We start from the raw sequence: 71,505 nt of genomic DNA on the forward strand, positions 1-71,505 counted from the left end.
TTATTTTATTGAAACGTAATCCTCTTCTTTATTAAAATGCACCTGCAGAAAATAACCAAATAAAATACAATAAAATAAAAAGCATAAGATGTGAGATTAAGACAAATAATATTGTAATAATGGTTTTGTAATTATCTCTGGTTTAAGTTGTAATTGTTATTTTCCTCTTCCTTTTTAAAGTTCTGTTCCTTGTTTGCCTAATCTGTATCTCACTGTTTGTCTTTGTGATTTTATTATTTTCTTTTTTTTTCATCCGGTTAATTTGTGTTTTATTTTGAAGGTAAGTTTTGTGTGTAGCTTGCTGGGTAAAAACCACACCCTTTGCGTTTAAAACTTCTGAACCTCAGTCCTCTGCTGAATCAATATTTAGTACAAGAAATCCAAAGTAATCTCAGCATAATCACTTGCAGTGATATCAAGTAAATATCAAACATTAGAAACTCAACATTCAGGTTTTTAAGCTTTTATACTGTATTACTGAGTTATGCACTTACGGCATCTTTATCCATCTGTGTTTTGTTCCCTAAAATGAGAGAAGAAAGTCAATTTCAGTTTCAAGTGAAAATTCTAAATCTTTAACTTTAAATGATTAAATTAAAATTACCTTTAGTTCTTGTCCATATGTTGACTGTCACAGCAGCTATTGAAAGTGCTGCTAAGCCCACAGAGACAATAATGAACCTCGAAGATACAGAAAAATCTGTATAAAGAATGAAAACTTACATTTATTAGAATTATTTGGGTACAGCTTTCAGTTATTTTTAAATTCCTTTACTTTAAAGTAAGGTACCAAGTCTATGGACCCATATTTGTCTCAGTCTGAAGGTGAGGAGTAACTGTTGAATATCGCACGCAATTAGCTAGCTATTAGGTAGTATCTGCTTATGGATTACTTTGGCAGTCTCTTGAAGCTGTCCAGGCGAAATTTGAGCTGAGGAAGGACCAGACAATGCGTAACACCATCCTCAGACATGATATGCAGCTAGCTCTCCCAGGCCCGCCGTTTCTTTGCCTATTGCCAAGACAATACACCCACTGCTGCAATGGAGGCACCACCAGTGAGGCCACAGCCTACGGATAAAGTTCCACACGAGGCGGCTTGGAGCAGAGGTCCACCTTCAGGCCTCCAGAGGGACCTGCCCCCAAGAGAAAGAAGCCTCAATCCTCCTAGCAGTGAGGTTGAGAGTAGATGGCCTTGAGTGACTGTGTGAATCTATGTTCCAGTATTACAGTTAACAAAGAATGCATATTGTTCTCAAACAACTGCAGATCCTAAGCCTACAGGTCAAATGTTTCATGTATCTTTACAAGTCAGGCAGCGGATGCCTTTTACCACAGATACACTGGGATAACAATGCCTCACCTAAAGTGCTGCAGGCCAATCAGCTAGCTGTTCACCTTTCCCTGCAAGTATTGCCAAGCATGATTCTTTATGCCTTTCTCTAAGTGGAAATGATTGGAAATGATTACACCAATTGCAGATAGAGCACACTAGATAACAACATTGACCACACTTAGCGAGTGGTAGAGCCCTGTTTAAATAGAGGCTCTTTCATTAGATTATGAAGGTTATCTCACTGGCCTACAGCACCAAAGATTTTGCTTTCCCACAGGGTATACAAGCAAATTCCACCAGGAGAATGTCAGCCTCAAGGGCCTTTTTAAAGGGGTTCAGAGATGCTTGTACAGCAGCTATTTAGCCTTCGTTGTACACCTTTGTTCAGTTCTATCGTTTGGACATGACACCCTCTTTACATTGTACAGACTCCACTGACTCTTTTATAAAGCACTCTACAGACAAGCTTTTAAGTAATTTGTTGTTTTATGTTTTCAATTTATTGTTTTATATTGTTATTTTTTTCTGGTTTTATTGTGAAGCACTTTGTGATTTTTATCTGTGAAAAGAGCTATATAAATAAATCTTACTTACTTACTTACTTGCTAAAAGCAAAACAAAATCAAAAAGATATATTGTACTTGGTTTTTGTTACTTTTGTGCCACCTTGAAAAAAAATTTAAGACAAAAACCAAAAAAGATCTAAATAAGCAATGTGTTTGGTGATTTTAGTCGTAAACAGTTTATCATGATGTTACCTGCTTCCTCAACTGCCAAGAGCTGATGCTTGAAGGTGAACTGCTGCAGTTTTCCTGTGTCAGTATCCGTTACTTCACACACTATGCTATATCTTGATAAGTAAATATTGTGAGACTCCAGAAAAGACAGAGTGGTGGAGCAGTCAGTTTGTGCAGTCACTGTTTGTTTGTTATCTTTGTCCACATATTGACCCTTAATCCGCCACTTCACTGTGTGATGACACTCATCAGATGTCGACACAGAGCAGGTTAAAATGACCTGATCAGTGTCCTCATGTTCAGTTACTGTCAAACATAATTTGTGACAAAAACAGCACAAATTAGTCATGTTATTTTAATAACATGAACTCTACATGTCTAAAGGCTAATTTACACTATGGAGACTTACTTTCATAAACTGACACAGATTTAGCAGTGTCTGTGAAGCTGGATTTGAGAAAAGCATGTTTAAAGTTTAAGTGTTTAGAACATTTTAGTTTAGTTTAGCACCATTTTGTGCCAGCGCAATAAATGTAATAAACCTAGTTACGTTTGGAGTGTGATGCTGCATATAATATTGTACCTGTTTGGGTGTGCTTGGGAAAAGAAACACAATTTTATTGCATAAAATAGTCCTGATTCCGTCTTGTGACACCAACTGATTGTGGTGGCCAGTCAAAGTTTCTGATTCCAGCTTGTCAGTCAGGTGAACCAGCTGTCACCTGACTCAAACTGGCTCTCCTACACACTGAACCCGAACATTACAGCTAACAGGTGGATTTTCCCATTTCACTGCAGCTAGCCAAGCAACAAAAAAGCACTTACTGCTAAAGAGACTAATTGAGTGGATGTGTTGCAGCCAGGGCAGCACAACAGTGATCACCTTAGACTGCTTTTCAATTTTAGTGTCCTTGTTTTACACCGAGTTACTGGTCCTGTTACTAGTTAGCTAACAAAAACAAATTCGGAGCAACCAACCAGGTGACATCAGCTTCTGTACTGGCACAAGATGACGCTAAACATGTTCTAAAAGCATTAGCTAACTAAAACACGTATTTCTTAAATCCAGTTTCACAAACAGTGTTAAATCAGTCAGTTTTTGAGAGCAGGGCTCCATTGTGTATATTAGGCATTATACATGTAGTGTTTCATTTCCACGTTAAGTGTGATTATTGTAAGTTTTTAATATTTTAAAAATAGTTTAAGTTGAAAAAAATATTTTGATGTAAGTAATTACCAGTAATGACAGAGAGAACAACCAGTGACTCACGTTCCCGAGCATCCTGAGCATGTGCTTCTTCTGATTTGTATTGTATACAGTAATAAAGACCAACATCCTCAACTGTGATGTTCTTTATAAGCAGAGAACAGTTCGCTGTAACATTCAGTCTGTCTGATTTAGTTTTAGCTTTTTCACCAATCTGTCCAAGTGTGATCAGCTCTACTGTTGTTTTGTTTCTTGAACCAAAGAGCCAGGTGGTACCATCACAGTTATTCTGCTGATCTATCACATTTAGACAAGGCAGAGTGACGTCATCTCCAACTTTCATAAAAATGGAGGTGTAATTTTCTGATACTATTGTCAAAATTGAAGAGAGAAATCAAAAATAGATTAGAATACAACACTTTTCACAATCAGAGTGAAAATCATTTTAGACAAACCTTTATGATAAGATTTTGTGATTGCAGTAATATAGATAATATTTAGTTTGACTGCTACTAAAATATTTCCTGTATTCTTACCTGCAATCTGAATCATCAGCATCAGACATAAAAACATTTGAATCCATCTGAATTCATCCATCGTGCTTCTCTGTCTCACTTCTTTCTTATTCTCGATCTCGACTGTCACACGCTCTGAACTGATGACTCTTTAAGACTGTTTGTACTTCCTGTCATTACTGACACTTCCTGACCGCAGCCCTTAGCAATATTTAGTTTTTTCTTTTCTTTTGATGTTAATGTTTTATAGGTGGACTATATCAGCTTTTTACATCTCTGAAATTCATGAAGGTGTTTTTTATTAAGTGAAATTATTATAAAGTTAAATTATATTAACATTTAGCAGACCCTCATTGTGTACATTGCCAGAGTGTATTTGTGACAATGACATAATTGACACCCTGCAAAGAAGACTGAACAAGATGAATGTGTGAAGATTGTAAGTTAAGATTAATATTTGTGATAATGCAGTGCCTCTTTCTGTTTATTTCAGAAAGCACAAAGAACACAGAGCTGAAGATGTCGTGGGCCTGGGTCTGGGGGCCCAGTGCTCATGTGTTATTTTTGTGTGTATTGAATATTATGACTTCTATTTGTCTTTCTGGATCATTTATGGTTGTTTGTTCGCGTAATATGCTCCTGGTCCCTTGTTTCCCTTTATACACATTTGTGTGTGTGTGTGTGTGTGTGTGTGTGCGTGTGTGCGCGTGTGTGTGCGAGAGAGAGAGAGAGAGAGAGAGAGAGAGAGAGAGAGAGAGAGAGAGAGAGAGAGAGAGATGTGGTATGCTAGTTTTGCTGCCACACCAGGCCTGGAGAGGCTCCCGACTTTGGGCCAGCCACACCTGGGATTAATCACCTGTCGCAAATCTGTCTAATCAAGGAGCCCTCCTTAAGACAGCAGTGGTGCACGTGTTACACTAAGAACACAGTTAGTTCTCCAGCTCATATGATCGTGTTTTTCAGTGACTCTCCTGTTTGAATGGTGAAGGTGTTTTTGTCGGCCGGTGGATGGGAATGTACTCACTGTTGCATCTCTTGTTTACAGGAGAATTGCAGAAACATGTGGAGGGATCAGAACACTAATGTACATATTACCGTGGAGGAGAAACACCATGGACCTTAGGACAATCACCGCACAGGAATTGGGCAGGGGTGCGCGAAGAAAACACACACTGGGGATTGTTGCCACTGCTTTCTGGTCTTTTTTTCATTGTAAATAAATGCACTGTCTTTATTCAGAAGTCCTGCATTTGGGTCCTCTTTCAACCAAGGTAAAACCAAGATAAAATATTTTAGTGGTCTGAGACTCGTGTATTCTTTATTGTTAATCTGAGGTACTTCATTTCAGAGAAGGGAAGAGGAAATGATTTAGTGTGAATGTGGTTACAACAGCAGCAAAGCTCTAGAGGTGCGAGACAGTAAAAAAAACAAACAAAAAAAACACTGTTAGCAATGATCATATCAGTAAATTATCTCTAACAATCTTCAAACAGAATCAAACTGTGCCCTGCGGGGTAGGTTGGGAAAGGCAAACCTACACTCCACGTTGGCCCCGGGTCAGTGGACTAAAACAGGCCCCCAGTAGTTTTCCCCTTGGTGCTCCAAAACCTGCCTTACCCACAAAATTCCCTCCCTGGCACACTGCGGGTTAGGCCATGCAGGCCCCACATCGCTTTTAACCATTGTGGCCCTGTGACAGTTTTCTGTGGTAAACCTGGAGTGGGTTTGCTCATAATGTACCCATATAAGGGAAATTCATGAAGATATTTCGAATAAAGGCAAATTACTGTAAAGAGAAATAAGGTACAGCTGCTGTATTTCCCTGAATGAGAGAGCACTTCACTTAGAGATGGAGAAAGATGTAAGAAAGACTGGAAAGGAGAGGAAGAACAATGGTTATATTTAAATGTAAGGACTACTGGTAAACGTATTGCTAAACATTCAGCAAAACAAAGTGAGTTAAACTAACTGTTATTTAAAGGTTGCATGAAAATAATCAGCAGTTTAGTGCAGGATAAATAATACTGGAGTTATGAGTCATTCTTTTGCCTCCCACTGAGCCTCTAAAACTAGTACTAGTTTTTCCCAACCTGCCAAATCCCACTTCAACCAAATGGCTGTCCTCGTTTTTCCCTTTAACTGTATTCCCGTTTCTATTATTATTTTATTATAGTTGGTAGAAATTTAAGCAAACTACTTTTTAGCTACTTTTTACACATACATTTAAAATGCTGCACCTTTTTCAGTTTAACTTGATTAAAAGAAGTTGAATCAGTACTTCAACATTTGCCAGAATGTTCTATAACACATGTATCTGCACTTCGATTTAAGTAAGGAATGTCTGTACTTTAGCCACCTCCAGCTGCTAGTCTGTCAGCCTCTCTCACCACACAACTTCCTGTTCTCTCACCTCAAGTCTCAGCTTGTTTTATTTCAGTAATTTATAGAACCATGAAGTATAGTGTCACAAATATATTAGGAGAGCATAAAAAAGATCCGCGTGCACAGAAACAGTCTTTATGTGGTTTATTAACGAATGTGAAAGAGAAACTGTGGTCAAATGGGGAGATAAGTTTAGAGTGGAACTAGAGAATAGGTATACATAGAAGAGAGTTGATTGGGAAACTGGCTTATTGGCTACCTATTCTGTCACAGCTCGTGGAATGAACCGTGTGGAATTTAATGAGGGCGTGGAGGAAACTAAGCAAATCCTAAACTGGAAAAAACTAACAAAACAAAGCTGAAACATTAACTGGAGACCCAGGGAGAAAAAACATAGGAACACACAGGGAGATGCACAGGTTGACGGAGGGAAATAACGCAGATGAACCGGCAACAGGCAGGAGAACACACAGGGCTTAAATACACACAGCAGTAATCAAGGGATGAGAGACAGGAGGGGAACACACCTGGGAGAAATCAGAGCTGACGAGACAGAGGAAATGTAAATTGAACACACTCACATGAGACAGAGACCTTCAGAATAAAACAGGAAACTCACAGACACAGAGAACCAGACAAGACACTGAACTTAACAGACAGATTCACGAGCAGACAGTGTGACACCATGGACAGACAGAGGGAACACAGAGAAGTGGCAGCATAGAATTAACACTGGGAAACCAAATAACAAAACCTAAAAACAAGAACTCAGGAAGTACTGCTAAAACTAGGGAGCTAGAAATACAAGGACAGAAACCAAAGCAAACAGTCATACTTCATAATAAAATCAAAAGTAAAAGTACAAAAGCCAAAAACACTGGGTCACCGACCCAGGACCGTGACAATTTCTTGGTTTGTACATTCTCGACTCCTCTTCTTCTGTCTTAGTCTGTTCAACCAAAGATGTGAGTAAAGGTCTGGACACGAGGAATGACGTAATAAAACTCATACAAGTTCAAGACCTAAATATAAATCCATAGTCAGAATATTGAAACACAAAACAACTATGTATATGGTCTTGATATGTGCTCAATCACATCATAGGGGTTTCAGGGGAACATGTTTCGTCAAATATCCAAGTGATTGAAGAAGAGTAAAGAAGTCACTTGGATGAATGACCAAACATTTCTCCCACTGAAAACAAAACACGCAGATGAGCAGAATTAACTTAATGGGAACGACTTACATCGAATGAGGTTATCTGTTTTATACTACGCAATCTATAACTGGATGAGATGATACTGGTAATATAAAAGCCATTTCCTCTGATGAGTTGAAACTGATCAGTTGAATCTGACTGAAGCAGCAGAAACCTCGATGTTTTCATAGTGAATTGTAACATCGTCTTCATCTTGATCATAATGTATCTGTGGGAAACAAACAAGCAAAATAAAACATGTCGTATGTGAGTTAAGACAAGTACATTTTAATAGCTTCTGTAATTGTCTATTTTTTTATTTGTCTGTCTGCATGTCTTATTTTCACTTGGTTTTTCATCAGGTTACTTCTTGTTTTATTTTGAAGGTTAGTTTGTCATGTCTCATTTGTGTCTGTGTTTTTGAGTTTTTGCTGCTGCTGTGCAGCCGTGTTTGTTTAGCTGTAATTTCTACTTTAACTTCTTTTGCTCTGCCACCTGCCGGTCTGCTTTAAGTGTGTCAGCTGTTGGGTCCAGATTAACTACTAGGTAGTTGTGAGATAAAAAATAGCTAGAAAATAGCTAAAATAAACATTTATAGGGAGAAGATAGCATCAATCACTTTCCCAAAATGAACTCTCTCGTGCAGGTTCACGGGAGTTCTAACCAACAACCCTCTAGTTTTAAATATAAGGAAACACAACTTATAAATCCTCTGCTGAACCACATTTAGCTCAAGAAATTCAAAATAATCTCATGAACATCATGAACTACAGCTGTTAGTAAAAAAACAATGTCAGAAAACAACCTTTAGGACTTTTAACTTTTATGTTGAATTACTACGTTTTTTACTTACTGTTGATTTATCCATCTTGATTGTGTTCCCTAAAATGAGAGAAAGAAGTCAATTTCAGTCTAAAATAAAAATTCTAAATCATTCAAACTGCTCATTATTAAATTTGCCTTTAGTTCTTGTCCATATGTTGACTGTCACAGCAGTTATTAAAGTTGCTGCTAACCCCACAGAGACAATAATGGACCTCAAAGATACAGAAAAATCTGGAAAAAAAAATAAAAATGTCAATTTATTAAATAATTTGGTTAAAGTTTTCTGTTCTTTTTAAATTTTGTCTTTTATAGATCCAAATGTTTACCTAACCCCTTGAAAGTATTTTAAAATATTCAGATGCTAGTGTTTTTGTTGATAAATGTAAAGCAGTTAAACATCTAAAGTTTGGGGTTGCATAATGTTTAATACGTTTTTGTACCTCAAAACATTTTTTCACTTTTTCTCCTCATGTAATGCTTATTTAGGTTCTTCATTTATCAAGTCCGGCACATTTTAATCTAAATTATTAAGTACAAAAAAAAAAAAAAAAGAATAAAAAAAGGATTACTAATGATGATAAAAGAATATATTTGTGGGTGACTACCTTGTGAATAATCCTTTATTATTGTTGTGGTTGTTTCTGATTTTGTTTTGCTTTCAGTTTTTCTTGATGGTGTCTTTGTTGATTTTGTGTCACCTGATTAGTTTTTTTTAAAAAACACACAAACACAACCAAAAGGTTTTTTTGATATAAGAAAAAAAACATTGTTGTAAAAAGAAACTTAAAATCAGTCAAATATATATTTTAGGTGATTTTATTCACCTTAAGCAGTTGATCATGAACTCACCTGTTTCTTCACCTGAGAGCTGAGAAGTGAAGTTAAACAGCTGCACTTTTCCTGTTTTAGTGTCAGTCACTTCACATCCCAGTATGTTATATCTTGATGAGTAAAGAAAGTGAGACTGTGGAATGGAGACTGTGGTGGAGCAAACAGTCTGTGAAGTCACTGTTTGGTTGTTCTCTTTGTCCTCATCTTTACCTTTAATTTGCCACATCACTGTGTGATGACACTCTCCATATGTCAGCACAGAGCAGTTTAGTATCCCCTTATCAATGTTCTTATGTTCAGTCACTGGTGAATGTAATGAAATATAATGAGAGAAAAACAGAGTAAATCAGAAAAAATATCCTAATTAATGCTATTATAATAGCTGTTATGTTTTTTTTAAGACATTTTGAGCTGAAACATGACATTTTGATGTAAATACTCACAGGTAATAACAGAGAGATGAACGAAAGACTGACTAACCAGAGTGTGTTTAGATGGTGGTTTTTTTACTTTGTATTGTTGACAGGAATAAAAACCAACATCCTCGACTGTGAGCTTCTTTATAACCAGAGAACAGTTCACTGTAACACTCAGTCTGTCTGATTGAGTTTTAGCTTCTTCACCAATCTGTCCAAGTTTGATCAGCTCTACTGTTGTTGGTTTGTTTCTTGAAGTAAAGACCCACGTAGTACCATCACAGTTATTCTGCTCATCTATCACATTTACACAAGGCAGAGTGACGTCATCTCCAACTTTCATAAAAATGGTGGTTTCACTTACAGATACTGTTGAGGAGACTAAAGAGAAATATAAAAAAATAAATGAGAATACAGCAATTTTTACAGTCAGAGTGAAGATCATTTTAGACACAAGTTTATAAATGTCCCATGCTCCCCTAAAACAACAAAGCATGCTCCCAGTAAAACCTCAGTTTTACTGCTGTTAAAATGTTTCCTGTATTCTTACCTGCAATCTGAATCATCACCATCAGACATGAAAACATTTGAATCCATCTAAATCCATCCATCGTGCTTCTCTGTCTCACTTCTTTCTCGTTCTCGATCTCGACTGTCACAGTCTCTGAACTGATGAGTCTTTAAACTTGTTTCCTTGGAATGGTAAAGTGTCACTAATTCATCATAACTTGTGCAATTTTTTTTCTTTATTTAGACTGAACAACAAAAAGAAAAAAGGAAATGACTTATATGTTCAGTATAAGAGGGAAAATATGACAGTATAAAACCAGTTTAATAGTTTAGACAGTCTGTTGTGTTCTTTTACAGCAGTGTGAGGAGAGCAGCAGGGATGGCCCAGAAATACTCAGACTATCTTTAGGTATGTTACTGATAAATGTGAAACTGATCAAAGAAGCACTTACAAACAACAACCTGGTAAAAAGTAGAACTGGACAACGGGTATATATACAGAGCAAATGAGGCTAGTGGGAGGAGCTGAGGTTGGTGTAGCTCATGGCGCAAAACTTCGGGATCCACCTACACAGAGAAGGCAAGAGCATGGTGACTCATCAGTAACATGTGACACTGTCATGTAGCAATAACATCTCTTCATACAGTGAACACTTTAAGTTATTTAACTGGTATCAAAGTCTCCTAAACAATGCTTGACCTCTGAACTGAGGTTTTACAACTCATGGTCTGTCCCACTGTTATCCAGATGCATCATGTAACATCTGTATGTTTTGTATGTTTTGTGAGTCTCATGCGTTCATATTTAGAAAACATATAAAAGAAGAAGTGGTTTGATTTCTGGCTGCAGTGTGTGATTTCACCATGTCCTGATCTGTAGGGTTCAAACTCAGTCCCTGAATAACAGAAAGAGTCCAGTTACATCTGGAAGAAAACAGTCTCTATTGAGGAAGTTAAGTTCTTGTTAACACCTGCCTAGAGATGATTTGTTCAGATAGTTTAAACCCCATTACTTAATATTAGCTATACGATGCTTTGAATGATGTTTTTTTTTTTTTCATTAATGCCTCTTTTGGAGCTATGTGCCCTTTAGTAATTATATTTCTTTGTTTTTTATGTCACTAAATGACTGTGGCAAGAGCCAGTATCATATGTAGTTGGTGTGGTGATTCAGCGAGTGTCACAATCTTTAGGTTGTAAAGAAATGTGTGGAAAATGATGACCTGTGATGTAAGGTTTCGACACTCAATATCTGTTCCACTATTTTATAATGTATATGCTCTATCATTTGTACTCTCTCACAATGAGTCACATACATTTATATTTAGAAAACGCATAAAAGAAGAAGTGGTTTTAACTCTGGTCAGGTTGTAGTCATGTGGGATCTCACCAAGTCCTGACTGATTTGAGGCTTCCACTTTGGTGGCCTCAGAATCTCATCTCTGCTTTTTGCAGATGATGAAGCGTGAAGTGGCCGGAATGTGATTTAGCAACTTTAAGTCCGAGACCGTGGTTCTCCACTGGACAAGGGTGGAGTGCCCACTCCAGGTCAGGGACAAGTTGCTGCCAAGTGGAGGAATTTAAGTACCTTGAGGTCTTGAGCACAGCGGGCAGAAGACTGACAGACAGATCTACAGTTGTTAGTAAACAACAGATATCAGAAACACAATCTTTTGATACTTGATGTTATTTTATAAAACTGTTTTGTTCCCTTAAATAAAAAAATAATAATGTCAGTTTCAAATGAAAACTTAACATAGATATATGAAGCATTTTTAACATAATAATATCTTTAAAATATAGCTGCATCAGTGTCTTTAGATGCATAACTAAAACAAAAATTGGATGTTTTTCTGCAATCACAAAAGAGATATTGATACAGACTGCATTAAGCTGTTGTGAGATCAGAACAATGATTTTCAGTAGATTTGGTTATTTACTTGATATGAGTTGGTTTGTTTAAATGCATTTGAAAATTGTCACTCCAATTTCCCAGCCTGACTGAGCATTTGTGCTGCTAAAGCTCTGACAGCTCAAATGCTCATTCTGGTCCCACAAACGCCAAGAAAAACCTTAGATGTTCATTTTCATGCTGCTGTATTTCAGAGCTATTTTGGAGGCACAAAGGAAACCTACACTATATTAGAAATGTGGTTTAAATGTTTTGGCTAATTAATGTAATGAAGTAAGACCTTAGTAGCATAAAATACTTCTATAAAGAAAGCAAATGGATTACAGAACAGAGACAGATCTTTATTTTATTGCTATTTTAGTTACAGAGAACTGAATGCTTTTTTGGATACATGTAGATATTGATACTTGCTTTAAGTTATGGAAAAATACTGGTTCAGCTTTATACAATGAAATGTTTACAATGTCTTGAGAGACAAAGAGAGAAAGCGACATTTATTTACAGTTTTGTGCTAACCTAAAAAAGGAAACATAAACATGAATATCTGGTGTAATAATTGTGTTCTCTGTTCGCCCAGCCGTCTTTTAGAGATTCTGAGCAGTTCATAGTCATGTAAAAGTAGCAACTAAACCAACTGTATTTTCATAAACATATTGTAAAAAAAAATGATAATTTTTTTTAATTTAAGTGTTGGGGGTGGGGGCACGGGTTGCCTGTGGGGGTTTCAGCTCGGCACTCTTCCAATAACCAGCATTTTATTAAATCTCTTGGAAACATTAAGCTCAATATCCATGAAAACAACATTAAGACAACCTTGTGAGGCAATCTAGCTAACAACAGCAATAATTTAATTAGGATGTTGCTATCACACTGCCTCAAGTCAAAACAAAAATGTCCTTTCCATTAAATACGAGTCCTTTTTTCAACTGCTTGAGCTATGTGATTGCAACATTGACAGTAGAATAGAGGTTGCTGGGATCAGCAGTGGATGCAGAGGATGGAGCCTTCACCATGCTGTAGGTCACAGCATCGCCTTCACCATCACGATGAACCTGAAAAACAAAAGGAATTTGTATGATACATAAACTAACATGAATAAATTAATAATGTTGAAGTCCTCAGTGCCTTATTTTGTAATTTTGATGAAAGTGATCTGAAGCCTATCAAAAATGTAATAGCTTCTTCCTCTGCACATACTCAACATTAACCATATTAGGCAGTCTTTGCCAGCTTACCTGGGTTTTACTGTTGCTATTCTTGGTGTAGCTGATGGTGGCATAGGAAACTTCAGGCTCCACCTACACAGTGAAAAAAACAGCAGAACATGCTGTCACCTCACTAATATGTGTGATGCTGTGTCACGTAATAATAACAACTCTTCATCTGCTGAACACTTAAAAATTCTTTAACTAGCTTCAAAGTCATATGAGGTGGCATATTGTGGTGACCTGCTCTACCTCTTGAGCTACAGGAGGTAGAGCAGGTCACCTGTTGATTGTAAGGTTGGTGGTTCGATCCCTGGCTCCTCCAGTCTGCATGCCAAGTATCTCTGGGCAAGATACTAACCCCAAGTTGCTCTCTGATGCATCCATCGGAGGGCGCATGTGTAAGAATGTAGTTAGGAAGCACTCAGTTTAGAGAATGCATGGGTGCGAATGTTGTATGTTGTATAGAGCACTTTGAGTACTCTGGGAGAGTAAAAAAGCGCGATATAAGAATCAGTCAATTTACCATGTCTTGTAAACTGTCTCAAAATGTTATTATTGCGTTAAAACTGCTGTTCAGTGTTGAAACTGCTGTTCAGTTGCATCATCTTACTTCCTTATCCTTTCTATAGCTCCAATGTTTCTTATGCATTTATATTTAGAGAACACATTAAAGAGAAAGTGATTTTAGCTCTGCTCTGGGTGTAGTGTGTGATCTCACCAAGTCCTGAATGGTTTGAGGAGCAGATTGAGTCTCTGTGGGCTTCATGCTCAGTCCCTGAAAAAGAAGACATAGTCCAGTTACATCTGGAGGAAAACAGTCTCTGTGAAGCTAGTTTAGCTCGCGGTTAAGGCACCTCAATGATAAGCTGATATATTGCTTATTTAATGTCAGTTGAACAAACACTTAATTATGTATATTGAAACTCACAGCATTTTCATACATCTGTGTTTTGTTTCCTGAAAAGACAAAAATATTCACTGTAAAACTCCACATTTGTCAAACCCTCTTGATCTATAAAAGTTTTATCTGTAAATGTTCTCACCTTTATTTTTCTTCCATCTGATGACAAACACAGCTGTTATTAACAATATAACCAAACCAACAGCTCCAGTGATGTACAATGAAAGAGCTGAAATAAAAAGTATATAATGAAACATAAAAACATATTTGGATGAAGGTTTTTACAAATGTTTGAAAAACTTTTCATGCAGCTTAATTGCATACAAAATCCGGTTAAAGTGACATGCTATATATGCACAATAACTTGATGAGAGTTGATGAGAAAAACAATCCCATGAACTGCATGAAGGTTTAAATTCAGACGTGACTTTATAGGCAGAAACTGTCTGACTATATAAATATATCTCCACTACATCACATCTCCAATGACGACAAAGATATTCAGAGGTGAATCAATCGCTGAACTGCAAAAATCAATCATTTTCTGCTTCCTCTAAGATAAGAGGCTTATTGTGGATGTCTCTAATGTAAGTAAATGTAATGGAACAAAATGAAAAAGAAATATTTAAAAACAAAAGTTTAAAAGTCTTCTTAAAGCTCCAAACAAACAGATATTTTTGATGAATTCAGTCAGTTTAATCATCATAATCTAACCTGTTATGGAGGGACTACTTTTTGTTACTGTGGTTGTTCCTGATGTTGTGTCGCTTTCAGATTTTCTGTTCATTTTTTTTGTTGTTTTTGGGTCAACTGAATACATGAAAAATAGGGGAAAAACAGGTTCAAAATTTGTTTCATAATGTGCTTTATGTGTTTTATGTAGAAGAACTTTTTTTTCTACTTAAAATTTTACATTTTTCTACCAAATAAATATTTAAGGTGATTTTAGTCATTTTAAACATTTGATCATGATCTTACCTGTTTCCTCACCTGAGGGCTGTGTGCTAAACACCTGTACTCTTCCTGATTTAGTATCAGTCACCTCACATTTGAGTATTTTATCCCTTGATGAGTATAAATAATTATACTTCAGAACAGACACAGTGGTGGAGCAGTCAGTCTGTGAAGTCACTATTTCTTTGTTCTCTTTGTCCACATCTTGACCTCTAAGCAGCCACTTCAATGTGTGATGACACTCTCCATTTCTCACCACAGAGCAGCTTAACGTCACCTTATCAGTGTCCTTATGTTCAGTCACTGGCAACGATGGAGACAAAGACAGCTCAAATTAGTCAAGTTATCTTAATAACTATGATTGTTGTCATGTTTGAGAACAGTATGAAAATATTTTGATGTAAATACTCACAGGTGATAACAGCCAGATCAACCAAAGACTGATGAACCAGAGTGTCCTCAGCTCGTGTTTTTCCTAGTTTGTATTGTCGACAGGAATAACCACCAACATCCTCAACTGTGAGATTCTTTATAAGCAGAGAACAGTTCGCTGTAACACTCAGTCTGTCTGATTTAGTTTTGGCTTCTTCACCAATCTGTCCAAGTGTGATCAGCTCTACTGTTGTTGGTTTGTTTCTTGAAGCAAAGGTCCACGTAGTACCATCATGGTTATTCTGCTCATCTATCACATTTAGACAAGGCAGAGTGACGTCATCTCCAACTTTCATAAACATGGATGTTTCATTTACAGATACTGTTGAGAAGATTGAAGAGAAATATGAAAAATAAATTAGAATAAAGAATTTTTACAGTCAGAGTTAAGATCATTTTAGATATAAATTTCTAAATAGAGCATGCTCAGCTGTCTTGTTTACTGTAAAGGTTAGTGTTGGCAATAATATTGATAACATTTATTTTAACTGCTATAAAAATGTTTCCTATATTCTTACCTGCAATCTGAATCATCAGCATCCGACATAAAAACATTTGAATCCATCTGAATTCACCCATTGTGCTTCTCTGTCTCACTTCTTTCTTGTTCTCAATCTCGACTGTCACACTCTCTGAGCTGTTGAGTACTTAAAACTTTTGTACTTCCTGTCAGTAGTGAGGTTTCACTTCCTCAGCAAAATGTCTTTAGTTCTCTTTTTTCCTGAAGTCTACGTTTCATAAATGAGTATCTCACTCTTTGTATGAAATTCATGATGTAATTTTTTATACAAAGTGACATTATATTAATATTTAGCAGATGCTCATTGTGTCCATTCCCACAGTGTATTTATAATAATGATGTGTATGGCACATCATTATTATAAAGATTTTTTGGTGAAGGTGAGAAATGTATTTCTTCAACAGTTAAAAGGTCAAACTCCTTAAACCCAATAAAATTTGACTTTTGATGTCTGAGAGATTATTTTAGTTTATAAAATAGAGCAGATAAGATGATTTAGTGAACTGAAATCCTCCTGTTCCTCGTTCTTAATCTTAAGTAATTGCTTCCTGATGAAGTCAAGAGGAAGTGTTTTCTTCAAAAAGTGGTAGCAACAGCATTATCAGAGCTCTTCAGGTTTGACTCTGTAATAACAACTAGATAAACAAAAGAAACATAAATTGTTCAAATACAGAAGAGATGTAACTAAATGATTATTATTATTATTATTAAATTATTATTTCTAACAGAATAAAGGTTGAGCCGTATTGCCAGTATATGTGCTCATTTTATTGTGTTTTTTTTATTGTGTTTGAGTGTTTGTTTGTTTTTTAGCTTCTGAGCTTTACTGAGCTCTGATGAGTTTAATTTACATCATTGTTTGTTTTTGTGAGGTTTGTGAGAGGTTTACTGAGATATTTTTGTTCTGTCTGAAAATAAATCAAGTTAATTTGCAAAGTAAAGTATCATAGTCAATAATAAAGAGAATAATGATGCAGACTTGACGGGAGAAGGGAGTGAAAGACTGACAGATGGATTCATGCAGCAGCTGCAGTGATACGGATACTGTACTGGTCCGTCATGGTGAAGAGAGTGCTGAGCGTAAAAGCGAAGCTCTCAATTTACGGGTCGATCTACGTCCTAACCCTCACCTATGGACCACGAGCTCTGGGTATTGTCCAAAAGAACAAGATCGCGGATACAAGAGGCAGAAATGATCTTCCTCTGAAGGGTGGCTGGCATCTCTCTTAGAGATAGGGTGAGGAGTTCGTCCGGGAGGGACTCAGAGTAGAGCCGCTGCTCCTCCACATTGAAAGGAGACAGTAGAGGTGGTTTGGGCACTTGAAAAGGATGACTCCTGGCTGAGGTGTTCTGGGCATGTCCCACCGAGAGGAGGCCGAAGGGGCAGACCCAAGACATGCTGGAGAGATTAGATCTCTCGGTTGGCCTGGGAACGCCTTGGTGTTCCCCTGGACAAGCTGGAGGAGGTGGCCCATGAGAGAGAGGTCTGAGCGTCTCTGCTTAGGCTGTTACACAACCCTGCCCTGAATAAGCGGAAGTAGATGTATGTATGTATGGACATCATTCAAAAGTGGTTAGAAAACATTTTATGAAATTCACTTTCAGCGTTTTAATATGAGATAAGATTAGATAACACCTAAATACACACATTAAAAGTAAAGCTTGAGACAGAAAAACAACCAACCAATATTAAAATGATCTCATTTTATATCTAAAAGATTTTTTGTATAAAACCAGAAAGGATGAAATACTGTTGATGTGCTGCTGTTGTTGATCAGTGGAGTCTGAGAGAATCAGGAAATTTTGCAACGTTTATAGTTTATTGTTTTTAGTTTATTGCAGCATCATTTTTATCTATATCATAATGTAATATCATTCATCAGATTTAAGAAATAACTTGTTATGCTTCTTATAATTATTGATGGTTTCTTTTATTAATTTTCTTTTTTTCCTTTATGTTTTTCTTTTTGACACTGCATGTATTTGTCTGAAGGTTGGTTTCTTATGTGTCTTTATGTTTTATTTGTTTGTTTCCTTTGCTCTGTTGTCCATATTGTAGTGAGCTCTGCTGCTGTTGTAACCACAGTTTGATGAAAATACCTTCTCTGGATGATGACTTTCTAACATATCAAAGGGAAAATCAGCATTCCTGTAAGAAAAAAAGCTAAAGACTATGTTCTTTTATCTAATTTTGGACACATAAATGCTTTGCTTCTGGAAACTAATCTAAAATGTGAAGCTTTTTAGAATCACATTTTGGCGCTTTACTAGTAAGTATCTGATTGTCGCCCCCTGGTGCTTCGGCGGCTGAGTGCACCCATTTCTTGTGCTAAGGGATTAATGGGATGTGGAGCGTCTCTCCTACATCGGCTCTGGCAAAACTGAGCAACTTCTTCCTTCATTTCCTGGAAGGAGGAGCCATACACGAAGCAGCAGCAACCCGCCGGCTACAGAGGGCTGCTAGCGGGCTAACGGCACCGTTATTCCGATCGTTAATTGGGAGATAAGAGCCTAACTCGGATGCCTCTATGATCCAGCTAACCGTACAGCGAGATATACAGAGTTCAGTTTGCACAAGGTAAGGCGTTCGGGGGCACTAAATTAGCTAGCGTGAGGTTAGCTAACCGTGGGTAGGTGTCACGGTCACGTACACCAAACCCCATTCAAAAATCTGTCAATTTAAGGTTCGCCCTAGTCTGTTAAACTCACCATGAAGCTCATTTATAACGAGTTAGTTTATTCGGCAGCGAGATATTTTTCGATGCCGACTGATTGAAAATTTGAGAATTTGTTCTGCAGTCGAAATAAATCCTGTTTGTTTTTTTTTCCAAAAAAAAATGTGCAATCAAAATGAAATGGATTTATTTTGGCTCGTTCTGATGTCTTAACAGTGTAGTGGAAATTCTCCTAATTTTAAATGTGATTTTACCATTTAAATGTCCATTACTATAGATGTAGGCTGGTCTATCTGCATGTCCAGTGCACATTGGTTGCTGCCAGCTTTATGGTTGATTAATGCATATTTTAGTGCATTTATTAATGAAATTATTTTTCTTAAATTAAATGTATTTAGTAGTAGAATGATCTCCATAGAAGCAAGGCTAGCTATTTGTCATCGCCACAGTGAGGACCACAGGTTTATTTTTAGTTGATTAAGAAAGATGGAGACAAAATTAATGGCAGAATAAACCAAATAAAACAAGCTATCACGGATTTATGAATGGCGAGGTGTAAAATAGAAAGTAGTTCCCCATGTGCTGGGAGATTAGCAAAAGGGATTAGCGCTGCACAAGGACAAACAGACGACAATCACGCGCCACTCCTTCCTTCATTACACCCTCATCTTTATCCTAACATGCCACAAAACCCATTTCTCTCAGTGGGCTGCCTGCTGTGGGCTTAAATTATGGTGGAGGTGTAATAGTATTTAGGTTATCTTGACTCAACACATACATGAAAAATCAGAATCCGACAAAATTAAGCCCCTGATTTGCATTCAGGTTGTTTAGATTCAGGTTTGATCTAATGACCCAATTAGGAAAAAAGACCATTTTCCTCTGCACTTAATCTCTCAAGAAGACCCTGCTTCTGCAGCCTACCTGTGAGACGGTTTGATAATTTCAGCTTCGACCTTCTGAAATGTGAGGATTTTCTGGTTTTCTCTGTTGCTGTAAAATAGAATAAGCTTGGTAAGATTGAGTAAATTGAAGATCTGGGTTAAATCCCTACCTATGTGTGTCTGTTATGTGTAATCGTGTAAAGTAAGAACAACAACAAAAAAAAGAAACTGATCATCTACATGTGTTTATTTTTTTGGCATTTTATCAGAATTGAAAAAAAAATATGTTGTATTCATCTATAAATAATGGGAAGTACACAGATACAGGCAAGAATGGGGAAATAATTTTAGGTCTCCGTTAGATATTTGGTTGTCTGTGCAGTCAAAAAAGTCATTTAAAGAATAGTTCCCTGCTCATTTAAGATCTACATTGTGTACATATAGATTGTTGTGCCCTGCATTCAACATCACAGGTACTCCTTACTTACATAATCTCCACGAAGGGAATACTGATATTATTCCCTGTCTGGCTTCATCTCCTCAAATGTGAGGGTTATCTGGTTTTCTCCATTGTTGTAAACTAGATATTGGACGAGGCTTAGCTCTTGTCTTATTTATTAGTGTGGATGCTGATTAAGCATCCATAGTATTGAGATCCTAATCTTTATTATTATATTTCTCTTTGTAATATTAATATTCTCTATATTTGATTAGAAGGCTGTATTCTTCCTGCCCTTAACCTCTACAGGTTTGGTCAAAATATGTAAGTCAAGGCCCTGGATTAGACCTCTACTTATTCTCTTTAGACTAAGAAGATTTGAGTTTGTATTTTGATGACAACAGCAAGATGACTGAGTTTTGACATATGAATGAGAAGAAAATATCTTTTGTCATACATAGCAGAAGTACCATTAGATGGATTCATAAATTAACAATAATCTCAATGATTGAGCTGCTAACTTAAACAGTATCTCATGCATTGATGTTAAATACTCTGACGTGCACAGTAACGCTCATGGTGGTGCTGGCTGTTGTCCTGTTTCTGTGAGCTGTACAGCTGTTCTTTTTTCCCCATAGTAGAAGCTTGAATGCATTCGACCATACATAAAAACAGCTGCACGTTTGTAGCAGCAGTTGATGTTCGAGGCTGGATTACCAACCAAGCAAATACCCACAGGCCTTAAAGGTTTACTATATATCACTTAATTTAATTTGACATATTTTATCTACTTTAATAGCCATCATATGACCCTGATCTTAAAGGAGAAGACTGGCTCAGTTGTTTTAAGGCAGCTTTAGTTGTTGTTGTTTCTGTAGGTCAAGTAGCGAACACCCAAAAACTTGAAAAAATGACAAACAACAGTTATTTTAAGACTCAGTGCCACTGTCAGATGTTTTTTTTTTTTTTCCAAATCTATAATCATTTAAAAGGTTCGTTATCATAATTCCCTTCTCTTTTCCACCCTGTCCTGCACTCAGAAACCTAAAATGTTGAACTTACAATCAGAAAAAACAGTGAAGAATCTTTGTTCACTTTTTGAAGAGCTTTTAATTCTGTTTGGTTTCTTTCAAGTTAGTATTGAATAATCAGCTTATTTTAGATCCAGAATACTGGTTGGTTTCTTGGCTCCGTGTAGAACATGGATGTAGTCAGTGTGCCATCACCAGTCATGAATCTTGGGCTTAGCTTTTTCACTATCTCTATCTTGGTGTTTTGAAATCGAGAGCAAGTGAAGAGCGAGGGACAAATCTGACTGATCAAGGGGTAGCGACGTGTGATTGAGATGTTGTTGCACAGTGTGCATATCCTGTATGTTCCTCTTTTCAAACTCTAATAATGGACATAATTGACAAAATTAACTTGATTTTATTTCAGAATAACCTGAAGCTACTGACTAAACCCGTTAATTTGTCCGGAGAGTGTTAGCTGAGGTTGAAGAATGAAAAAGCCAAAGATTGTTTCCTTAAGTATACAAAGTAACAGTGGTGTTGTCTGTCAGTTGCTCAGCTGGTTGGTTGAGAGAGTTTGACTTGGCACAAACAGGGGCAGAAGTGATCAGACATGATATTTGGTACCTCCAAGTCCTTTACAATGACCTTAAACACACTTGAGGGCAGTAGCTCTTTTGAATTTAGCTGATTTGTCAGTTGAATCAAAATGAAAGGCTCTGCAAATTTGAAAAGAAAAAGAAAACTTTTCAAATTTGTTACAGACTTTAGGGTGAAGCATTTAGCTTGCTTTTGGGGCCACAATCTTCTCCATCAGCTTCCCACAACAAGATGGTCAAAGTTTAAGTTGCAATATAATAAGATGCAGTAGGCCCCAGTTGTAGACATACTGCATATAAAGGTATGCACTTTTTAAGAGCAGCTGCAGTACTGCATACCAGGAGTGTAACTGTTTATATTCAGTATTGTGTAATAATGAACTCACTGTTACACTGAATTTCCAGCAGTGTGTCAGAGATCTGTTAAACTGTGTGGCAGGGTGACTGCTTCGATTACATAGTTATCATGTTACACACCTTTAAAAGCCACAGTTATTTTCAACAACAAAGACGTCTATTTTAAGCCCAGCAGTGTTGCAGACTATCTTAAGAGCTGCTGTCCTCACTGATCGAGGACTTTTTAGGGAGTTTTTGCTTGCAGTTCTCACATGATTCTCTTCACTTGTGGTTTTTGACAAACACTCTATTCTTAAGGAATAGAAAAGCTTAGTTCAGCTGGAGCAAAGCAGAAGTCAGATGCCTTTATTTTCTTTACTAATAATAACTTTCAGAAAATGATAATTTAAGTACTCCTAAATATGGATCTGTTCCTTATCTGTGCTCAAAAATATCACCAGTAGAAATGTGCTTGTAAGTATCCTTAAAATTGAATTATGTCAATTATCAGTTATATCAGTGGAGATAAGTACTGTTAAATATTGATTTTTCATAGCCTGCCTCTGTCTCTTTAAGTTGCTGTTTTAGGCGCTGGTACATTTGTCAGTATTATTGTAAATATATATTTTATTAACTGCCTTTTGGCTTTTGGCAGAGCCTTCAGCTTGTGTGGCGAGAGCTCCCAGTTTGTATTCAGGAGACAGACACCCTCTCTACTTTTATGACTAAGCTTAAAACTTTCCTTTTTGATAAAGCATATTGTTAGGGCTGGATCAGGTGACCCTGAATCCTCCCTTAGTTACACTGCAATAGCTCTAGACTGCTGGTGGCTTCCCATGAACAACACAGAGTGTTTCTTTTTCACTCACTATGTGTTTATACACCACTCTGCATTTAATCATTAGTTATTATTAATCTCTGGCTCTCCATAACAGTGTGTATTCGTCCCGTTTTCCTCCCCTCACGCCCAAATGGTTGCGGCACATGGCCGGCCCTCCCTGAGCCTGGTTCTGCTGAAGGTTTCTTCGAATTAAAAGGGAGTTTTTTCTTCCCATAGTCACTAAAGTGCTGGCTCAAAGGGAGTCATATGATTATTGGAGTTTTCTGTTTTCTTTGTATTATTGTAGGATTTATTTATTGTAAATAAATAAATAAACCTGAATTGAATAGTCAGTTTAGCTCAGTTTGGATTATTAAAGTGGAGGCAGAGATTTTTGAGTGAGACAAGCAAATGTCAACGTTCCAGGACTAGAATTTATTAAAGCCACTTTAAAACTGAGAGAGATATTTTATTTGTGTAATTTGTGTTATTATTATTTTTTCTTGCTTTGCTTTGACAGTTTATAGCTAGTGGCAAAGAGAGGGCATTGTAAAAGTAAGCCATTAAATTACACAGTTAACATTTATGTCCGTATGACTTTCACTTTTTGGTTATTTAGGATTCAACAAGTATCAAGTTTGTGTCTCACATTCAAAAATGAAGGTGTGTAAAATATCTGAAAGTCCAGAATATTACACACAACAGCAAACAAACAACAGCCCTTTCTTTTAATGTAAAGAAGCATATTCTGAAAGTATGCACATTTATTAAACATTTCTTTTATAAAAATGATGAACAGCCTATGGCATCTTAAGAAGAATAATTCATCTCAGTTTTTTCCCAATATGAGGAAAAGCTGTTGTAGCAGGGCTGCTTGGGCTTATAGTTTAAGAAATGAATGTAAAATTGCAGGAAAAAGTACTGGAAGCTATCCACACATTATTCCGTAACAAGCAGGATATTAAAAAATGGAATATTTAATTTTAAGCTGTAGAATGAGTGCAGGAAATGAAAATTCTCTAACATTCAATGGTTAATCTACAGTTGAAAAAAGCAAAGTAAAATTTTATTTATATAGCACCTTTCAAGAATAAAATCACAAAGTGCTTCACAGAAGCTAAAACATAAAAACAAAAATCAACCAAAAGCAAGTTTAAAAAGATCAGTTTTTAGCTGTTTTTCAAAAGACGTGACTGAGTCCACAGGTCTCAGGCTCAATGGGAGAGCGTTCCAAAGTCTGGGGCCACAGTTACAAAAGCTCTGTCACCTTTTGTTTTCAACCTCGTGTGCTGGACAACCAGCAAGCCCTGATCACATGACCTCAGGGACCTGCTGGGGATGTAAGGATGTAAAAGATCACTGATGTATGTTGGTGCTTGTCCATGCAGAGCCCTAATTGTCAAAATCATAATCTTAAAGTGAAAATCATAATCTTAAAACACCTCTTTTTCTGTGATTTAGTGGTTAATCTGTGACTGACTTTGTATATTATGCCGGGCTGTGGTTAAAGGCTGTGGTTATGATGGTTAAAGTGGCTTTATCGTAACCATTGGAGTATGTCTGCATGTAATTCACTGAGATTTTTTTTCTCCCATGCATTATTAATCACAGCTTTCATCTTACATTTTTTATGTTACAAGTACAAAAGAGCATCTTTTTAATCTCAGTTGTTTTTCTGCTTATTTGCTTGATGTACTCATTTGTTAAAGGCCTAGTACAAGAGGCTTACTGTCACATTATAGCCGTTTGTGAAAAACCTCTGTGTGCAACTGATGGTTAAAATAAAACATTTTAATTCATTCAGATTATTTGTATTCAAAGTAGAAATAAAAATATTGAATGGTCGATTTGAATGTGTATACATGTGCAATTCTAGGCACTATATGGTTGAAAATAACTTTTGTTTATGGAGGTTATTTAAACATATCATGATATAAATATTGTGTATTGCGATATAGCCTAAAACAATTGCGATATTAGATTTTCCTCATATTGCCCAGCTCTAGTTGGAATTCTGCTGCTTCACAGGGCTGTCAACCTATCTTGCTTATTTACATCTATTTGAATCTTCCCATCTCAAAAAGATAGAGGCTCTGCAGCCCTGATTAGCGGAAGGTGGTGTTGTAGGTTAATATTATTTTACATGAGTAGATTCATCATCTAGCATTTCTGGTAAACAACAAACATCAAGCAGCAAGGTTTGATCCTCTAGTTGACTGTTCAGGCTCATCTCTACCACAAACCTGCTTGTGTTTTTGGCTGAAAGTGTCTCATTTTGTCAGCTAGACCTGTGTAAAACTGATTCACTTACTTTCTCTCCCTCTCTGATCTGACACTGTCTCAGCGAAAAGCCTCAAACAAATGGTGGTTAAACTTTGATAAATATCTTCCCTTTAAAAGGCTCATTGTCTAATGCTTGGCAGTGACTCCTTTCTCTTTCCTGCGTTTCCAGCTTTTGTACTCCTGTTGGTTCATTTTCATATTGTCGTTTCATATCGGCGAGCTCCATTTGCATACATGCTGGGCGGATTTCTAAAGTCTGCACCACAAAGACTGCAGTTGGCTAATTAACCTAATAGACCTGGCTGAGTGGGCCTCGATCGATTGCTTCGCTGTGAGTTGCAGTTTGATCAAAGCGTAGTACATTTCCTCAGAGCTGCTTGGTGATCACAAAGGATTATTTTAGGAGGAATATTGAAGGCTTGTCTGTATAAATGCTGCTCCTCCTGCCTGCATGCCTGCCACTTGTTTTGTGCACCTTGTTTGGAGATGTATTTACATCAGCTCTCTTGGCTCCAGCAGTAACGCCATCTGGACCTGCAGAGCTTCCATCACAGAGGAAAAATTGTCCTTTTTGAACTCTTATTTGGAGGGTTTATTTCAGTCAAAAGCCTTACTGGATTTTGTCTTTTTTTCCAGTCTCCAGTGTGCATTTTTAGCACAACCCAGTTATTATTTTATTTATATTTTGGATATTATTATTATTATTATTATTATTATTATTATTATTCAAATAGATTTTTCTTTAGATTAGATGCACTGTTGTCATTGTGCTTAGTACAGGTACAAAGCCACTGAGCATCATTCTGACATAAGAGCTGGGATTGTTCAGATGAGTCATGGCAACGTGGATCGCTGTGGTGATGGTGTCCTCTGTTGACCTGTTGGTGCAGTAGGCAAACTGATGGAGGTCCAAAGTGGTGGATATACAGAAAGTGGGAAAGAACACATAAACGCTTACTTGTAAATGGAAAGTCAGACTGTAAGAAGAATTAACAAATGCTTTGTAATAAAAGGGTGCTAAACATACTTTGTTATGCAATATGTGAGAGTCCTCCAGCGGTACAGTCTGGCAGACAATACGGTGGTTGTCACGTGTGCTCATTATGACACTTCTGCTTATCGACTCAGGAGTTCATTCTAAGATGTATCCTTCTGTACAGATTTATTTTATACAGTGAAATATAAATGCCATTTATTTTATTCGATTTTATTTTCTTTAATTGAGTGTGTTATCAGTGTTATCCTGCAGAGACACTCCTACCAGAGCAAGGTAATTTCCTAAATCAGCCAGCTGTGAATCCACTGAGCTGAGAGAACTTGAGTTTCACATTTATGAGCTGCAATTTTTTCCAAAAATATTCGTCATACAACCAGGGTGTTTCAGAGGTTTTGTTTTGTCTGCTCTGTGTTTATATAAATTCTAAAGTGACCTAAATCTGTAGATCTGACTGAATTGGGAACCAAGAGAATAAAATATGCTACCTTTAAGTACCATCTGTTAAAATTGCAAATCCACGTAAGCTGTGTGAAGCCAATTATTTTGTTCTCACATCAGGGGGCTCTTAACTATCTGAATGAGAAGGCAATATCAACAAAGTTCTTTTCTCTCACTGGTTCTGAGCTAGAGGTTGAATTGAATTTGATCTTTTTCCCTCTTGTTAAATGCAAAATTAACATTAAACTGCAGATTTGATAAAAGAAGCAAAGGCTTTTCTTTGAAGGACACCCTCAGCAACACAAGATGTTTTGCTTGCAGTTAGACATTTGCTTGCCATTAAATGGCACAAAATGAGGTTTAAGTGTGAAGATATTCCAGGGTTCCTGTATATGTTAAAGGCAGAGAGTCAATGTTTGCTTATCTGATGTGCAATTCTGTTATGTCTGACCATTTCATCAGCTTTGTTTTGTTTGTCAGACCAGCGAATTAAGGGGCTGGACCAAGACCCAGTATAACATAAATAAGGATAACTTTAATCTTTGATTCATGCAAAGCTACTCTAGTCCAGGAATAAAACAAAAATAAGATATGGAGCAAGAAATAAGCATAGTAGATCCCGCTTAATTATAATCACTTCAAAAACATGTTTCAGTTTGCACAATTAAATGAGAGGAACTAGTTAATTCTTACAGACATTACTCAGAATGGTACAATATTGATAAAGTTAATATCTGAGTTCATATATTAATGGCATGGAACTTTGTAATGGTTAGATGACATAACAAAAGCCCCATTCACAAATCTGTAGTGTTAGCTGTGGTCTCTCTAATTAGTAACTGTTACATATTCATCTAAATTTAATCCTTTTGCAAATCTGCCTCGTCTGTAATGAGTAGAATAAAAATCCCAAAGGCAAAGTGTGCCAGATGGAAATATTAATCCTGTGTGAATACATCTCTTAGTTGTGTTTCATTTTTGTGTTAATTATTTACTGTCAAGGATTCCTTGGATTCAGGATGTAGAATTACAAGGGTTACAGCTTATGACAGTCAATTGGTTTGTTGCACATATCTGTGGAGTTGTCTTGCTGGCCTCTGACCAGAACGTTGGCCCTGTCTGACATGGACTTGGACGGGTAATCTGTGAGATCAGCAAAATGTAATCTTCTTTAGTCAATGACCTGGGTGGCATTATTCGTGTGGCTCAGTATGACTCAATGTGAGTGTATTTGTGTACGCGTACATTAATCGTAGTTCATCAGAAATCCATTTTGTATGGAGTAATTGTGAAACACTAACTCTCTGCTTCTAAATACTTCTGTGATTCATTGCCTCCATAAAGGAGGCTGCTCCTACTCTCTTCTCAGTGGCTTGCATACTCAGGGTTGCTAGTATGATGTTATACCCTTTTCTCTAAACATTTCTCTCTGCATTTTCACTGAAGGAGGCGGAGATGACAAAAATAACTGCATTTGCCTCGAAGATGTGCACAACCAAAGCTGCCTTAAAAAGACAGGATTTGCCCAGAAGGTGCAATAGAACTAATTACTGTCAAGTTTAAGCTGATTTGTGAAGCTTGTTGCAGAAAGTTATTTTCAAATCTAGCAGTGTTACAGCAACATCATCATTGGTGGTGAATGAAGGGCGTTTTTGGAGACGGCCATCGTGATGTGCCACGTTGGCATGTGAAGTGCAGCACTGAGCTTTTTGCTATTGTGATCTTAGCTTATTGAAACCAGAAGACATGAGGACAGGCTGAGAAATGGGAAAACTGGTCAATCGAAAGCAACTGAGACAATCTAATGCTACACAGATCCTGTGTAACATGCAACTGTACATCTGCAACTTGTGCAGTCACCGTTGCTTGTCATTAGAAAGCATACACTATATTCCCATTTTACTTAGTCTTTAAGTAAATTTGTGGCTCTTTAGCTGGTAAATGTTTCAGTATTGAACATTTACCAGAGCTTGGCCTACTACGTCAGTTTGTCTTTTTAGTCTACATTGGGTTTTTAAAGCTGTTATTTGTTCACTGTTAGAGAAAATTGCATTTTAAGTAAGCACTGTAGTGAACGGAAACAATAAAGGTCAGACATAAAGTTGAGGTATGCTGAACAACAGTAGAGAGGCAGACAAGGAACCAGGAAGTAAGATACAGATCAAACCGAGGATGTTATGATTATGTTTTTTTTTGTTGTTTTTTTGTTTTTTGTAGCACTCTTTATTTTGTCTGGTGTGTCCTTATTTTCTTTTTATTTACTTCTTTATTTACACCACCTCTGCCTTTGTGAACCTCACCTTCTGCACTACTTTGGTAATTAACACTGGCCTGAGTGTTTAGATTCTTTAAATAAATCTTATTTGAATTCTGAGCTTTTTATGTATCAGCACCTCCTAATAAGTTTTAATTACAGAGGTGAGCCATGGCTGAACCAAACTCCTCCCGCCCCCAAAGGAAGATGTCCACCTCTGGGGAGAGTGTGTACAAGGTGCTAGGTCTGGAGAAAGGAGCGTCTGCAGAGGAAATCAAGAAAGCGTACAGGTAAGCTGCACTTTAGTTACTTCTCTTTATTAAAGTTTTTTTCTTTTTCTTTTTTTCTTTGCCCATATTCTTAATTTTGGACCGTTAGAGTGGCTTTGCATGATTCACAAATTACAGCTCCCAAGTTTCTTTGTCTGCAAACAGAAACAGAAGGCTTGAACAGCAGGTGGATTCTGTGCCTGAGATCATCTTTTTATACTCAGTTTAAACTTGCCACTCTTGATCGTATGAATGGTGACCATTTGTGCGCTTTGGTCTCATTCTGGCTCATTGTACATGTGCACAGTGCTGCCAAGCTGAAGACGGAAGTGTACAAGTGGGTCAGTCTTTACTGCGATTTCTATGATATATCATTACAGGAGCTCAGAGGGCTCAAAACGAGATGCTGTAGCAGTTGGAAAAGATGAAGCCTTTGAAAAGATCCTTCCCGTTTTAATTTCTTCTGTTCCTGTTCCAGTGCTAAAGCAATCCCTACCCAAGTTGTCACACCTGTTTTTTTGCTTGCAGCAAATCCAGCACACCTCAAACGCATCATTTGGCACATCATACAGGTCCAGGAGTAGAAAAATATAGTTTAAATCTGAATACTGATGATGGTCATGTTTAGTATGAGCCACAAGAATAAACATAATAGGGCCACTTTAAGTCGTTTCAGTGGTTTCCTTCTCCAGAACAGACTGGGAAACTACACTGTTCAAATGTGTGTATTTGTGTCCCTGATAGTGTTTAATCACATAAGCTGCCAGATAACTCAAGTGCTGTTCAGAAACATTTCTTTACAAGTTGTCTGTTAATTCTGTCTGTAAAAGTGCAGACGACTGACATGAAAGCATTTCAAATGATATCTGTAATACATTTACTTGAGATTCTTCGGACACTTCAAATTCTTATAAATCAGGAAAAAATAGGGAAAATGCAAATTGATTAGCTGCCTCAAAATCACAGTTAACGCTTTAATTTTACTTTCATGGAACAAACAAATAATACTGCTGCTTGTTTACATTAATGTAGTTTCATGTGTGGGATAGACTTGTGACATTATAGAGTTTTTATTTATTTATTTTTTAACAGTTTGAAAGTTTCCAGAACCCAAGCTGACATGTTGACATTCCACCGGCTTTGCAGTTTATAACAATTTACAATCGTTTACAATTTCATCTGAGATTTTCACTAAGGTATTTAATGTTATAGTTACGGCTACAACTATCGGATACTACGATTAGTTCCATGGTCAGGCTATTTTCATCAGTTTTAGATAGGAGTACAGTATACAGTCTACAATATAATATGAAAAAGATTAAGCCAGTCATTAGAGTTGAAAGTGGTGGAAAATAATATGGTTGTAATTTTATGTGCATGTAATTTTAAACAATGACATCCTGGGCTTGAGCCTGTGAGGGAACCATATGATATTTCTTCCTCACTCACACTTGCAGCAGATTCTTTCTGGCACATTTGGAGCAGACGATCAATAATTTTGTTTATCTTTTCCTTTCTCTCCTGACAGAAAACTAGCACTGAAGTACCACCCGGACAAGAACCCAGACAACCCGGAGGCAGCGGAGAAGTTTAAGGAGATCAACAATGCGAACTCAATTTTAAATGATGAGAACAAAAGGAAGATTTACGACGAATATGGCTCCATGGGCCTTTATGTGTCCGAACAGTTTGGAGAGGAGAGCGTCAAATACTACTTTCTCATGTCCAAATGGTGGTTTAAGGTTGGTGTTTTTGTGTGCAATCTCTGACTTCTAAACTGTTTTCAAACATTCTTGATATTATCCTAAATAGCTTTGTCTCAGAGTACAAAGGTCCTTAACCTGACAGCCCACTGGTACACATAGGCTTAATGTCCAATTAAGCCTATGTGAGAATAAAGAAATATATGTCCTGACTTATACGTGCTCTTCTAAGGCAGCACACATCTGTAGTTGGCTCCTTCCTGTGAAATATGCAGACCTGATTCTCCCAGCATTGTCCCAACAACCCAGCCGTGTGTGAAAGTGGCTCAGCTGGATTTACTAAATATATTTGACCATTATGGGACAAAATGGTTTATGCCTTTTATTTGGTAATGTGCAGTGTACTTCAAAAAAAATGAGTGAATGTGTACTTAGTGGTGCATATTGTAACAGCAACACATTGTAAATACAGTTCAAGGTCTGTGTATTAGAAGTTTGGTAGAATAAACTGACCTGCTGTTTGTGTTAAACAGGATTATTTTTGATTTTATAATAATCTGTAACTGTTAACTGAGCTAATAGGTTTGTTTTTTTTTTGGTTTTTTTTTTTTTTGGTTTTTTTTTTTTTTTTTTAAGAGCAAAGTAGTGATCAGTTTAATAAAGGAGCTGCATACATGACTAATTTTCCAGCACCCCGTGCTTTACCAGGCTGATTCCTGATTGGTGGCTACAGGTTATAGTAGGCTAGATCAATCTTTGTAGCGTGAGTACAATGTGAAACGTGATCTGGTGTTTTCTTGCTGGTGTGAGCTGTCACCCTCTGCGTCTGCAGAAATGCACCTTTTCCATCTGTGCCTCATAGTCAGTGTTTAGAGATGGATAACAGTACAGTGAGTGTGAACATAACTGCAGTGAATGCTGGCTTTGTGAGGCTCGTAATGTGGTTTTACAGTCCCTGCGCTCAAAAGATGTTCTGTGCCTCTAAAATCCATTTAGGGAAATTACAAAGTTAAACATTTTTGGGGAGTGTTTTTTTTTCTTTCTTTCTTTATGTGATTGTCTTAGATGAAATATGATTGTTACACATTCATGAGTCCTGAATATGGTGACAGCAGCACTGACTGTGCAAAATGACATCTGTAATCTGTTTATAAAGGATTGGATGAAATCCTCACTGTTTGCTGTCAATAATTTGTTGAAGATTAAGATTAAAGTTCTTTTAGATCCTCTGTGTCATATGGCTAAAAATCTGTTTGCATGTTAATCCCTGTAGGGTCTGGTGCTGTGCTGTACATTATTCACTTGCTGCTGCTGTTGCTGCTGCTGCTGTTTCTGCTGCGGGAAGTGCAAACCTCCAGATGACGATGAAAACTACCAGTACGTCAACCCCGAAGACCTGGAGGCCCAGATCAAAGCAGATCAGGACGGAGGTAAGAAAAATCATAATCCAAGGTTATTTAACACTGTTACTGGTAACTTTGGAAACATCTTGCAAGTATTTAATTATAATTCAGTTGAAACCCAAATAAGATCATTAAAAAATGATGGATTTGGTTGACATCGCAGGGTCAGTGGATTAGACTATGAAGTCTTTTTCACAAGGGCAACCACTCACCAAGCACACCCCCACAGGCCACAGCCTCCACTGTGTGAGGTCTGTGGGCGTAGTTAGGGGAGCAGTATTTAGAAAACTAGCATGCCTCAGGAGGCAGCCACAAAGGGAATGGGGAAAGTTATTGAGGGCTGACGGGTGACAACCAACTGACGCTGTCAGCCGCTGCCAAAAGCAGACCAAGCAAGACAAATGAGTGTGCGCTGGTGGGCTTTTACTTCCTCTGGTGTGATTATTTGGTGGCTACAATCTCTCTTTCCATCATTTCGGCTCAAGCTGAACTAAATGATGTGAGTTTGGGATGAAATGTATAAATATTTTTCAATTTTAATGGTTCAGATTTGTTGCACCATGAAAATTCGAGCACACTTGCTCTTTATTAGGTGTGACTTTTGTTTATTTTCTCATCAGATTTGCGCTAAATTGTAATTTTTTTTAATTTATTAATTATAATTATAATTATAATTTATTTTTTATTTTTTTTACTTGCGTCATAGAGGCAAAAAACTGTAGCCACCACTAATTAAATGTCAACCACTTTGATAAAGTCATCCAGTAAATGTTCTCAGGTAGAATATGAGCCTGAGGCTGTGTGTATGTGATGTGTAAAATGGAATCAGTGCTTGTACAAATTTATTCTACACAGAATCATTATGATAAACATGAAAAAATTGTCATGTCTTTCTTCTAAAGTTATTTTCTGCAGATTAATCTGCTGATGAGTCTAGTTTGTTTTATTTTTCACCCCCTTCCAGTTTAGTTGTGATCACTCTTGAAGAAATCTGTGACATGTGCTTTTCAGAAACTATTCAGCAGTGTTAATAAATGGAGTAAGACCTGAAGTAAACAGTGTGCAGAGACCAATAGTGCTGACAGCTCAAGCTTTGATTAGACTCCAGACAGCTGGAGACACTCGCGTAGTCATTGCTGTTATGTTTCTTTGAAGTCTGCTTGAAATTTGCCATCTGGGGCACGTACACAGTTGGTGCATTGTAATTTAAAGTCCTGCGGGGTCACAAGAAATTGGCCAGCATACAGACATCCACACTGACCCAAGCGGGCTCACAGATGCAGAAGGTATAATCAAGGCTTCAGAAAAGAAGGGAAAAAGGCATTTAATCACATTAAGTGATGTGGTAATGCTATTTTGTAGATCTCTTTAAAAAGAAATGCTGTAAATTCTGCAAATATTTCTGTTGGATGTGGCTGTAGAGCACAAGAAGCTACAACCGCTTCTCCTCTGCCTCTGGCTCGTTTCATTAGAACTGTTAAACTGTTTCTTCATGATGTAGCTCTTTTCTTTCAGCAGGCCTGCTGAAGTGGGGACTTTTCTGTGTACACATTTTACAGAATAACCTGTCTTTGCTCGACTGTGTTAAAATCTGAACGTGTGGTAAAGCATAACGGATGCATAAACTGTAACATGCTTAGGTGTTTGTTTATTTCTTTATTTATTGCTTTTAAATTGAGCTTTTCTTTAAAAAAATTTTTTACTTCTTTCTTTCTAGAGTTTAAACACTAACTTTAATAAATAAATACAAAAATCAAACTCAGCCCTAAGGTCTCTGTTGCATCATCAGTGGATTAAACATGCTCTTACACTTCAGGATTCGTGTTTTCATGCTCCAATCCAACAGGTAACACAGTAATCATAGGCCAGCCTACATCTAATCTGGGTCCAGAAACCCCAGAAGGAAAGAGCATGCCCATCCCCCTGCCTATGCCAATGCCGCCACCTGAGCCCCAGTCGCCAACTTCAGTCAACCCAGTAGTGGAAGATAGACCTGGGGAGAGCGTACCAGATTTAAAATGACTTGTAAGAGCCACGTCTACTGCTTTTTTAAAAAAAAAAAATTTATTTTTTTTTGTGTGTGTCACGTTGTCATCCATCCATGTTGTCACGTAAACAAAGCCGTCTTGGCCCATCCTCACCCATCTTCACGCTCCGTGTTGCATGTCCGCTGCCTGCCTGGCAGCACGCAGCTTCTGCTTACTCACTCATCCGTTTAAAAAAAAAAAGAAAAAAAAGAAAAAACTGGTCCTGCTGTCCACTTACCATCGTCATGCTCATTCACTGCATCAGTCACTGTGTTGTTCTAGTCGTCTTGCACCTGCATGTCTCTTATTCCTTACCCGTGTCACATTAGGTGCTGTCATAACGTGAGCATGGTAATGTCGTGTTGGTGGCACTTTGTACAATATTGTTGTGTGCTCATTATTTCTGCTTGCTGTCAGATGATACGATTATGGGATATTTTTAGCATTTGTCCTGTGAAAAGGGAGGTCCAAATTAAGTTATTCAGATGGGATATGGAGTATTATATCACATTAACCGAAATGTGAAAGTTAACTTTGCACAGCATTACATTTGTAAGATGGGGAAAAACAAACTGATGACCCTTTTCCCCCTCTTGTAATAGCTTTGTTTCCTTTGGCTAATTTATAGCTTGCTGTTTAAAACATAAAACTAGTTATATAGATAACTTGGATATTCTTGAAGTAATTTCCAGGTCTATTGTACGATAAGAAAGTTTTTAAAGGTAAGTTCCCCTAAAACCTATAGGTAAAATAAGAGATTTGCTTTATCTTAGAATAAGATGAGGCCTTACAGTAGGGCAGAAGAGTTATACCTTATTAATTTCATGTTCCATATGTCAATGTTTGGCTTTCTTTTGAAAGTGTGTGCCTTTGTCTTCTCCTACAGGAAAGTGATGGTGTGGATAAGCCTCAACTAGCAAAAGCAGGAAGGTAAGATACAAAGGATGATGATTTTAAAAGTGAAACTTGGAATATAAACAGTTGGTTTGAACATACTGAGAAAGTGGTCTGTGTAACTTAATTAGTGGTTGGGCTTTCTAACTTATGGTTGGGTTGCACAGACAAACAGCTTATTTTGTTCATTTCTCAGGGTCATTTTGATGTGGCTATTCACAGTCATTAAATATTAACTTTTCCTTGATTTACAGTACAGTGTTAAATCTACAGTGTGGGCTATAGGCCTGCTAATGTAGATGGATACTAGTTTTCTCTTACTTGTGAAGTCTTTTTTTTTTTTTCCCCCTCAGTAAAATATTAAAAATATTTATTGGCTCCAATTCCAACATAAACATCTCAGTTTCACATGTGTTAGCAGAGCAGAGCGGTGCAGACACACCAACACAAGTATTAAATCAAATGTCCGTTACAACAAGGATACCAATACTATAAATTAATTTAAATTGAATGTCTAGAGTTAGGATAACACTTTTGGATTAGGTGTAAGATAGCGTAGCAGTGCATTATTTGCATAGCCAAAGGGTGGTTAGGTTTACGTTGTTAGATAAGGTGTTTGTATGTGCCCTACATACACAGTGGAACAGTCAGCAGCTACCAGGGGATAAAAAATAAATAAATAAAATAAAATATGAAAAGCTCATTCTAAGCAACCTCAGAGTTGGAATTTCACTTACTTGTCTCTGCAGCAGTATGCGCTAAGGTTGGATATACAGTTGCCAAGACTGGAATAAAAGACAGAAGCTTCTTGAAGTATGATTTTAAAATTGTAATTAACCTGATATAGCTGTTTTTAATCTGATTTTGACTTCCTCTTTTCTCCCCCTTCAGCCTTCTGCGCCCCTCTTATGACCCAGCCACATCTGACTGCTGCCAGCGACCCAGAGAGAAACCAGCCCGCAGTCACCAGCCAACCCACAGTTCAGTCCTGATCCACCCAGACCTACCCGAGCCAACAAACAAACCCTGCCAGGTGGGCACTGAAATGCTCCCAGCTCCCTTCATGGAACTTAAAATACGGAGGAGTATTCACGCAGATTAACCTACTAGATGCTACGAGCGTCATGGAGGATAATTTCAGGCCAGCTATTAATGCCACAAGCCATCCTCTAACAAGTCTCCTCTCTTCCACCTTCACACATGTCCAGCCTGGGCTGGATGTGACCTTGATAGCAGTCCAGTTATCCAGGGCTAGGCTTAAAGTCCATCTCTTCTGGTCATTCCATTCTAACCAGTAAAGGTCTGACACTGGCCAGGAAAATTGAAAAAATGGGGACATGAGGGCCGAAAAAAAAAAAAAAAAAAGTCACGTAGAGGTGGCTTTGATTGTTTACCTGCTATCCAAACTGGGACTGGAACTTATTACCTTTTTTTTTCCTGTTACAATCTTAACCACCTCCCATCATGTTGGACTCCATTGGTCACCAGCAGGAGCACTTCTTTTCTGTTTTCCCTCGTTAACCTGCCTAGGAGTTGCCCTCTGAAGAAACCCATACAGGTTGGTGGTAAATTCATTGCCACTCTTTGTGTGTTCATATCATTGGCAAGACAAGAACTACACATTTCTTCTTCTTCGTGAACAATCGCATTTAGTTAAATGTTGCATTGTCGTCCTCTAATGTCTCAAACTAGTCCCATCGATGGTTGTGTAAAAAAAAAAAAAATTAAAATAACCTTCAGAGGCGGCAGGAAGTCTAACAGATGCTTCACCGTGTAAAAAGATTTCAATCAGGACACTGTTACATTCATTGCTTTAACAATAAATGTCTGAGCCTAATCTTTGAGCTTCGATCAGGAGTGGACTTGACGCTTCCACCCCGGCGCGCATGCAACTTGTACGGCTGCATGCCTCTTCTTGTACAGCACTGGAACTCACCTCAAACGACAAACATGGGACAACTGCTGAGCTTGCAGACATGCAAACTGTAAACGAACACGAGCCCTTATGACATCATGTGCCACCCTCAGCGGGGAACAAATAAAAAGCCCCCCCCCCCCAATAATAATCTGCCGACTGAAATGGACAATTACAGATGCCATAGTCTTTTAACTAGAAATAACTTACAATTATGTTTCTGTTAGATTTACTTATTTTTTTTATATATATTGCGCTCTTTCTTGTGTTGCAGTCAGATTATTCGGTAGACCAAAGCCGGCAGCTTCATGTAGCCCAGGCCGATAGTTTCTAGAAATGCCATTTGCTCTGTAAGCCACGGTTCAGATTGTCAAAGCTGTGTGTATATTATGTATTCCAGTCTATGCACCGTGTCAGACGGGTCTGTTGCCATTTTTCATTTTTTATTGTACCTCTTACATTCAGAACTGCAGAAACCCTGAAAGTTACTTGATGATCTATGAACTCGGGTCCAGATTCACTAAGACTAGATTGCAGGGCAATCTCTTGATTTAATTGCACCACTATTACTTTCTATTTGGGGATGCTTTGGACATTTATTTGCAGCCTTTAAAAAGAGTAATGAGGAAGCAATCAACCATCTTTACTGCAAATTTCAGGCACTCGCCCTTTAACTGCAGGACTGATCCATTCATTCCTGCATTCTTACTGATCTGTTCTGAGTTTCTGGGCAGGAAAGTCCTCCTTTATGTACTAACCTGACCCTGTACCTGTACCTTCAAGAATAATTGCAGCAGTGACTAAAAATACAAGCCTCAAATGCATTCACTGTTGTCTATGTTATTTTGCAGAATCACCCAGGAATACTTTGTCTAAAGTAATTCAATGCATGAGCATGATTGATTAAATCTAACCTGAAGCATTCAGCTCTCCTCTTCATCTTCGCTCAGTGTGCACACTTGGCATCGCTCTTCCTTCATGCTTTAGTGAATCTGGATCAGTGTTTGTATTGACACACCTTGAATTGCACAATAAATACAGACACTACAGAGATTTTTAGCTTCATCAGTTTTATACACCTTCTTTGAGTCAAACGCACACTTTTCCTCTGTATTGTTTTTGGTTTCATGGTTTTTTTTTTCCCTCTTTTAGATTTTAGTCACATTTTCACCCATCATTTAATTACAGTTGGTCATTCAGTGTGTCTGCACCTTTAAAGCTGCAGCTAACATTTATTTATTGCTTTTTGCTTGCATTTAATGTGAGAAAATGGTAAGAAATATCCAACACTAGTTTCCATTATAGATTATTTCATCCTAAATCTGGAGGCAAAGACAAAGAAATGCACAGTTGGCAAATTGTTTCAGCTCTTAATCTGGGACACCAGAAACTTATTGAGTCACTGCTATCGTTGACATGCTAATGTCGGTGTTGTCCAGCTCAAAATGTCAGTGGATCTGCTCATGACAAAGCTAATTGCTTCTAGATGGCAAATTATTTAATTGCTTTCCCTACGGGTGATTCGATAGATTTAATGCCATCTAAGGTTGAGACGTGAGGATTACTGATGATGTAATGTGATTTTGGTGAGAGTTTGAGCTGCCAGCATTTTCCATGAATCATCCACTTTGCACTGATTTATTGACTTGTCTTGACTCAAAAGCTGTAATGGAAGGCAGATGAAGCCCAATAAATAAGCAATTTACTTCAACAAAAAGCTCAAAAATGCAATGGGTTGCGTCATAAGTGTACTCAGAACACATCGTGTTAAGCATTATTCTGCTATATCTCCATGGATGGATGAATAAATGGCTTTGGGCATCTTCTGAAATGACAAAGAAACTTTTTTTTTTTTGTAAAGAAGTAGTTCAACATTTTGGGAAATCTGTTTTAAAAATGTATTTGCTTCAATGCTTTCTTGCCAACAGACTGTAACTAAAAGATGGACATCGCCACCTCAGTGTCAACCTTTGGGTTAATGAAGGCTTGAGCCGAGGGGTTTCTGTTTTTGCCATTTTTATGATTTGAAACTGTGCATGATGAATGAGGGGTGGGTCTGACTAAAAAAAACAATGACATTGCACAATCATAGGTTAGCAACTTGTCAATTACAAAGTAAAGCAGCCTCTGTTTTGTTAATGAGGTCACCACTTACAAACTGGACCCAAAATTAATATGTGGAACTTGCGATCGAGGCCACATGTGTTTCATCTGTAAACTCACAGATTAAAAGAGCGTAGAGCCATTTCCTTTAGACGTCTATACAGTTGTGAAACCAGAGTTGCTGCCCCCTGTTGGCCACCAAATGAATGACGTGTTAAGGCCCTTCACTGGCTTAATTTTGTTAGTATTTTAAAATGGTATTGATGAAACACAAAATGCACATTTCCCAAAATTTTCAACTCTTCCTTTAGTAGTGCATGCATTTTAAAATGGGGATGTAACGATTTTGAAATTGTGAGTCGAAACAGAATTTAAAATCACATACCAATATTATTACTCTGTAAGTTTATTTTGTTTTAATTTATTTGCCCCTCTCTACAAAATAAAGGAAAAAGAAGATAAGCAAATAAAACCCCACTAAGCTCTTTTAAGGTCTTTTTTTTTTTTTTTTTTTTTTTTTTTTAAGCAATGATTCCTAAATGCCCTCTAATTTTCTGATGTTACTGAAACTTGGCTTTTTTTTTTACTGCTTAGTCTCTAATTTAAATAAAAAATTATATTTTACTCCCATGTTATTTTTAGATTGTTTTAATGTTTTCAAACCTCAAGCATTGTTTACTGACATCATGTGGAAGCTGTTCAGTTGTTGTCATGTGGAGCGTTATAGTCCTGTTTAGAGTACTAATGCTAGTTGGTCTTTTTTTTTTTCTTTTAACATAAATTTTGCTCTAAAGGTTTTATATCTGTGTGCTGGCCAAAACTATAGTTGCATCTAAATTCGGCTTCTAAAACTCTTCTGTATTGCCCGGTGTGTTATAATAAATGAATGCAGAGCTACGTGTACGACCATATTGTGAAAAAACAAACCAGCTTTGATAAATTTTTATCAGTCACTTCATATCTGCTCTCTTTATTTACATATCAGCTTGTTTCTGAGTGAAACCGTCTGCAGACTTGAAGGTCATTTGATTTCATGTCATAGTTGTTTTTAATCCATAATAACATCCAAAAGTGAAACGGAGCACTTCATTTTCATTTATTGCAACGTCGTTAGAGTTTAAGCATGATGGTGAGCACTCAAAGTGATACTGTTTAGTTTTTTTAAACACCATAAAACAGCAAAATGATTTTTTTAAAATTCTTACTATTAGGCGACATGTTTTATGAAAGGATTTAACAGAATTGCTTACCCTGATGTTTGACGCTAACATGTCAGCATGCACTGTTTGTTAAAATAACCACTGGCGTATGCTAAAAACAATTAGCTTGGAGCTAATTTCTTTTTGTGGATAAGCTGAGTGGTTGAAAAAAAATGTTGCATTCATCTTTATTAAGAAGGAGAAATTTAAAAGAAAGTGAACAAATTTGGATAAAGACATTTTTGGATGAAACTGGGGATTGATAAATAGGAGAGCTGACTGTTGTGGTTCCCTGTGGACCACATGTAAAATTTATTATAGAAACCAAATAAAACAACAGGATTTTCTAACTTCTAGTGTGTAACTTTGTCTTATATTTGTGCTTGCTTAGTAAATTATGTCAAGGGTTACACTTTTAGTTTTTTAGCACCACTTAAGAAAATAAGATGCATAAAGCTACTTTCAGCTTGCTCCCTGGCCACAAGGGGTCGCCACAGCAGGTCGCTTCACGATTTGTGATTATTAAGTTATATTGGCTTTTGTTGTTGTTGTTGTTGTTGTTGTGGTGGGTTTTTTTCAGGCTCTTCCCGATGCAGTAAATTTAAAATAATACTTGCAAAAAAAATGGTGATAATTGAAAATACAGAAAAAAGAAGTAATTGAACCATTAGTGAATAATAAAGAGCAATTCATTGTCATCAGAGCCATCAATAGATAATGAAACAGCTGCAAACAGTACCAAGAGAATAGCATATGTGGGGGTGCTGGTGTTGACAACCATTATCACATTAATAAACACTAAAGAAAAGCTTATATGGCAAGTGAATGAGAGCCCAGTTGCATTTGGTGTTCGTAAGGGTGCAGGATGGGTTTTCTTTTTATTTATTTTTTTAATAAATAAAAAGTTTGTTGACAGGAAGGTAATCACAGAACAGTAACACGGAGGTCTTCAACTTGAATCCCTGTGTTTGTATGTTTGGCTCACTCTGCAGCAGCCCTCCACTCCGGACTATTAATAGTCCCGTTAGCCCATTAGCAGCTTAGTCCTGCCGACTCCATTCTGTTGATTAGCAAATACTTCAGGGTTTTTGTTTTTTTTGTTTGTTATTTTTTGTCTGTCCCTGGGAACAGACCTCACTGCTGTATGCTGACAGGTTGAAGGCCACAAAGGGGTCTCTGGGTTACATTGTGAACGAAATCAGGCTTAGATTCTGCATGAGTAATCAATGATAGTTTACCAGGTCAGAGCCTAGCATAAAAGTGATTGTAAAACAGTTAATTCATAGCTACAGTGTCAGACAGTGACAAAAAGAACATGCACAATGTCCCGCCTCAATGTGCAGATAGTATACAGTGAAATAAATACAGATTCAGACTGCTTCATACATTTATAGACTTTACTATTCTTAATTTTAGGCCAGTAGTCAGCTTTCCTCTGCTCTTTAACATGACTGCATTAATAAACTTCACGTCTTTAGTATTTAATATTAATATTCACAACACATTACTTGATTTTTCTGATCACATTTTGCCCTCATATTAGTTCAAATGACTTCAGTGGTCCATAATATGATGTTGCTGTAGTTGTAGTAGTAATCAGTCATAGTCTGTTAAGTTTAAGCCCCAAAAAGAAATTCCTCAGTTGTAGTCACGTCCCTGCTTTGATGTCCAAGCTACTGTATAAATGTGATATAATCTGAGGTTTTCTTGCACATTTGACACAGATATTCAATAAATGTTTTCTCCTGAGACTGAGGGTGCTGAGGGTAAACAGTAGATGGCGTTCTTGAGTCAGTTATCTATTCTCTGACTGATATTTCTGTATTTATAGAGTTTAAATGTCCTGTGAGCCGTTGTTTGTTTGGAGAGAGCCGCTTGGCCAGTGATTCTGTTCAGCTTTTTATTAGGATCTGGTTACTGACAGACTTTTTTTTTTTGCTGCTTCTGCCTCTCATGCTTGAAGACTCAGTTGCACACATTACATTTATATATTTAGTAGAGTGGAAAATGAACATTAAGTTAAGAACCAAACTAAATTTTTAACTTTATTAGAATTTCTTTTAATAGTTTAACCATTTTGGTACATTAAAAAAAAAATAAATGTTGACTTCTTACTGAATTGAATGTCATCAAGAAACGTAAATCAGCCGTGGGAAAAAAATGCTTTAATGTGTTGACTTGTACCCAGCTCATTATTTAGCAAAGCTTTGCTTGTTTTTAGAGGTTTTGATATTAAATATCTTTGATTAAATGATATTTTCACCCAAGTACACACTTTGCTTTGCTCCAAATAAGAAGGAGGCTTGTTGGAAAAATACAGCACAACAAATACTCCAACTTTCTGAGTAATCTCCTGGTGAGAAAGTTGGATGAACAGAGATGTTGCATACTCAGCGTGTTCTGCAGGAACAAACAGACATCTAAGTTGAGTAATGCTTCAAGCTGTTTATGCCAGCATGCTAATCACCTGAAACTTTGCTGTCACAGGATGCATTATGTCACCAGGATCCCCTCTGAAGTATCAGACTTCATAAAAATAGAATAATTTGAACCCAGATACCAAACCCTGCTGTGATCCCCTGCCACGCCCAGACTTTCAGGAACGCAGTTTAGACAGTAACCCAAGTCAGAACAAACTGAGGAGCTAAAAATACCAACAGAGGGACAGGCTGGCTGCTGTGGGCCTGAGGTGTGTGGGAGGGTCTTTACATGGGCTTCAGGCAAGCTGGCTGTGGCATAAAGTGGTGGACAACTGGGGTTAGAAATGGCGCAACAGCTAAGTGGAAAATACTAAAACCAACTAACTTTACAGCCATTTGAGAGTAAAAGGGCGGAGCTTCCTGACGTCTTTGACATCTTCCTCACCACTGGAGGTGATGAGCTTTGCTCTCAGCTTTAAGCACCCGACAGCAGGCAGCTCTGGGCCTGGTGCTGGAAGCGGAGCAACCATGGAGAATCTGGAAAAGCAGCTGATCTGCCCCGTCTGCCTGGAGATGTTCTCCAAACCTGTGGTCATCCTGCCCTGTCAGCACAACCTCTGCCGCAAGTGTGCCAATGACATCTTCCAGGTGAGACTAAAAGAAAACAAGAGAAGACCTTCCGGGTTCTTCAGTATTCAGCGATTACACTGTTAGTTTTAAAGGTTTTAGATGGCGTTCCCCTTTATCTACACTCATCCTCAGAGTCTGCAGCGAGCTTAGATTCACAGCTACTATGTGATTGAGTGAAAACCCAAACAGACAGTATTTATTTTGTTCTAGTCCACTTCCATGTTAGCAGATAGTATCTGTATATTAAATACGCTTTTGAAATTTAGAAATCACATTTAGTCATTTATCAACACCAACAGCAACCTAAACTCAGCCTTTTTCTAATGTAAAAATATTTCTTTCTTTTAGCTGTTTCTTTACATCATATTTTATATGCAAATACATTTTTATTTTGACCTACAAAATGTAATTTAGGGGCACAAAACATTGCAGTTAAATGGCCAGATGTCACGACGCACCTAACATCTGGCTCATGGAAAGTGGATCTGTGGCTGAGCTGAGGCCTTGACTGACAGTGCTGACTCAGGGTGAGTCAGCACCGTCAGTCAAGGCCAAATGTCGCCTGTGGAAAACTGCAGATGTGGGTCACATTTATTGCCATCTGGCTACCGATTCTTCAGTTTAATATAAGTCAAAGCAGAGTCTTCCTCTCTCTACACTGATACTGTGCAACCAAACAGAAATGCACCAGAAAGCAGTCTGAAGCAGTTTGTTGTTTCTTTTCCCCTCTTAAATCCAGTCAGCTAATCCTCTGTGGCATTCCCGCGGTTCCTCCAGTGCGACGGCCAGTGGCGGTCGTTTTCGCTGTCCGTCGTGCCGCCATGAGGTGGTGCTGGACCGCCATGGAGTCTATGGCCTCCAGAGGAACCTGCTGGTGGAGAACATTATCGACATCTATAGACAGCAGGAGTCCTCCAGGTGAATGACCCAGCGAGGGAGGGTTGAAAGAAGGGGTAGTTACCCAGGCAAATGTTTCTTTTAGTGAACTTTTTAAGTCATCACATGTACATATTTGAGGGTCTTCAGGGGCACACTAGCATTGTAGTGATGCTGTGCCTCTTAATTAATGAAGTCTAAGCAGAGTTAGACTTTTTCTGTTTGTTTTTTTGTTTTGCAAATACCAGATACAATGGTATGGTGGAGATAAAATACCCAGTTTGAGACAGTTTTTTCTGCTCTTGCTTCTGTATGACGTCAATGAGAGGGTACTAATAATGCGCTCATTTCAGGCCCAGACTCAGTGGCTGGAATTACAGAAGCCCCACCCACCTACTAGTCAACCTTCTATTTGCAAGAGCCGACCAATCAGGAAAGGGTTGTTTTGAAGGGAGAGAATCTGAAACAGCTTGTTCAGTCTTTGAATGCACCTTTCCAATAATATTTGTTAGTTGTATTAAACCAAAATCAAGTAATTGTACCATTGGACACCCAAGACAACCTCTGTTTTTATTTTTTCTTGTTACTATGGGACTCACCTTCCTGTGTCTTCCTCAGAAACATTTATCTCATTAAACCAATCCTGATTCACTACTAACTGCCACGTCCAATCCGGGTAAACTTACAAAAGTTAATCAGGGCAAGTTCATCCAAATAATTATGTAACGAGATTAAAACACATCTAAATAATCAGAAGAATCATTAAATTAAACATTATACTGATTGTAAATCTTGAAATTCTTCGTTCATCGTTTAAAAACACTAACATGTTTATTGAGTGTGCACTTAGCTGTAGTAATGAGTGACTGCCTGCAGAGAGCAGCATCATATTTTATTACAGCAGGTTTGTGGGTTTGCATGTTTGTCAGCAGAGCAGAGGTGATGTATGCATATACTGTATGTTGTGTTCTTGTTCATTGTGGCTGATATAAAGTATATTTAGCAGTAACGACAAAGCCATACGTGCTTACATAATCAACATAATCATAATCACACAAGTCACTCAGTTTGAAGTACAGACTAAAATATGTTAGCCAGACTTGAGACACGTGTCGGTTTTATATTTTATTGTATTTTCTTTATTGCTGTATTAATACATTTTGATGCACAGGTTGATGATCACAGGAGAATGATGTGTTGTGTGCACAAGGAAACATGTTGGAAATATGAAGAGTAACGAGAAACGACTGATGCTTTCGCTGTAGTAACAGATTGTTACAGATTGTTGCAGGTAACACATTCGATTTTTAATAATAGGTAGACAGAAAGATGTTTAATGTTTAGATTTTTGCTGAAGAAACCCAAATTCTGAACCAGATCTAAAAGTAGAGTCGTTTTTAATAAGTGTATCAACTAGAATCAGTTATCAAATATTTCCCCAGCATGACTCATGTGGAACCTGATACAGTAACTGTTCCACCTGAGTATAACCAATACCCGAGCACTGTAGAAATGATAGTATGACAGTTGTTTCCACATGCATGCACTTTGTATAAAAAGTAAGGCATTTCAAGCAGAAGCCTCTTTAGTACATCTGCTCTCCACACTTACCACAACAGATCATCCTCAGTGTAAATTTGTCTCTTCCTCTCAGAATAGAAGCTGAATGAGTCAGTGATAAAAAAGAAGAGCGACAGTAGGGCAGGAGTCCCCTCTTTATCCGTGTGGGTTAAAATAGATGTGATTGTTCACACGGATGTTCACAAATCTTTTGTAACTTGTGGTTTTCTCATAATTTTTTCACATGTGAAAAATATTATCATAACTTAATCATCGTTTCTGTCAGAGATGCCTGCGTCAGAGTACAAAGGACAGTTTATTTCATGAAATTTAGCTGTTGTTTCTCGGAAGCTACGTGGCGCCAGAGTTATCCATGTCCGAGTCAGCTTCTTTTTTTTTTTAAATGAAATGTCTGGCAGTGATCAATCTGGGAGGAGAATGATGTCAAATCACACGCACAAAAATAAAGGAGACAGCAATGATAATGACCTTTATATGCATACACTATTCTTGTATATATTAAAGCTATAATAAAGGAAACCAGCTGAGCTGTAAGTGAGCAGTGACATTCCTGATTTGCAGGTGGCAAAGGGACAGCTGCCACCTCTGCCAAAATCTTTATGCAGTTCTTCCATCATCCACTGACGTCAAAGTACGTCAGTGATAACAGAAGTAAACTAAGCTGCTTCAACAATACAGACAATGATGCCAAGCCTTGTGCATGCTATGCATGGGAATGAGATTAAAAATTAGCCAAGTTTCCTTTTAGTCACATTTTAAGGGTATTAAAATGATGGCTAACAGCTTATAAAAAAGAGCTACTTTGGATTATTTTGTAAGTGAAACACTGGTTTTCATCTGAACTTTCTATGTGATTTAAGGAGTACTGTGCAACTGCCCTTGTAGCTATAGGCTGCTGCAGGCTATCTGCAGGGGTGGGATGTTAAATTTAAGACATTTTTTACAACCTTATTTATATTTACTGTAATGGAGTTTAAGACATTTTAATTACAGGCTGCTCTAAGTTAAAGATTGACTTAAAATATACTTTTTTCACTGTTAATATGTTAAGGTAAATATTAAAACTGACTACAAATGGGTGTGATATTGACAGAAACCTGTTATATAAACCTACCAGGCTTTTATGTCCACATCCAAATTTCCCTGGAGCAATCCTTACATTAAACATGATAATTTTTTTGTATCTTGCAGACTTGTTAGCATGAAACCAGAGCAGCAGCAGCTCATGTGTGAAGAACATGAAGACGAGAAGATCAACATCTACTGTTTGTCCTGCCAGACGCCGACCTGCTCCATGTGCAAAGTGTTCGGACAGCACAGAGACTGTGACGTGGCTCCGCTCGGCACCGTCTACATGAGACAGAAGGTGAAGGACGGTTACAGCATACAGTTTCTACTTCACGCCACTTCACGCCTGACTAAACCAAGTTGTTTTCGCTCTCTTACCTCTCCTTTTAACCAGTCTTTATTCTAACTGGCCGACCCTTGTAAACAGAAGGTTTAAACAACAGGTGGGTGATGCTCGTATATTATAAATATCATGAAAAATGACATTATAGAGCAAAGAGTAGGAAAAATACTGTTTAAACAGTCTGAATAGATCCACTTTAAACTCGCTCATAGCACATCACTGACAATTAAACACTACTGGACATTCCAATCTCCGGTTGCCTAGGTAACCCTTTGATGTGTTTACCACACTGTCACATTTCACATGATGTATTTCACTGTTGCATCAGTCGCTTGCTTAAAAGTTTGGAAAGTTTAAGTCTGGATCTGCGCACTTGTTTCTGCAGCAGTTATTTTACATAAAGTTGACTGTCACCGATGTCATTGACTTTCTGTGGTCACAAAATCTATAGAGACATGCCAATATGTCGTATCACTTATGCCTTCAATACTTTACTAATTCACTGCCCGCACACGTTGAAATTTATATTAAAACATAAAGCGCTCTAAATGAATCCCCTCAGCATCACCTCTACAAAACTTATAAAATGAATCATGATAAAATAGAACTGAAGTCAACCAATGTGTATCAATGAAGAAGCAAGCAGCTCAGGGTGGAGAGGATGGCAGCCAGCTTAAGAAAATAATTAAATGAGCTAATTACAATTTACACATTATCTAAATATGAAGTTAGACATATGAACATCACAGATAATCCAGTCAGCTTTCAAAATAAAACACTGCTTGCTGTTATAAATGCTCCATGTTTGTTTTCCCAGGGTTCATTTGTGATTCTCACCCCTTATTTCCATCTCATACTTTAAATGAGCCCAGCCCAATTCACATTTACACCCTCAAATCAACTTCTTTTACCTTCATTTAATTTTATTTTCAGCTTAGTTGCAGAGAGCCCTGCTCCGAGAGCTTTGGCTTGTTTAAAGGTCAAATCACCACAGAGTTGGTAAAATAGTCTCTACCATGAAAAATACAGGTAGGTGTGTTCTTACGACGACCTTTATCTTCCAGCATTTTTTATCTTATTTCTATTTTTACATTTTTCCTCTTCCTCCTCGAGCAAGGTGGAAACCAATTAATGACTAAAAAGAGAAACACAGCAACTGTTAGGATGTGAAAATTTAAGACATTTTTTAACCTCAATTTTGATTATTCTGATCAAACTTAAGACCTTACATTATAAATGACTTTGTGTTTATGATGCAGCTAAAACGAGACCAAGAGCTGACTGATCGAATACCCAGAGCACACGAACAGCATACATGTAACCACTAAAATCAAGGCTTCAGTACATGTACATGATCATCTGTCCATCTAAACATCAGTGTCATTGCTCTGTGCACAGAATAAAAGTGCAACTTCTGTTTTTCAACACACAAAGTCACACAAAGACAAAGTGCAGCAGTTTTGTCATGCAGATGGCAGCAGCAGCAGCGTCCGGCATGTTATCGAGCAGTTGGCTTTGTTGACATTTCAGTGCCGGCCTCTCCATCTCTCACTCTGCATCTGATTCACTCATCTGAAATTTAGATGAGGCTCCTGAAAGTTGTTGATTCCCCATCTTTGTGCAATCTGAAAAACGAAAAAGTTTGGTGATCTCATTTGGCCGGCACAGAAGCGAGAGTGTTTGTTACACGAGCAGCTCATCAAATCGCACTCTAACTGTAAAGTGGCTGTAAAAGACTATAAAAATATGCATGATGTCATAAGATACTCTAAACAGATGCATGTTGATGACTCATGTTGTTGTTGTGCTTGCTGGTGGTGGCGGTTACTAATGAGAAAGTACTCGTCCTGCGGAGCAATCCTGCGATTACTATGAGAGAGGTTTGAGTTAAAGTCAGCATCTGCGAGAATGATAAGACACTGAGCAGTCGACTGTCAGATTTTCTTGTAGGTGGAATTTATTTCTATTTTTTGTCCCAAGCAAAAGTTGAAACTGTCTTTGCAGTCCAAAGAGAAGTAGTTTAAATAAAAAAAAAAAACAAGGAAAATAGTGAAAAGCTCAAAGTAATCACGGACCTCTGATCAGAATTAAAGGATTGAAACCAACCATATCTGAACAAAAGTGCGTTTTTCCAAAACACAAATCACACACAGACTGTTAAATATGAATAACATTTTTAAAAAATACATTATATTTAAGAAAAATAGCGGTACTGAAGTGTTTTACTTTAACATATAATCATAGAGGCAGGAAAAAAAAGGCTGAATTTTATTTTAAAAAATTGAACTGGGGCTCCGACAGTATTTTATCAGCTTATAATGTCACCGTGAATACAACAGAGTGCCTCTCAGTTAAGAATACCAGAATAACAGTGACGCAGTAGCTCATCTGGCTCATGGCTCGTCATAATTCACAGGTTACTGTAAAGTGTGAAGTACAGAAAGAACATGATGTTTTCTCGTCACTGGCTTGCTGTATCGTGGGAATTAAAATTCACTGAGAATGAAAAAATGTGACCTTGACATTAAGCAGAGTTTGGGTGAAGACCTTTGAGGTGATTGCCAATGTTTGTAAGTTTTACTAAATTCTGAGCAACACTGTAGGAAGAGTAGCAATTCTTATGAATTGTGAATGTCCATGAAACATCTCACCACTGTGTAAGATCATTGCAGCTTTGGTAGGATGTACTAAAATATAATGTCAAATATTTAAAAAAATATGTAGGGAAATGTCTAAAAAGTCATTTTAAAGATCTACTCGGGTAGATGGCTCCATATCTGAGGAGCCTCAAGAGCAAACATTAGATAAAGCTTAAAAATCCCTCCTGAAACACATGTTGGGTCATTAAAGTCTGGGTAATGGGCTCACTTTTTCTGCATTATGATGAATTTAACACTTATTGATTCATTTTAGTTGGTATCTGTTAAAAGATGATTGCAGTAGTCTAACTGAAAGGAAATAAAATAATTTATAACTGTTTCAGTGTCTTAATAATTTGAATATGTCTTGTGTAGCTCTTCTTGGACTTGGGCTGGATGACATTTATTTGTTTATTCACTGGTAAGAAATAGCAGACATTTTCCTGACAGCTTATTTCGTTGCTGACGGATATGATGTTATCAAAGCTGATGATTTCAAACACATTAGGTTTGTTTTTGTAATATTTTTTCCATGTTAACTTTAAGTTTCCATATTTAACTGATGTCGGTGATGCTCTGAATGTTTGCAGACGGAGCTGAGTGACGGCATTGCGATCTTGGTGGCCAGTAATGACAACGTCCAGGCAGTCATCTCTCAGATGGAAGCAATCTGCTGCACCATAGAGGTTAGACATGAACACATGAGGCGCAAAGGATGCGATTTCATGTCTAAATCCAGCCGCTTTACCTATACGAGGATATAAGGGTCGCTGAAGAAAACACAATGAAAGGGCTGAGTTAGTAGGGTAAAATACTGAGAATTAAAACGTGAAAGTTTTGGGATTAAACTCATAAATTTGTGAGAAGAAAAACTGTTAAATGTAAGAAAGAAATTATATATTTATGAGGAAAAACTAATTTATTAGAAATATGCAAAAATACAAATACAAGTTACAAGACAATGAAAGTTATATGAATGAAATTAACATAAAACAACTCGAATCAGTTACTGAAGAAAGATCATCACCACATTATGTGATCCCTGTTTTGTTTTTGTCCCTGCTGCATTTGTTGTTTCCTCTAATTTCCCCCTCATTGTTAGTCTGTACTGCCTTAAAAAACATAATTTAATTGTTTTAAGGATAATTATTTCCTTAAAGAGGCAAACAGTAATCAGTAGATGAAATCAGTCTATCCTGGATCAAATTTAGCTAATGCAAAATGTGGTGTGATAACATGAATTTCTGCAATAAACTGAAATTGATTTCTCAGTTACAAAAAAGGGCTGAAAAGTCATTAAGTTGCTGTGACTGAGGCTAGGCACACAGACTAGCTGTGTTGTGGTTTCTGTAATTTAGTTTTTGCATCTTAAAGGAAAGACACACTGGTTTGGGTGACATCGTGGTGGCTTCATCCATGTTTAATAATTAGTACTGGAAACAATGATGGTGAAGTTTAAGTGGGACTGATGAATAATATTAGATATCTGACACTGTTAGTTAGAAAATGACTAACACTGTCACGCCATCATTCTTTAGGAAAACGGCCAGCGGCAGAGAGAACACCTGAGCGGCCACTTTGAACGTTTGGTGGCCATCTTGGAGGAGCGGAAGCAGGAGCTGGTGGGTCTCATCACCAAAGAACAGGACGAAAAGCTCAAACATGTTCAGTCGCTCATCCGTCAGCACAGCGATCACCTGGAGGTGGGCGTCACGCTGGTCGAGTCAGGCATACAGTCCATGGAGGAGCCACACATGCCTCTGTTTATACAGGTGGGAAAAAACTGCAGTTTCACAGAAAGATTCCTTGTGTTTCCAGACTTGATCAAATATGACTCTACAGTGTTTCTCTCACAGTATACCTCATAATTTGGCAAATGTGAGGTGTGTGTCTAAACCATTACATTTAAAGATATATACATCTTTGAAACATAAGGTGAACAGCCTAAAATCAAATTTCTGCATCGTTACAAAGAAATTCTTCTGTTGTAAATCAAAGTAAGGCATCAGCACGGCTCCTCGTCTTTCCCATTGCTTCGGTATCGTTCGACAGGACGTGGTTATTGTTCCTCTTTTCAGTAGGAGGCTGTAAACCTAACCGTGATTCAAACCTCTGGCTCAGATGAAATGAACAGCTCACACAATAAGCCTCATTATGCAATCCATTCTTAACGACTTGTAATGTCACACTTCCTGGTGCAAAATACAAAAAAGAGTCCAGAAATTTCTGCCTCCAATTTTTACACTTCTAAGTCTTCAAGCAAGAGATTGATTCATTGATTCGTTATTGTATTTTTTTTTTATTGAATATTATTAAGTGGGCCAAAGATTTCTGCTGGAAAAGGGACCAGCAGTGTGGACAGACCTCCGGGGTCCAGGCCCACTCTATAAGTCGCTGTACTTCTTCACTTCAATTATAATGTGCACTAATTCATACAATTTGGTAATGGAAAACTTAAAACACCAATTTCACCGATGAGGTAATGGGTTTGCAAAAGTTGAGTGCTTCTGTAGCGATCGTGGTAACCAACATGAGGGAGGAGGACACTGAGTGGACGGGCTTGTGCTGGCCAGATTTGTGGAAGTACTCCTTTCAAAGTGTCTCTTTGAAATTAAATAAAAGGTCATTTATCAGCTTGTCAGACTAGTTTTAAAGCTTTATGCTCCTTGAAAATTTGCAAAACAAATAGAAATGTGTTGTGCTAGTGTGTGATGAGTTCACTGATCCACTTCTACTTCCAGAGAAAATGCCTCCATTGCCTTCATTTTTGGATACATTTCTCTATGATTATACTAGCGCGCTATACATATATGTTTGTAAATATGCATTGCATTTATTTAATTATGTTTTTGAGAATAGCAAAGTGGATTGAGTCGAATGCCTCTCCATGAAAGTTGGTTGCTGGTCCAGTTTGCACGCTATGCTGGTATCTAGTTCATGATGAAAATTTTTACAATTTACTAAATTTTTACTATAAATTTTTACGCTCCAATTTGAATGTACTAAAATCATTACTGCAATTTTTTTGTCCCATTTAGAGTCAAACCTGTACTACATTTAGCTTCTTTTTAAACCATTATTTTTTAGCTGTTCCGTTACCAGCAACCCCACTGTCATTACTCTTTGCTGTTTATCACTTTCAGATGTCTGTGTCTAACTACCTGAAGTGTTCGTTAATTACTTTGAGCTTTTCCATCCTAATCTATTTATATTGACGATTCATCCAATATTTATAGCTAAGTCAACATGTTATCTGCTACTTCAGAGATCTATTTCAAACATCTATTTTATTGATTAGCACCAGCAAACCCTTTATTACTTTTAGCCCATCATTAAAGCCTTTAAATTTAGCCAACAGGTAATTCCAGCCAAACAGTAATTACTGTTCATTTGTTTTCCAACCACTTGGCTGCCCTTTTAATGCCTTTTCTTTAAATACGTTTCTAGGATTTGTTCCCATAATTACAGTAAATACAAGAACAAATAATTACCGGAAATGGGAAAAAAAACTCGTATCAAGTCTGCATAATGCGCTAAAGTATGCCTGAAAGATGGTCAGAGTGTTATTTACCATCAAGAAAGACTGAATATAAATGTTTTATTTTTATATTTAAATTATAATTCCTGTTTTTAGCTGACAGCTTAATTCATTTTTCCACATCAGCCTCCAGGCTTCCTTAAATAACTCCCTGCTCGATAACACCTGGCCCTCTTTTAATTATGTTAAAGCAACCGATGACACAACAGCACCACAGACGGATGTTTAAATCAACAGTTTATTTTGTTATTTATTTATTTAACAGTCTCACCGCACTCTTCACGTGCTCCTCCGCTTTCCCTCTGCTCATCGATAATTTCCCAGGCTCAGCTCTCATTAGACAGGATAATCCATGCTCAGTGGTCCCCGGGCCACTGATGATCAAGAGCTTTATGTACACAGCCGCAGGGCGAGGAGGGAAAGTGGAGGAGCGAGCCCAGCGGGACGCCTCTCCATCGGGCGCTCTGCTTCAACAACACCCCCAAGGACACATGAGTCTCCTCTGGTCCTGAATAGCTTAAAGGCAAACATCATGTCTGACGCTCCCGTGATTAATTCACACTCGTGTAGAGATAATGAGAAGCAGGTCAGCCCCTCAAGTACACCGCATTGATCCACCAATCAATCACATGCTCATACATTTTGATGTATTCCATATGCACATTCAATGTATGGACTTTTAAAACACACTTAATTATGTAGAAAACACACAATAACTAGCTCGGCCTGAGCACGGGGATGCTCAACAAGAATAAATTAAATTAACTGATTTGTTTTCCCGCTGTTTTAATCACTGTGTATCTGTAGGTGTTCTTAAAAATTACTACTTCAGCTGTAGCTCAAATTAATAAGAACCGGGCTGACGGAGCAGCAGCACGGTGTGATGGTGATAATGAAAATAAACACCATGGAGTCACCGCAGGAGACGAGTTTAACTCATGTTGAGGAATCTCAAAATTACTCACGAAGCATCTTTGAACTTGTCATCCTTTGTGACGTGCCCTTGTGTAAGTGGACCAAATTTAACAACAACAGCTGAAGAACATCAAAAATGACCTACAGCTATACATGAGTCACACTTTAGATAAAAAAAAAACAACTTTTATTTATACTGGCATTGCATGCAAACACTCAGTTTGTCCTCATTCTAAAACATGCTCTGAGGATATTTCAATTGATGCACTTTTTGCAGACTGGGTCTGATTTTTCCATTTCCTGTTATTAGTTGTTTTGTTTATGGTTATTATGGGAACTGCTCATTTCCAGCTCTGTATTTTTTCCATTTAAAGTTCAAGGTAATCTTTATTTTACCTGTTAAATAAGTATTGCCTTCTGCATGGAAGGAGCCATTTTACCCACAGTGTTCAATGCCGTCTTCTTGTTATGGCCAGAATAAACAGGTACAACTGAAATTTGTCAACTTTTTCAATTTTGGGTTTTCAACAATAGAAATGAAATGAAAATACTAGTAATGGAACATCCTTTTCAAACAGTTTTTCTTATAACCAAAAAAAAAAAAAAAAAAAAGAAGCAGAAATTAATTTTAACTATTCTTTTAGTGGGATTTATGTTAATCACTCAAGAATTAAACACATCTTTGCTTACGAAATAATCAGAAATATGTATAGATGTCTAACAGGTACTGTAAGGGTAACATACCCTTAACTATATGTAGAGCAGCCACTTCTCTCGGTTCAAGCCAGCTTTCTTCAGATTGGCTGCCCCTCATAAAAAGACGGTTTGAAAAGCGGGTGAGTGGGGTAACTGTGCTCTCAGCCAGAGTGGTGACCACATTACGAGTATCCTCTCTCAGTGACATCATACAGAGCCAGGAGTACAAATAAAACTGTCTGAAAGTGAGTTTTTAAGAGGTGTCTGAAGCCAACGCTTACATACAGTTACCTCGTTATTTGAAACTTTAGCATGTTCAATATGATCATTCATTATTATAACAGTATACGTACACAATAAACAATATACACTTTAAGCTAGCTCCATATTTGGTTTTTGCAGATGTTAACATTGGATGTGCTTCCTGATGCACTGTGTCACTGCCCGGCCAACCAAAAAGTCACACTCTAGCACTCTAGCATTTTTTGGATCAACTTTAGCTTTGATGACAGCACGCAGTCATCAAGGTATTGTTTCAATATATTAAGGCACGGTTACAGCATTTTTCATTTTCCGTCCACAGTGGTGTTAATTTTTAACCAACATCTTGTACTGATGATGCGTAAAGTCTTCTCCAGCACTTGCCAAAGATTCTTAATGGAGCTAGTCTGGACACTGTGGTGGCCAGTCCATATGTGAGAATGATGCCTCATGCACCCTGAATCATCCTTTTAAAATCTGAGCCAAATGAATTCTGGAATTGTCATCTTGAAATACAGCCATGCCATCAGGGGAGAGATAATCCAATCATGGAAAATCCTGGTTCATTCAGTGTATCCATGTAGTCAGTTGACCTCATCTTTAAGAGGTGAGAACTCAGTGGGAGGTTCGTACCTCTTAATTATAGCGTAAGTAGCTCAGGCTGGAGATGCTACTCTTTACTTCAGAAGTTACCTGATGTGGTTTAAAAATCTGATAGTACGCCTCCTCGATGCCTCCTAAATAAGGTGTTTTGAGCAAGTCCTGGAGGAAGACCCTGGGGCAGACCCATAACACACTGGAGAGATTGTCTCAGCTTGCTTGGGAATGCTATGGTTTCCCTCCCAAAGATGGAAGAGCTGGTGGACATAGCCAGAGAGAGGGAGGTCTGTCCCTTATCTAGATCCAGATAGACGACAGAAACATCCCATCCATGATGATTAAATTCTGGCAGAACGGGTAAAAGTGTAACAGGTTGGCATTTTTCAAGAACCCTGCCAAGGGGCAGTGGTCAAATGAGTATTTCAAACCAAACAGAAGCCCTAAAATTTCAATGATGGTGTTTTCAGCTGGACTAAAAGAACAGGCTACTTTGCCTGTTTGTGAATATTTTACCATTACAACACATCAATTCCATAAATCTAGATTTATGCAGATTTGTCAGAATTAATCCAGCTACAACTTTCTCAGTCAGCTGCCTGAATCAGTTTTAACCGCCTGGAAAAAAGTGAATAATAAAGATCATATTCACGCCTTTCACTTTGGACAGAGCACACATGATTAAATACGATGTTGTAAAATGTAGATGGACTAGCGTAAATGTGTTTTCATAAGCTCCAAGTATTAGTATCATTACAGATATTCAGGCTCTTTTATGGAGAAAAAAAAGTTTTATGGCACACTTTGAGGACTGATTAAAACCTGAAATAAGTTCATAAAACCTGAGAGCCGACAGTTGGATGACCCACGTGTCCCTGACCCGATTTTAGGTTGTTACTAAATTCGGCATCTTTACTGCTGATGTCTGCGTCACTGCGTCTCCACGGAGGAAAAAGTGTTTGTCTGCCGGTGCGTTTGTAGGAGAGAGAAAGTCTGAGCCTCAGGTGTCGCTGTTTTATGTTCAGCTCCATCCTCTGCCAGAACAGGTGTTAAAGAAGATAGAGCAAGTGGAAGCAGGTAGTAAACACCATCAGGCCATTCTGGCAGCTGGCAGTGTTAAAAAATCCATGTTTTCATTTAGCACGGTGACGTCTATGACAAATACTTGTGACAGATGTTGTTGGCAGAGATGACTGAAGCACAATGTGATTAACTTTGTCTCTTTCCTCTTTTCTACTTTTCTCCAAAACCAGAGCGCCCAAGCCATACTGGAAAAGTAAGTGCTCGTTGATGAAGCTCTGATTGTGAATGTGACCTTTCCATCCTGCATGTCAAATATTTTACTTTTTACTCTGAGAAGTTTATCTAACCTTAATTTCTAACCCAGCCAGCTTCAGTCTAGATGGAGTCCTGTAAAAAGTGTCTTACAAATACATTTTCATAGGTTTAGGAAAGCTTTCCAACCTTAAGGTGTTCAATCATTTCACTGATATGACCTCCCACATTAAATCACTCAACAATCTATACTGATATGGACCGAGTACTGTGTTAGGAATGAAAGGATGCCGCGTTGTTTGATAGGAATAAAAAAATCATCAATCTACAGAGGGCTGAATTCAAAGACATCTTGAAAATCAAACTGAAAAAAGTCAGTGCTGCCAAAATTCCATTGCAGAAACTCAAGGTGGTACTCAGTAGTTTGTAAGCCCCCCACATGCCTGTATTCCTCCATAGCAGCGTCAAGGCATGCACCTATTGAGACAACGGATGGTGTCCTGGAGGATCTCCTCCTAGATCTGCACCAGGGCATCGTTGAGGTCCTGGACAGTCTGTGGTGCATCCTGGCACCACTGGATGGACTGATGCATGTCCCAGATGTTGACCTAAATCCAATAGAACACATGGGGGACAGTGTCACTTCCGTCATCCTCCAGGAACCAATTGTATGCTTCTGTGACTGCACGAATGTAGGGTCTGACAATGGGTCCAAGGATTTCATCCCGATACCTAAGTGCCGTTGCTTAGCCCGTAGAGGTCTGTGCATCCCTCCATGGATATTCTTCCCCAAAACATCACTGAACCACCACCAGGCTGAACGATGTTATAGGCGGCATAAAGTTCTCCACAGCTTCTCCAGACCCCTTCACGTCTGTCACACATGCTTGAGGTGAACATGCTCCTTTTTTTTTTTTTAAGGAAAACAAACTTTTGTAGCTGAAATGTTTGCGTAAACCTGCTTCTCAAAGGCATCTCCCCTGAAAAAAGCGTTTGCTTTTGCAAAGCACAACAAGAACGACCAATAAAAAGAGCAAAAATGAGCAGAACACAGAGACAGCTCACTTCAAAAATCAATTTATAGTGATTGATACAAAATTAATTGATTTATATATACAGTGTAGATTTTGTACTGTCTTAACCTTCCCCAACAGTCGTTCCCTCTCTGTCAGATATTTGGCCCTTTCATACTAATTACTTGTGGAACAGAAGACCCTGCTTTGGCCACGAGATCGAAACACCAAACAATGCTGCAGTCAGCGAGCAGCCATGCGGGGATACCTGGAGGTCAGCGTGCGTTTGATTTGCTGATAGATCGAGTCACATTTGGCCTTTTACTTGAAATCGGCATCAGTCTCTGAGATGGAAGTCTGCCTGATTAAATACTTAGCGCTGGTTTTATTGATCCAACACTGGCTGCAGATTAGAAGCAATTAAACAAAAATGAGTTTAACACGACTGAGCATGTCTTAGTTTTAATACTGACCTGTATATAAAAGGTGAGGATATCAGTATGCCAGTGCTGATATACTCTGTTATTACAAGCAGCAAGTCTGAGGGATTGTTAAGTGTTCTGATTCTGAATTTCATGAAGAAGTATGTATTGCTCGAGTTTGATGTGAGTTTAAAATGCATAAAAATGAAATTTTATTTTGTGCTAAATACAGAAGCCTTTTATGTTCTTTACTGTTTTGTTGTCGTTTTACTCGTGTGGTATTTACACTTCAAGTAAGAATAATTCATTTAATCTATGACCATTATGATCATTTTCTTAAAAATGTGCAGTTACTTTTTATCTGCAATAAACTCATGAATTGACTTTCTTGCTTTCTGCAATTTCCATGTTAAAACTCAGGTTTACAGTAAGGTAACATTATAAATGTTTTATTGGGTTTGGCTTTTAAAAATAAAGTTTGAAAATAAATTAACACAAAGTACAATGCTTCACTTTTATTGCAGACGTAGCAGTTTAGTCTGATGCAGTGCATCTCTTTACATGAGATTTCAGGTTTTTGTATTTTTTTTTAAAGGGGAACAAACATTTGCAGCTGAAATGTTCGAGCCTTGTTATGAAGTCTCTGCATTTGTTTACAGAATGGCGGCGATGGCGAGAGCCTCGAAGTTGGAGCTTCCAGAGCTCGGTTATGAGAGTATGAGCCACTTCATCATCGATATCGATGACCTCGCTGACACACTGAGAAACATCAGCTTCTGCTGCAGTACGTAGTTAACGTGGTTATATACACATAATTTAAATAGTTGGAAAACAAAACGGATGGATATTAAACTCCCCTTGATTTGTAAGTCATATTTATAAATATGATTTATAAATATGACTTTCTTTGAAATTGCTGAAAAGAAAATCCTCACATGGGCTAAAATCATTGACCTGAGCACATTAAAAACCACACTGAAGTTTCAGCACAAATAAGTTGAGTCTGACGTCACTCTTACTGGTATATGAGGTGACTTCAACCTTTTTTATGTGTTTCAGGTGTGGCGGTTGATGAAGAAGATTTTGAAGAAGTTGAGGAAGATTTGGACTTTGGCTCCAGATTTTAAGACCGAAAGGCAAAGAAGCTGATCATTTTTGACTGACTTCAGTGGAGATTTTTAAAAGTTGTCAGAGATACTGAACGAACAGCCTGGTGATCTGCAATCGATAAACTGGAGTTTTGTTTGGCCAAGGCTGTAGAGTGTGTGCGATTTTGGTATTGAAAGTGTCAGATTCCTCACAGTAGTTATTCCGCTTCTAGTTCTTGTCCATCAGTCGTAGAAGAACAAAGTTTGCAGAAATATAATCGCGTTTTCACAATCAGGCTTTACATGCTAGAGGACAGAATGTATTTATGAGTTTTAGCTCTAAGGACCAATTTTAATAGTTTATTTAATACTGAATTAAAGACAGAAATATCATTTGGGAAATGTGACAAATGTTCATTATACACCTTTCCACAATAAATAGGGAATTTGTTCAAAAAAAACAAACGAAAAAAAGTTCCCTAGAGAAGCTATAACAATGTTTATATATTGTAATAATTGTATGATAAAGAAAGGGGGTGTTTGTACTTCTGCTGAGGAGGCTATGCGATTGGTTTGTCTGTTTGTTACCAGGAGTTACTCAAAAAAGTCAACAAACCGGCATGAAAATGTTACCAGAGGTGAGCCTATGATGCAAAATGCCAAAAATTGGACATTTTGCACCATATTTACAGAAATATGCATAAAATAAAATAGAAACAAAGAAGAAAACCCATATTCACGCATGTCATGAAGAGAATTTTAAACCATAGTTGTACTAATGCTCTTGTTTACTGGTGGCTGTGGAAACAGAGGAAGCTCATTTTTGATGCTTTTTGGTTTAACTTTTTTAATCAGGAAGTGAAACTCTTGAGATTAAGAATCTCCTTTTTGCAGCAGCGTCGTGGGACAAGCAGGATTAACCCAGCATGCTTTTCACTCAGAGACTAATTTGCTTTGAAATTGGGATGAGGATCTCAATATTGTTCCCATCCCTGCTTTAGTCTCAGGTGCTGAAACACATTTGTTTTGCTGTCTGATTTTTGCAAATTACTTCTGCATTGGTGAAGTATGGATATTTCGAGAGACAGACATATTATGCAGAGAATCCTGAATTAAATTCAGAGGGAGTGTTTTAAAACTGTATTTTGTGGCAAAGTCATTAAACTGTTTTCATGTTTCTTATATTTGATTTGACTGGATTTGACTGCTGAACCCATACATGTAGTTTTTAAATCGTATTAAACAATAAAATGTAAACTATTTTAGAAAATGCTTCAGTTTTCCAGACATGTGTTAAGATCACTGCCGAGAGATGGGTCCTGCTTGTAGAAGGACATTAGTAATGTAACTGCATTTTTTCCTCATGTTGCTTCATTGTCGGTGAATATGTTTGGTGGCAAAGTTCACATATTAAACAAATGACATCATCTCAAACCTCATCTCAACACCAACACTCGGGTTGTTCGGGTAATATTCCCAGGTCATGATGCTTTTTGATAACATTCAGAATCCACAATTTTGACCAAAATTATTGACCTTTTACAGAAACTGACAAGGGGCACTGACTGTTGCAGTTGCAAGATATTATTATTATTATAATATTCACTACCAGTCAAAAGTTTGGAAACGCCTTCTCTTTTGATGGTTTTTCTTTGTTTTTACTACTTTCTAGATTGTAGATATATCAATTACATGAAGCAAGATATTTGGAATTATGAAGAATTACGAAAGAAAAAACTGATTAAAAAAAAAAAAACCTAACTCTTACATTTTAGATTTCTTTGTTTTGTTGACAGTGCTGCAAACCCTTTGGCCTTTTCTCTACATGCATGGTTCCCACCCTGAAGCATGGAGGAGGAGTGCTACCACAGCATTCTGCAGTGACATGCCATTCCATCCGGTTTGCGTTTAGTGGACCCTCATTTATTTTTCAACAGGACTATGACCCCAAACACGCCTCCAGGCTGTGAAAGGGCTGTTTGACCAAGAAGGGGAGTGATTGAGTGCTGTGTCAGATGTCCTAGGCTCCACGGTCACCTGACCTAAACCCAGTCGAGATGGTTTGGGATGAGATGGACCACAGAGTGAAGGCAAAAGGGCCAACACGTGCTCAGCAGCTCTGGGAACTCCTTCAAGACTGTTGGAAAACCATTTCAGGTGATTACCTCATGAAGCTTATTGAAAGAATTCCAAAAGTGTGCAAAGCAGTAATCACAGAATCAAAAATATAAAACATATTTTGAGTTATTTCGCACATTTTTGTTTACTACATAATTCCATATGTGCTCATTTATAGTTTCGGTGCCTTCTGTGAGAATGTACAATGTAAACAGTCATTAAAATAAAGAAAAACCATTAAATGAGAAGGTGTGTACAGAATTGTGACTGGTAGTGTATAATTGTTATAGGTTATTGTCTACTATAGAAACCTCTGCTAAAAATCATTATGTGTCTTTGTTTTAGGTGATAAACATGTTTTAAAGCAGAGGTTGTGCTTTATATTAAAGGATTACACAGGAAATCAAGTCCACTCTTCATCTCACAATGATCTCAGTCGTAGCAGAAAGGAAACCTGATTGGTTCCTTTTTTTGTGAGTCTGATATCCGACCAGAATCCTAAATATATTTCTGAGAAACAGTCAATAGTTTCAGTTTTATAACATTAAAACGTTTGAATATGAACTGTAGGGTGAATAATTTACGTGACGCAGTGACCTTAATTTTATCAGAGTTTAAAAGAAGCTTATTGCTGGTTTCAGCAGCAGACTGTAAATTTGCAATGGCCAGATTAAGGAGAGAACTATGAAAAACAGAGCAAGACTAGAAGAATTAAATGTTGCAGAAACCGTGTGGCAGACACTTAATGCCCAATGTGACAAATTAGATTAACTAGTTTTTGCATTAAAACTATAATTACTGAACATAAAAACATTGTATCATACCTGCCGTAGATAAAGGAAACGGTAAAGTTGCAGTTAGCACAAACAGAGTCAGTGAGAAAGAATTCCTGTATGAAATCTTGGTGGTTTGAGGTTAAAATTGCAGAAACTCTGGAAATTTCTACAAATGCAAAAGAAAAGAAGAGAAAAACATGTCTGATCGCTTCTGACTGAATTAGTGCAAATGTGTCAGAGGCTGTTTGTGGAGGTTCTTGTTGCTGTACAGAGGGGATGTGTGAAAACATCTCTAACAAGACCACTTACGTAAAGCAGCGTGAAGGATTCCCCTCATCAGTGTGTTTATGCTGATTCAGTCAAAAGGCTGCAATCAACAACAGCGTCCTCCTCCTCCATCCATGCTGCGTATGCGTGGAGTACAGGAACATGAGGCCGAGCAGTTGGAGAGTCACTGGTGATTGTTCAGACGTGGGATGGTGACACTGATCTCATGATATTTGTCTTTTGTTCTGTACTTGAGGTCCCTGCAGTCCTGAGGGAGGGAAAAAACCCACAGAGATGCAAATAGATGTTTTCCATAATCCTCGGACATAAAAGACCACATGAAATCACACATTTACGTACCTCTGTGTTTCCTCCTGCAGCAGCAGATGCAGGGAGGACTGACTTGGCCACGTATCTCGCCTCCCACATCATTTTGTTTAGCAGAAGAAGCCAATGCATTGTGTGTAAATATATCTGTGTGTGTGTAACTCACAGGAAATGCATCCAGTGGATTTAGCACTGTGTTCTGTGCTGTGGGTGGGAAAGGGAAAAAAAAGTATTTTCCATGTGTTTTCTTCAGGATTTAATCTTTCCAAAGGCTGCAGTACAGCTTTTAACATGTTAGGTAAATTTTAAGAGAAAACAACGTAGAGATTAAAGTCAGTGGGACCAAATGTGTGTCTATATGTCCTAAACCTGGAAATACAGCAATAGATGATTTTGTTAATATCTGGAACAAACTGTTTTTAAATATGTAAATGGCAGGATATAAGCAGGGATGCTTTATCTGCTCCTTTTTAGTTAAAGAATGAATGATCATTGATATCGTCACTGGTAAATATGAAACAAAACCAACAAAGAATTGATTTTCCTAAAGCAAAATACTCTTTGTGCATCCCAGTTCTGAGAGATCTAATTCTTCTGTGGCATTCCAAAAGCTATTAAAAAGGCATCAATGAGCAATGCTGCCGGAAATACCCACTAGAGCACCAAATGTGTATTAATCCGTGGCTGAAACTGGTCCAACAATTGCACAAATTTAACATAAAAAGCCTCAGAGCCAGGATGATTAAAGACATTTGCTCCATGGGTGGGAATGTTGGTTGATTCACCACTTTGGTTCAGACCAAAATATCTCAACATTTATCAAATGGATTGCTGTTGGGCCATGCAAAGATGTTTATAGTTCCAAGTAGATTTATTATTTTATTATCAATTTTTATCATTTTTGAAGTTACAAAGAAGAGAAGTTACAGAGAAGGATTTGAGGGTGGTGCAGGAGGTCAGTGGGATGGTGGTGAGGTGTGCTGTAGGAGTGACAGATGGCTTCAAGGTGAAGGTGAGCATTACGGATTGACTCAGAGCCCCTTCTTGTTTACGATGGTGATGGACAGTTTGATAGTTGAGGTCAGGCAGGAGTGGACGATGATGTTTGCAGAGGATTTTATGATCTGTAGAGTAAAAAGCAGGTTGAAGAAAGCCTGGAGAGGTGGAGGTGTGCTCTGAAGAGTAGAGGAATGAATATCAGTAGAAGTGAGACAGAATAAATCTGTTGCAGATGCAAACACATGGAGTCACACATCCAAAGAAAAAGATGAAGAAGAGAGTGCAGGATGGAGTGGGTGGAGATTCAATTCAATTCGATTGTATTTATACAGCACCAAATCACAACAACAATGGCCTCAAGACGCTTTATATTGTATTTAAACTAAATAAACTATAGTAAATGGTAAGGTAGACCCTACAATAATACATACAGAGAAAAACCCAACAATTATGACCCCTATGAGCAAGCACTTTGGGTGATGAGTGTCAGCGGTGATTTATGACTAAACGATAGCAGCAAGAGTGTAAGAGAAGGTTTTCAAGATGGTAGTGAGACCTGCTGAAGTCAATTTTTTGGAGACCGTGGCACTGACAGGAGACTGAGCTGCAGGGGGCAAAGCTGAAAAGGATAAGAGTTTCACTGGGAGTGACCGGGATGGACAGGATTAAAACTGAGTGGACAGCTCAGGTTTAGCAGTTTGAAGTCAAAGTTTGAGGGGCAAGGTTAAGTAGGTTTTGATATTTACAGAGGAGGGCAGTGTGAATATACTTTATTTGACAAAGGATGTCAAATATGGAGCTGCCAAGCAAGAGGAAGAGCACAGTGAAGACTAAAGGATGTAATGAAGGAGGACATGCAGAGGGCTGGTGTGACAGAGGAGGGTGGTAAGGAAAGGCTGAGATGGAGGCAGATGATCCACTGTGGTGATCTCTAAAGGAAACAGCCAAAAGAAGAAGTAGAAGTTAATTAGCCCTGTGATAGACTGTCAACCTGTTCAAGGTGTACCCAGCCTCTCACCCTTTGACAGCTGGGATGCCTGTGGGAGTGCCTGGCAGACTCAAAGCCTTTCTAAACAAAAAAAAAAAGAAAACCAAAGACACAAATGTGTCTCTAGACTATGCATACTATGTCTATTGGACATATTTTACATTTTATATTGTATATAGTATTGTTTTGATTTGCTTGTCTTTCTTTTAGCACCAATGTGGGACAGTACCAGAATGTCAATGTGCCATTGTACAAAGTATAATTGTGCAATGACAACAAACGTCAAAGTGATGCCAGTCAAATGATTAAACAAAGGCATAATCAAGTTACAAAAGCACACAAACACAATTAAAAATAATAACAATTAGCCACACATTGACTTAAACGCAATTTAGGATTATAATAGCATGGCTGATTATCATGTGAACACTGTTTCATGTTTGGAGAAAGACTTGTAGATGTGGATGTGTTTTCATATTGTGTAATGAATTCTAGAAATTTTGAACAAAGCCACAGTTTTTTGTTTTTTTGTTGGTGCTTTTGTTGTAGAGTGAATTGACTGAACCATGTGATACAAAAGGATGGTGGTGACTGGAAGGAGAACTTTCAAAGCTGGTGGCAAAAGTTATTCCATGATTTTACATTTTCTTACCTTGACTGCAAGTTTTGACGTCAGCATCAGTCTGCCCTCCTTCACTGGTTCAAGCCAGGTCACAGTGAGTCAGCTCTGAGAGATTAATGATCATGCTTCTCCTGCACCAACCAATGCATTGATTTTTTTTGTAACAATATTTTCAATTTTTAAGGCTTTGGTCAAAAATACATTATTGATCTGTTTTCCTCTCATTGGCTGGTCCGTGATTGGCATTTCTGTGTCAAACCTGATGGTTTTTGGATATTAGCTTTTGTGGTCAGGACAATCAGACATTCCAACTTAGATACGGAACGTTTTCTATTTCTGTATCTACATACCACAACACACACTGTAGATCATCACTTTGTTTGATTCACATTATTATTAATAAATGTCAATATAATTTACTGTACATTTTAACAGGTCTGTGTTATATGGATTCATTTAGAATAAATGAATATTTGCTGAACCAGGGGACAAAGCACTGTAGCAAGAAGCTTCTGCGCATAATAATATTAATAATAATAACTTTGTTATTTTTATTTGTACAGTGCCTTTCAAGAACCTCAAGGATGCTTTACAGAAGAGTAAAAATGAACAAACATATATTAATAAACAAAACATCTTAGGTTTGCAAAGTAGCATCTAAACAAAACACAAAACGTCTGGAACAATGTCCTTTAGACAGACCCGACCAAAGTAGAAATATCTGGCCATAATGCACAGCAGCACAAATACAGCTGTCAGGCACAGTGGTGGAGGGGTGATGGTTTGGGCTTGTTTTGCAGCCATAAGGCTTCGGCACCTTGCAGTCATTTAACTAAAGATGGACTCCAAAGTTCCAAAGCGTTTTAGGGTGAAATGTGAGGGCATCTCACAGCAAGGCTGAAAATATGTTACACAACCATCCCAATGATCCCAAGCACTTCAGCAAATCTAATAGAACGGCTGAAAAAAAGGAAAGAAAAAAATTGTTGCAATGGCCCAGTCAAAGCCGAGACCTCATCCCAGTAGAAATGCTGTGATGTGTAAGTGAATGCTCACAAACCTCAATGAACTGAAGTGTAAACGAGAAAATTCCTCCAGAACAATGTGAGAGACAAATAATACAATGATACTGAATCATCAAATTATTCATTAGTAAATTCAGATGATGTCATTCTTGGAGAGAGATGAGTTGCCAAATATGCATAAGGGGTGGTTTTAACGTATGTGGGTAGACCACCAAAGTAAGGTCTATATGTGGGAAACACTGGCCATGTAGAACAGTGCCATCTGCATAAAAATGTACATTACAATTTTTCTTGGCTGAGGTAATGGGTTTTTAGGTGTGTGGAGTTCAAAAGAGGTCCAAGAATGGATCCTTGTTGAACACCTGTTTGTCTGATTCCAGATAATCAATCAGTAACCATTTAATGGATTGTTCATCTAGTTTTTCCAGTATTATCTATTATCTGATATATGCAAATGTATTTTTTAGAAAGGTTTCAGTGATGTTAAGTACTGTTATACAGCTGCTTTTTTATACACACATAATCTACGTCCTGACTACTCTGATTTCAGTTTATATGACCCCAGAGACATGAGAATTTAAAAACTTTATGCATGTTTAATTAAAAAAAGACAGGAATTTTTCACCAGACCCAATCCAAAAATATCTACTATATCATAAATAAAATAATACGTGACTTAGCATTACCTCATAATTAAAATAAGTATAAGTAAAAATAAGTAAAAATGCTTGTTGGCCTTATTTCCTACTTGAGCACATTAACAGAGTTTAAAGAAAGACGATACGTTTGTCTTTCCTTTGATGCACAAAGTGAAGTGCGATGGCATTTGTGAGGCACAATGTACACACTCACGCAGACAGCTGGTGAAGAATCAGCCACACACCCACAATATGGACTGAGTCATAGAAACACAGGACCCAGAGGCCATTTTCACTTCTGCGTTTGTTTCTTCTCTGTCTTATCATGTTCAACAACTTGGACACAACTCCACTAACTGTCACTTCTATCAAGCCTGAGCCTAATCAGCTGCCGTTCCTATGATGAGATAACAAACTACTTAAAAATGATGACACATTCTTTGTGAATTTTCTTGATACATTTTACTGGTGTCCTTCAACAGCTGTTCTAATTCAGTACTTGAAACTTCACTTAATTTGCTTATTTGAATTTGTGCCTTGAACACAGTCCCAGGTTAAGGCCTAATGAAAACAAGCTTCCCAAACAGAGCCTCCTTGTATTGGACCTAAACCATAAAGTAAAAGCTGAATGCAAATGTAAGGCTTTTGGATTGGAGCGGCATCAGAGAAAAATCAATGGAGGCCATTTGAATTCAAACTAAGGCGCCTTCATGACTGAAAAGTTTAGGGTGGGCCTGTGCAATCTTCTGCAAAATTTTCCATAAATGGGAAAAAAAAGACTATGAAGAGGTGCAAATCCATCAAAGTAATCATAAAGTGCTGCACAGTAATCACAAGGAGATGAAATATCAAGATAGGGAGGAAAATTGACACTTGTTTCATAATCATTCTATGGACCAATAAACCTGCCCATTTCCGCCCTTTGGCCAATGAAGGCAGGAAATAACCCTAAACTACTGTAATGTAGACAGTGAATATGCTGAGGAAAATTCCAAAAATTGTCCAAATGTGTAATTCTGAGAAACTGGCTTTTCCTGAAGGTGGAGCAAGAGGAGAGCTCAAATAATAAAATACTAAGAGGAGAAATAATGACCTCAGCAAAGTCTGATGGTTTTATGTTTACAGTTCAGTGTACATATTTTGTCTGATTAAGGTCAGCTAGAGGATGTTGGTGGGTTGCAAAAAAAAAGAGGAAAATATTTAAATACTTTGCTTTGAAAGTTTGAACCTTTGGTGGTGGTGCTAGTGAAAGATAATGAGAATCATCTGAACTCAACTCCAGTTACATTTGTCTATAGGAACAGTTTTCATCTTTCTTTCACTCTTGACTTTGGAAATGGTCAGCTGTAAAAAAACACTTGATGACACTTCATCAGAGTATGAGTTTGTATTTTATAATCAATACACACACATAGATGGCAACAATAACAACATCAAAGGCATTCACTTTTACTTCAAACTTTTTTATTACAAAATATAAATGGCAAAAAGCTTTGTTTTTTTTTCATTTGCTAAAACAAAGAGACTGGTGTCAGACATGAATGTTACAGTAAAATTAAGCATTTTTTTTCCCTTTTTCTGTTTTTTGTAGGTTACCATGCTACAGTAGATACAGTACAGGTGATAGTGCTCCTGCTCAAAGAAATGACAGAAAGGGGGGAAATTAATGTAAAAGGCAATAACCATCTGTCCATTGAGCTTGATCAAGAGACAAAGTGATGATATACAAGCCAGTTGGGCTGACAGAAAAAAGTTTGAAAATTTGTCCTCTGGTTCTCAACAGTGACAGAAATTTAACTTTGGGCAAGCAGATACATTTTCTACAGCTCTGTACAAACATGTAGTTTGCTTAAAATAATCTAAATGAATCTGAATATGCATTTGTATTACTTTATACTTAACTAAAAATAAATAAATACACATTTTTAACATTTGTGACTGCTGGCAACCATAAACTCTTTCTTTTAATCTGTCACATCTACAGCATTCAAAGGTCAAACTAAAGCACTTCTCAGTTCATAGATTTCCAGGTCAGCTTAGTCTTTCTGAAAACATTAAGCTTACAACACATACACACAAACTGCTTAAACAACTTATTTTAGACATAAATTCATAAAGAAGTGTTGATTTCCAAGTCAAACCACATCCAATACTTCAAAGAGTGAAAACGACTTGATATCCAAGGGTTTTCCCTTTTTGCCACGAGTCCACCACAAGTCCAGAGATTAAGAGGATTGTGTGTGTTTGAAGATGAGAGGGGGTCTGAGAGGTCCTTTTCCATATCTTCCAACAATGTCTTTAAATAACACTTAAAACATTTTACATTTTAATGACAGCTGCTGTGATGCGTAAAATGGCACCAACTGTGCGTAAAATGATGTGGAGAGGACGGCAGGCGCACGAACAGAAACTAATGTCAGAGGTCTGGAATATTGATACAGCTTCTGGGCTCTTTTAAGGAGGCGTTTTCAAAAAGAAGCAGAGATTTACTTCCCCACCTCGTCGAGCACTTTGCGGTTGAGCTGAGCCTGCTCTCTCTGGCTCTCCATCTTGGCCATCTGGATCATATTCCTCAGCAGGTGGAAGGTCAGGTCGATGGAGAGCGGCGGCTCTTCGCTGCGTTTCAGCAGCTGCGCCGCGGTCCTCATCGCCGCTTCCTCCGCCTCCTCGCTGTCTTCTTCTGGCGGGAGCAGGTGGAGACGATCCAGGTTCCTCCTCTGGAGAAACCTCATGATGTTTTCGCCTAGTAGATCGGAGGCGGTGTTGTCCCCGGCGGCAGCCGCTCTGAGGAGCACCTCGTCCAGTTGCTGCGTTTGGAGGCGACCGCTGCCATCCATCCAGCCAGGGAAGATGCGCGGTCTGCCGGCGGCTGGACGGAGGTGTGATGAGAGGAGGACCGAGGAGAGCAGCAGGAGAAGGGAGACTGGCTTCATGTCCTGCAAGCAAAGGAAACATTTAAGATGACATTCAGACCTTTAGGTTTAAAAGTACATTTCACATTGTATCTTGGAAATGTTGCGTTTTATTTACATTCTCTCTGAGCTAAGCGTGTCATTCATACACTTTTAAAAGTTTAAACTTTAGTTTGGGCCGTGATTCGGCAGATGTAAAATCTCATGTTCGCTCCAAAGGCAAAAGAAATGTTATCTGTCAATCTGATGGATAAACCTAAATCTTCTAGAACATTTACTTGAACTGGAAGTCAAATTACAAAAGAATATTTAATGGCGACATTTTCTTTTGTAGCCAAATATTGTTCAAGCAAAAGCGCATAAGACGACGAGCACCTCACTGTGCGGTTATTAAAAAGTTTAAATGATGAATAAAACTTTAGACTGAACGAAAGAACTGCTGTTCTTACTTTACTGTCTCCAGATGCTGCAGTTGGACTTTGCGGTCGGCCGGTGAGATTCAGCAGAGTCTGAAAAGTCCCTGTGAGCGGAGACTGGAGGGGACCGGAGGGTTTTATACGTCCTGCCCGCTCCTTTGACGTCAATGTGAGCATAGATAGCGCTTTGGAAACCGGACAACTATCGAGACGCAAAGCACAGAAGTCCCGAGGGACAGCTGGGGAAGCTGTGATGGACGGAGAATAAAGGACGTGATTTTTTTTTTTTTTACAGCTTCATTTCTTTCCCATCCTTGGTGGGTCATCGAGTTTGATGAGGTAAACTCACAGGGGTACAAGAGGAAAGTGTCAATAGGTGTGGGATTTCTGGGGCGATTCAGGAAACTGCCCAACTTTTTATTCTTATATTATCAGAATTATTTTGTTCCGGTTGTGCGTGATTATGTTTTCCTTTGCAACTCGCACTGCCTTAAATTCTCTCTTAAATATGAATAAAGAATCAAAGTAACGTGAAAAATCTGTGAAGAGTCTGTCTCCCTGCACTGCATTGCTGAAGGGCTATTTCACTTTCAGAAGTTCAAATGAAAGAATTAGAGGTGAATTAGAGGCAGAAACTAAGCGCTGAAGTGATGCAAGAAGATGTAAAAGACAATAAATCAGCATTAATTCAGCTCACATTCACCTGCCTGAAGTTAAAACTTTATTTCTGACCAGGCTGTGCTCTAAAGCAAAGTATTGCTTTGGCCAAATTAGACAAAGAAATGACTTTTAAACATTAAATAGAAGCTGTGAACATGAAAAACGTCTTTAAAGTCAGACTAAATGGATGAGGGAGCTGTCTATGGTGCTGAACCTTCACGGGATTATTAGTAAAAGCTCACTTTTTATACCAGTGAAACCAG

The 71,505-nt window shown here is 37.9% G+C and overlaps 4 protein-coding genes across 6 annotated transcripts; 2 read left to right on the forward strand and 2 right to left on the reverse strand.

Annotated features, from left to right (window-relative positions):
* Nucleotides 1–12,214: 12,214 nt before the first annotated feature.
* On the reverse strand, nt 12,215–15,965 carry LOC134643466 (uncharacterized). The gene is made up of 8 exons (XM_063495837.1): nt 15,883–15,965; nt 15,345–15,686; nt 14,957–15,235; nt 14,121–14,207; nt 14,006–14,034; nt 13,796–13,852; nt 13,105–13,167; nt 12,215–12,921 (listed from the first exon to the last, which is right to left on the reverse strand). The coding sequence occupies exons 1-8, from the start codon at nt 15,941–15,943 to the stop codon at nt 12,805–12,807; spliced, it is 1,035 nt and encodes a 344-aa protein (XP_063351907.1). The 5' UTR covers nt 15,944–15,965; the 3' UTR covers nt 12,215–12,804.
* Nucleotides 15,966–18,227: 2,262 nt separating this feature from the next.
* On the forward strand, nt 18,228–39,891 carry dnajc5ga (DnaJ (Hsp40) homolog, subfamily C, member 5 gamma a). Of its 3 annotated transcripts, none has more exons than XM_063494543.1 (7): nt 18,228–18,462; nt 28,782–28,909; nt 30,417–30,630; nt 31,865–32,021; nt 33,841–34,019; nt 34,908–34,951; nt 35,807–39,891. In XM_063494543.1, exons 2-5 carry the CDS (start codon nt 28,791–28,793, stop codon nt 34,014–34,016), a joined length of 666 nt encoding a protein of 221 aa, XP_063350613.1. In that variant the 5' UTR covers nt 18,228–18,462; nt 28,782–28,790; the 3' UTR covers nt 34,017–34,019; nt 34,908–34,951; nt 35,807–39,891. The 3 variants fall into 3 exon arrangements, with proteins under 3 accessions (XP_063350613.1, XP_063350615.1, XP_063350614.1); XM_063494544.1 differs by lacking the exon at nt 18,228–18,462 and adding an exon at nt 27,016–27,028 and having other exon boundaries at nt 28,780–28,909; XM_063494545.1 differs by lacking the exon at nt 33,841–34,019.
* A 3,157-nt stretch (nt 39,892–43,048) lies between these two features.
* On the forward strand, nt 43,049–59,798 carry trim54 (tripartite motif containing 54). The gene is made up of 8 exons (XM_063494542.1): nt 43,049–43,200; nt 43,922–44,100; nt 46,831–47,005; nt 50,280–50,375; nt 51,228–51,461; nt 56,950–56,972; nt 59,066–59,190; nt 59,466–59,798. Exons 1-8 carry the CDS (start codon nt 43,081–43,083, stop codon nt 59,531–59,533), a joined length of 1,020 nt encoding a protein of 339 aa, XP_063350612.1. The 5' UTR covers nt 43,049–43,080; the 3' UTR covers nt 59,534–59,798.
* Nucleotides 59,799–68,697: 8,899 nt separating this feature from the next.
* Nucleotides 68,698–71,224, reverse strand: uts1 (urotensin 1). The gene is made up of 2 exons (XM_063495531.1): nt 70,616–71,224; nt 68,698–70,190 (listed from the first exon to the last, which is right to left on the reverse strand). The coding sequence occupies exons 1-2, from the start codon at nt 70,757–70,759 to the stop codon at nt 69,741–69,743; spliced, it is 594 nt and encodes a 197-aa protein (XP_063351601.1). The 5' UTR covers nt 70,760–71,224; the 3' UTR covers nt 68,698–69,740.
* Between the last annotated feature and the right edge of the window lie 281 nt (nt 71,225–71,505).

Source organism: Pelmatolapia mariae, linkage group LG15, assembly GCF_036321145.2.
Source record: "Pelmatolapia mariae isolate MD_Pm_ZW linkage group LG15, Pm_UMD_F_2, whole genome shotgun sequence".
Taxonomy (NCBI): domain Eukaryota; kingdom Metazoa; phylum Chordata; class Actinopteri; order Cichliformes; family Cichlidae; genus Pelmatolapia; species Pelmatolapia mariae.

Excerpts from the sequence above, each read along its gene's own strand:
- LOC134643466 (XM_063495837.1), bottom strand. The coding sequence starts at position 15,943 with ATGGGTGAATTCAGATGGATTCAAATGTTTTTATGTCGGATGCTGATG. Across the intron at positions 13,168-13,795 it reads CTCAAACCATTCAGGACTTG|GTGGAGCCTGAAGTTTCCTA; the intron begins GTGAGATCACAC and ends TTCACTGTGTAG. Across the intron at positions 12,922-13,104 it reads ATAGCAACAGTAAAACCCAG|GTTCATCGTGATGGTGAAGG; the intron begins GTAAGCTGGCAA and ends TTTGTTTTTCAG.
- dnajc5ga (XM_063494543.1), top strand. The coding sequence starts at position 28,791 with ATGGCTGAACCAAACTCCTCCCGCCCCCAAAGGAAGATGTCCACCTCT. Across the intron at positions 30,631-31,864 it reads TGTCCAAATGGTGGTTTAAG|GGTCTGGTGCTGTGCTGTAC; the intron begins GTTGGTGTTTTT and ends TAATCCCTGTAG. Across the intron at positions 32,022-33,840 it reads CAAAGCAGATCAGGACGGAG|GTAACACAGTAATCATAGGC; the intron begins GTAAGAAAAATC and ends CCAATCCAACAG.
- trim54 (XM_063494542.1), top strand. The coding sequence starts at position 43,081 with ATGGAGAATCTGGAAAAGCAGCTGATCTGCCCCGTCTGCCTGGAGATG. Across the intron at positions 44,101-46,830 it reads AGACAGCAGGAGTCCTCCAG|ACTTGTTAGCATGAAACCAG; the intron begins GTGAATGACCCA and ends TGTATCTTGCAG. Across the intron at positions 50,376-51,227 it reads CAATCTGCTGCACCATAGAG|GAAAACGGCCAGCGGCAGAG; the intron begins GTTAGACATGAA and ends ATCATTCTTTAG.
- uts1 (XM_063495531.1), bottom strand. The coding sequence starts at position 70,759 with ATGCTCACATTGACGTCAAAGGAGCGGGCAGGACGTATAAAACCCTCC. Across the intron at positions 70,191-70,615 it reads CAGCATCTGGAGACAGTAAA|GACATGAAGCCAGTCTCCCT; the intron begins GTAAGAACAGCA and ends CTTTGCTTGCAG.